The 72,089-nt window shown below is 44.7% G+C and overlaps 1 protein-coding gene across 1 annotated transcript; it reads right to left on the bottom strand.

The window, feature by feature from the left end:
* Nucleotides 1–13,238: 13,238 nt before the first annotated feature.
* On the bottom strand, nucleotides 13,239–70,994 carry NES (nestin). The gene is made up of 4 exons (XM_085639277.1): nucleotides 69,965–70,994; nucleotides 47,923–48,047; nucleotides 27,093–27,166; nucleotides 13,239–21,477 (listed from the first exon to the last, which is right to left on the bottom strand). Exons 1-4 carry the CDS (start codon nucleotides 70,766–70,768, stop codon nucleotides 15,113–15,115), a joined length of 7,368 nt encoding a protein of 2,455 aa, XP_085495403.1. The 5' UTR covers nucleotides 70,769–70,994; the 3' UTR covers nucleotides 13,239–15,112.
* Between the last annotated feature and the right edge of the window lie 1,095 nt (nucleotides 70,995–72,089).

Below are 72,089 nucleotides of genomic sequence, written 5' to 3'. Positions count from 1 at the left end.
GTGCTCTCCGTGCCACTGGAATCAAGCTATCCTGGCTGATGAGGACTGAAAGCCTGAAACCGGTCCTAGGATGCTTGTTTCCAGTCCAGGGAGGACCTGGCTTGGCAGTTAGGGCTGGACTGTTCCCAATGGGCGCAGGGTCAAGACTGATTTGCATATGGCTGGGTCCAAACAGGAATGTCATGGTGAGCAAAAAAACGATGGATTTAGGCCCAGATCTCTGTACTGGGGTGAATGTATGATATTGTTCTGCATTCTGTCCCTCAATTGTTCTTTTGCATTACTTACGAGTCATACATTGATACTTTCTTATGCCCTGACAACCGTATGACATAGTCCGTTTTGGCTGGAGAGCGAGCATTGGTTGGAAGTCTATAAAAGAAGACTGCTGACGTTTTATACTGACTCACTTTTGAACTGACCTCTACCTAGGAACTGTTGTGTAATTTAAGTTGGTTGTGCGGACATAGGTTTAAATATGGTTTTGGAGCTTGTATGTTCCAAACTCCAAGACCATTGTGGTGCAGCTCTCCCGCTATGCTTAGTACCCATCAATTATAAATACAGGTGTATAATTATAATGTTTATATTTTCTGTTTCAAACTGGTGTAAATGTGCACCAATTAAACTCACTGCCACTTAGCCTGGCAAAATTTAAATTACGCTAGCGTAATTCATGTAATTTACAGAAAGACACATTTCACGCTAAAATACGGCGCTGAATGACAGATTTATACTTCACGTAATTATGCATGATTTGACATAATTTTCACGAAATCTCATGTCAACATGAAAAAGCTAATTATGCAAATTTCGTACACCTACAATTGCTATCCATAATCTATTGAAGTTTACATTTTCTGTTATGGTGCTGTGTAGCCCCCTCAGGACAGTCCGAATCTAAATTGTAAGATATGTAGATTTGAAAAGATTCCCTCTATCATTCACAGACCAAGGCAACCAAAGACAGCCGAACAAATGTTCACAACCGATTTACGGGCAACTGAGAAAAAACACCGAAGCATACAAAAAGGGGACAATAACAGTCCCCTGAAATACTAATTGGCAAATTGCAAGTGGGTTCTAAGTGATTATCCTTGGGGATATAGGCTTTGGCACGGCGTCATATACATGTTCATTGAAAAAAATGCATTGGAAATTAGTAGCTTTAAGTTACAATAATAATTAAAACATGGACAGCAACAGATACCAAGGTAACAACTAATTCACATTGCAGGCATGTTCCAAGCTGCGAATGGAACTTTCTCCGTTACAATTTGTTACGTGTTCAATTATCATTGCTTCAGAATTTTGGCTCAATGAAACATTCTGTCACTGTCAGATGTCAGAAAAAGCTTTATTCGGTAAGATATTCACAAACCATAAAAGCATGTACATTTTATGTTGAACATTAATACTATACATTTCAATAGGTAAAAGACATCAATTTATACAATTTAAAAACTTTAAAAAAGAAGAAAAAAGAAAGTTTGTTTTAAATATCCAGTTTTGCCAGCAGTATACAGGTCTGTGCAAAATAACAGTCTTGAGTGCATGGATAATCAATTATTTATCGTTTTTCTCTTACGTGATTAAGTTTTGTGTAATTGGCGTCTCTATTATACGGAAAAGAAAAGCCCCCAACAGCAGGTTTAGGATGCCATAGGGGATATTCCCAGTTCATCGTAGGGTACGTTATTTTTAATGAGCTCCGCCTTAGAGTAGTTCTTTGTTGTACGTTAAATTGTTTGTTACTTTTATAAAAATGGTTAAAGTGCTTTCCATGAGACAATTTAAGATCTAAAGATTTGTTCTGTGTCGTACGCAAAATTTTAAAAACTTGGTCATGTTTATCACCAACAATTCTGTGTCTAACATTTGGAGAGCCAAAAGGGCAAGTCGACATTGTTTTAAACCCAGCAGTTTCAGCAGAGGGATCAGGTACAGCTTTCTTGGTTCAACATAAAATTTACAGAACATGATTACGTGCAAGGTGGACTGAGCTGAAGAATCGTCGCACGGACAGTGAGCCAGTTGTTTTGATCAATCAATTGTCATTGGAAAGGTGATTAGACGATGGAATATGTTAAATCTGAATCTTGTCAATAAAAATTTATCGTAGCTACTCAGGTTCAAGGTCAGGTATGGCTCAATCATGTCTGTTGTTTGAATTAAAAGAGAGTGCTGTACGGATGTTTTATTTACTTCTAGGGCCAGGCGTAAGTCAGCCAGATGGTTTAGGCAGTCGTCTCGTAATTTCTTTCTGGGGATCGAATTTAATTCCTGTGGGCTAGAGTAGAAGTGCTCGTATCCCAAATCGAGGAGAAAATGCTTTACATATAGTAGCCAGGTAATTTTGATCCCGTAGTCTAAGTTCATACAATCAGTAATAAGTGCCTGCGTAAATTTTAGTTCAGCTGTGGTCCAGATGCGATGCCATAAAAGAACTGGCTGCATCCGGATCACATGTGTAATATACGAAAGGCCCAATTCAGTGTGAATGGTATGTGTGGAAGTAGACGGCGGGACGGCCAATAGGAATTTCAGAAAATTATTCTCTGTTTTTTGGATCGAGTCCACTTGGGCGTTTCCCCAGATCCCTGCCCCATAAATAGCCGTACTGAGGCATCTTGAGTGGTAAATATCAAGCAGTTCTTTTGGTGATCTTTTTCCAAGCCTCCGTGCGAAAGCAACCAATGCCATAGTTGTTTTTTGGAATTGGAGCTTTCTCGTCTCTATAGCCCTTTTCCAGGTACCTTTATGATCTATTGTAACTCCCAGGTATGGATAGGTGGTTGTGTTTTCTATTCTTGTTTTGTTTAAGTAGATACCGTTTCCCTTACAGATTTTTTTCCCTGATGTCATGGTGAATGTCTTTTTTACGTTGATTTTTAGGTCCAGTTGTGTCATTAACTTTTTGTATCTGTCTAAGGAGCGTTGTAGTTCGAGAGGGGTACGAGCGATTATAACTGCATCGTCCGCATAAAGGAGAGCGGGGATCGGGCGTTTTTGAATTTGGGGAAGGTACTGGCATCCCTTCAGCATAGCTGCTTCTAGCCCACTGGTATATAGGGTAAAAAGGAAGGGGGCGAGGACGCATCCTTGCCTGACTCCCCGCTCTACCTTAAACGATGATGTTAACTGCCCCCCTGAACCGTATCTTACTTTTGCAGTTGCGTTAGAGTAAATTTCTCTAATGTAGTTGACCAGTTTAATATCTGCCCCCATATCAGTCAGTATACTCCACAGTTTGTGATGTGCCACGCAATCAAAGGCTGCGGAGAGGTCTACGTATGCCATGCAAAGTCTGCCACCCTTAGCTTGGACATACTTTCCTCTCAGTAATGTGAGGTTTAGGACCTGTTCAATGGTACCTTGTCCCTCCCTAAAACCATACTGGAGGTCGGATATTATGTTATTTGTTTCTGCCCAGCCTTGTAGGCGTTCCAGGAGAATTCTTCCTACTATTTTGCCTAGCAAATCCAGTAGGGATATCGGTCGATAACATGTTGGGCTGTTTCTATTGCCCTTTTTGAAAATTGGAACAAGAATAGAGTCTGACCAAGAGTCAGGTAGTCCCACCTTACCCATTGCTTCTAGAACGTTAAGTAGTAAGGGGGTCCAAAGGTCCGTATTTGATTTGTAGAGGTCCACAGGGACCCCATCAGGGCCCGGGGCCTTCCCATGTCTACTTGCGTTCAAGGCTAACTTGACCTCGGGGAGAGTGAGATCTAGTTCTAATGGACTAGTTGAATCGATTAAGTGGGTATGTTTCTGTCCACTCGTCCCTGCAGGAACAGAGAATATTTCTGAGAAGTGTATAATCCATTCTGATTCCGTAATGGTTGTTTCAATTAGGCCGCTATCTTTTGGGCCTGAAAGAAAAGAAGAATTAACAACCTCCCAGAAAGCCGCAGAATCCTTGTTTTTGCAGCTGTCATGTAGGGCGGCCCAGTGTACCTCTTAATCACCCTTATGCATCAAGCCAAAATCCAGTCGGTAAAATACCGATTCGGTAATAGCTCCCGGTATTGTGTTAAAAATACCCAATCCCAATGCATCAACCCAAAACCCGAGCAAATAACGAATCGCTAAATAAATAACCTCGAACATACCGAATCGCTAATACCCAAAATGCTAATTTACCGAATCGCTAAATACCGAATTCGCAATTACCGAAATCACTATTAGCTCCCGGAAATTGCCAATAGCAAATAACGAATCGCACCCCAATGCAAGAAAACTCGCTAATACCGAAAATCCCAAAAATCGCTATTTTGCCAGAGCTAAATAAGGGGAATCAAAACCTGGAGGTAAAGTCACAAAAAAAAAAAAAAAAAAAATTCCTACATGTGCAAATGATTGAGGCAATCACTAAACCCTTAAATTTGGCCCAGGAGACCCTGTTGGCTCCCCCAAAATGGCTGCCCTCTACGTGCTTGCAAGGAGGATGCGGATCAATGCAGCAGGACAGCGCAGGAGCAGGGTACAGGAGAGAGTGTTCAGACTGCGCATAACCCTGCTCGGCCAGAATGAGGGCGAGGTGTACCAGAAATATCGCCTCAATCGCGCTATGATCATGCGCCTGATTGCAGACCTGGAACCATTACTGCAGCACCAGACCCACCGGACAAATGCAATCCCTGCGCACGTTCAGGTACTATGCAGCCTGCACCTACTGGCCTCAGGGAGTTTCCAGGGGGTAATTGCGGTTGCCGGAGGTGTTTCGCAAAGCGCACTGTCACGCTTCTTCCAAAAATTCCTAGATGCCATGCTGACAATGCTCCACAGACACATCAGCTTCCCCACAACCCCACAGCAGTTGGACCGCACAAAACAGGCATTCTACCAGGTGGCACAATTTCCACATGTGATTGGATGCATCGACTGCACGCATATCCCCATATGCCCTCCGTCAGCAAATGAGTACCTTTTCAGGAACCGCAAGTCATACCACTCGATCAACGTGCAGGTTGTGTGCGATGCCAACAACATCATAACGGACCTAGTGGCACAATTCCCAGGGAGCACACACGACTCATACATCTTCCGCAACAGTGGAATGCACAGGCGACTACTCAATGGCGAATTTGGAGAGGGACTCCTGTTAGGTAAGTAGAACTACGCTTCCCCACACCAACACCACACATGTATGTACATCACCAATGCTAAGTCTATGCTTCTATCTTCTAGGTGACAGTGCTTACGCCCTGCGGGAATACATACTAACCCCATACCTAAATCCAGCAACCCCGCAGGAACATCGCTACAACGCTGCACACATCAGCACGAGGAATGTGATAGAGCGGACTTTTGGGATTCTCAAGAGCCGCTTCCGTATCCTCCACAAGACTGGCGGCGCAATGCTATACCAACCAGACACATGCTGTCGAATAATTGCTGTATGTGCAATGCTGCACAACATTGCCACCAGAAGGGGGATACCCATGGAGGTGGACAGGGATGACGACCCCCAGGCTGACCAACCACCCGCCCAACGACGACCGGCACACATCCCAAACACAGCAGAGGGCCATAGGAGGCGGACAGACATAACGCAAAATCATTTTTGACCCTGGGTAAAATGAGACATTACAAGTTGGTGTATGCACAGTAGCACTGAGGATTGTGCAACAGAACTAGCATTGTGAATCATGCTCCGATTGCATAAATGTAAATAAAAGGTTCCTTAAAGTCAGGCCTGTGCAAACAGGATAATTGGATGGCCATGGTTGCTCCACCATGGACCTGCAGCATGTCCAATTTTCTAGTGCCGCTTGCCACGTACACCAAGCCTCCGCTCAGGTGCATCCATACCCTCACCACGGCCTGTCCCCGTGGAGGCACGCGAACTTCGGCGCCTGGTGCTGGCCTCTGCCAGTGACACGCTGCTGACACTGGAGGCAGCCTCACTGGTGTCATCCCCTCCCAATGCTGCAGCACTGCATGTGCTGCTCTGAAGTTGTTCCACAGCAGTGGTGATGTGTCTCAGTGACTTGGCAACATCACCGCAGAAGTGCCCAAGGTCCACCTGCAGGGAGACTGTGCGGCGTGCCAACACAGCGGTGCAGTTGCTGTGCCGTTGTATGGCCTTGGTAGCGGCGGCAGAACGCAACATTAGCTGCCGGTTACTCCTCCTCTGGGACTCATGGCCCTCCCTGATGGCACGGGTGAGCTCACGTACCTCCTCCCTGAGCTGAGCATTGCCATCAGCAACCGCAGTGGTCTGGTCCCTGACCGCCGTGCCCATGTCCCTGACCGCGGAGCCCATGTCGGTGACTGCTGCAGTCATGGCGCGCATCTCCCTCGCTAGGCGCACGATGTTGCAGCTGATGCTAGCCACATGTCTTCCCTGCAGGTTCTGTGTGCGCAGCATCCTCTCCTCAATTGCAGAGGTTGTTGGGACATCCTGGTCAGCTGAGGAGACGGAACTGCGACGGGCCCTGTGACGCCGTGCGTGTCTTGAGCCTCCATGTGGTGCAGCAGGTGGTGTGGATGTGCGCTGCGTGGGTGCCAATTGAGGGGGGGGGGTTGCCATCTCCTGCAAGGGCGCAACTTGGTGCCTGTGCCTCTGCGGTATTGTGGCTGCACTGGCTGCAGGCTGGCTTGCTGGTGCCGTTGCTTGTGGCGCAGGTGGTGGTGCCTTGGCTTGTGGCGCAGGTGCCTTGGCTTGTGGCACTGGTGCTGGTGCCGATGATTGTGGCGCTGGTGGAGGTGGTGCTGGTGGGGTGGCAGGTGTTGGCGGTGCGTGCGCATCCTGCACAGTCTCCTGGTCTGACTCCACGGGTGTCTCAGAGATAATCAGCTGGTCGCTGTCGTCAGAGTCCCCAGGTGATGCATCTGTGTGTGAAACAGTGCATGATTAGTGGGATGATTACACCTACATAGTGTTGTACCCATCAATGTCCCTCTGTGGTCCAACAAATGAACAGTCTACAGCCATGTACAACATATGTGTTGTGTGAGGATTTACGCCTGTGCCTGCACTCTGGGCTGACTAGACTACAACTCCCAAGATGCAGTAGTGTCATGTGTGGAACTGTCTGTGCCAGAGCTGCAGACACAGTGAGATTGGGCTGGGGGCATGGGTATGGATTTACGCTATGCTGGGTGTGGCACAGGCATGCATCTTACCTTGGGCACTTGTGGCTGCGCCGGACGTGTCCATCTGGATCACCCCCACGACGGCTTCCCGCTCTATCGTCCCTTCCACAAGGTCCTCCAGGGCTGTGTTGGATGGTGCAGTGCTTGTTCCGCCTCCAGTCCTTCTTGCCTCCCGGAGCCTCTCAGCAATCCTCTCTTTTGCGCGCTTCCGGAGGTCATACCACCGTTTTTTGAGATCGTCGATGCTGCGGCTAGTGACGCCAACCGCATTGATCCTCTCACGGATGCGCTGCCAGATGCGCCGCTTCTCGGTCTCAGGCACCTTGAGGGACAGCTTGCCAAAGAGGCGGTCGTGTTTGCTGGACACTCCCTCGATGAGGTACTCCAGCTCCCTGTCTGAAAACTTCTTCTTGCGCTTGCGTGCAGATTCAGCGCTGGATGGCACTTCCTGCGACATGATGGATGTGTGCTGTGACTGGCAGAATCTGTGTGGCCTCACTCTGCACAGCCTGTCCTTCTTTCCAGCTCCTGTCTGCTCCTCTGTCGAGGCTATGTGGGTGGGGCAGCAGTATTTCCTGGTTGGTGATGTCATCAGCCTGTTCCCGGAGCGACGCGGCAATTTGCGTTTTCGCTATTACCGATTCGGTAATTGCTAATTCGGTATTACCGAACTCGCTATTAGCCAAATCGGTATTACCGAACTCGCTATTTGCTAGTGGGGCCGTTTGCGTGCCCCGCTATTAAGGAATCGGTAAATTTAGCGATTTTTAAGGAATCGCTAAATTTTACCGAATCTGTTGATGCATGCCAATTACCGATTCCTTAATGGCGATTCCTTATTTTTCGCTATTAAGGAATCGGTATTAGTTTGGTTGATGCATATGCCCCTTAGTTCTTTCTTTCGGGAACTTAAGGTGTTGTTACATAGTTTCCTTGCCTGCGAAACCTCTACTCGGTCTCTTGGGGATTTTTTTAGAGCTTTTTTAAGGGTTTTATGGGCTGCTGAACATGCTGAATTGAACCATCCGAACTTCGGTTTTCTCTTTGAGGTTTTCTCCCCTTTAAAATTCACTGTCAGAGCCTTCTTAACTTCAAGTATAATTTTGTTGTAATTTGCTACGATCTCATAGGGAGATGAGCTCTCTGTCAGACACACAGAGAAAGCTGGATTTGCTCCTCTAACTATGGTCTCTAAGATGGCGTTGGGGTCAATGTGGGACCACTTTAATGCGTAGCCATTCGGTCTGGTCATCAGTAGGTTGTCGTCATGGTATAAGGTTTGTGACCTTTTTCGTGGGGTTATGGTTCGAATTGTTATGGATATTGGAAAGTGATCGCTAAAAGCGCAATCGTGGGTTGTAAACATGGTGATCGCTTCTGTGGGACTATTTCCCACTAAAATGAAGTCGATACAAGATGACAGACCTCTGCCGTTAAACGTTGGAGAGAAGGCAGCAGCAGGCACAAGCAGTTCATTGGCGAAAACTAGTTGGAGAAGGGTCATAGTCTCGTTCATAAGGGACCCTTTTTGTGAGTGTGGGAAATGTGTGATGTTATTATTTTGATAGTCTACATAACCGCATTTGTTGTTATGACTGTTCTCACATAGTGTTAAATTAAAATCGCCTCCCCATACGATTATAGGCTCTTTCCCTGGGTTGGTATTGTTGTTGTCTAGTAGAAAAGGACGTATTTCTTTTAAAACTTCCATGAACTTGGTGTCTATAAGATTATTGTATATGTTGACTATCAGAATAGGTGGTGATTTTTTGATAGTTATTCTTAGTATCTGATATTGTGTCTCGTTTTTCAGGGTGTGGGCCTCTAAAGTTGGAATTAAGTTTGAGACATAGACCACTAGACCACCCTTTGCTCTGCCTGATGTTGAGGCCAATGCTAAGCAAAAGAATGTTTTAAAGCCGTTTAGGTGAATGGGGGAAATTGCCCATGTCTCCTGCAAACAAACTATATCGTTTCCTCTTATAAATGTCAGCCACCCTTCATTGTTGGCCTTTGTACGGAGGCCCGAGACGTTCCAGAAGACTATTTTTAAGTTTGAGCCAGTCAAGGAGTTACTTATTGTGCTATAGCAAGCGTTTTGAACAGTTGGTTTAGTGACGGAAAAATCCTTTGAGAGAGGGGTACTGCCGGATTTGTGTTGGCTGTCTGTAATGGGAAGTGTGGATTTGTGCATACCCTTGGGCTTCAAAGTTGGAATGTCGTGAGGTTGGACTGTGAGCAAGGTGTGATGGGGAATGGAATATACCATACTTTTTCCTCGACTGTGGTTTGAATCGGCCAGGTTTTCTACTACACTGTCTGTCCGAGTTGCGTTTTGGGGAGTGGTGTTATCTAACGATGTTGGTTGTCAATCCACCCCCTCTAATGTTGTCAGCTGTTCAAACCTGTTCTGTAGTAGGATACAGCCAAGATTAGGTTCTGTGTGGTAGAAAGAACCAAGCGGTACCAGATTAATTGCTGTTTTTAGATTTGTTTTTTCCTCTTTGGCCATAAGTAGGGATCGTACTAGTCTCGGTGATTTAAAATTCACAACTATACAGTCTCCTGTTATGTTTTTTTGGGAATGACCGATCCAGCCCACTCTCCTAACGATCAGAATTTGGTTGATATAATTTGGATGGAAATATTTATATTTAATGAGCCAGTCCGTGACCTTGTTTCTGAGTGTGGTCCATGTTTTTGTTGATCCTTTGTTTAAGGGTGGAACACCTGTTAGAACTAGGGCGTAGGGGCAAGCAGCAGGTGGCAGATTTAGGAGGTCTCGATTTGGTTGAGGAAAAGGGTTGGGTGGGGTCGTTTTTTCCTTTTGGTGTCCTTCTTGAGCTCTTATTGGTTGTTCCGCTGTTCTATTTGCTCTAGTGTCTCCTTTTGTTCCCTGTGTCTTATCTTGTGTTACTATAGCTAAAATGGTGTGAATATTTATTATTGAGTTATTGGGGGGTTCCTTAACAGATGGTAGAGGATTTGACTCTTGGGGGATAGGTTGGTTAATATCAGCTTGGGGTCTATGTAAATTTATTCGTGTTTTGTTATCAGTTATCAATTTTTCTAGTCGGACGAATTTATCTTCAAAGACTGAGGAGAGTATGGAAATCATTTCACCCATTTTTTCTTCCAATGCTCGGTTCACTAATGTTTGTAATGATTTTTCACAATTTTTGGAAATCATCTCTATTGTCGCAATGTGCGTTTCTAAGTGTGCGACGGAGTTAAGCTGGTTCTCCTCTGTCTGCGTTCCTGTGTTACATAGTGCTGGGCGAGGTGAGATCTTCCCCTCTTTTCTTTGAGGGCACCCTTTTGTAGTTGCGCCCCTCCCTCCGTTCGATTTTTGTTTGGTTTTCCCCCGGGTTAAGGGTCCTTTTGTTTGTAAGGGGGTAATATTTGGGTGTACTGCTATGATCTCAAGTGATTTTAGGGGGGAGGGGACCGGGGAATCAGGTGGAAAGATCAAATTAGGTGTTTTATTTAGTAGGGAGGAACTGATGGTATCAGAATCTCTATTTATTCTGCTAGATGGATCAGACGAGAGCCTTCTCTCGGTGGATTGTATTTCCTGGTCTATTATCGATTCGGCTCTCAGTAAATAGGCGTCTAAAGTGCCCACAGCACTGTTACTTTTTTCCATACTTAACAGTAAGGTTATGATTAAACACTTTATACAATGTCCCACTTTGTCCAGTACTCTTCTGTATGCCCTTTACAAAGGCGGGTATAGTTCAATCCGTATGTGTTGTTGTCTACACGCTCATAACGTTTTAGTGCATATCGTACGTCTCCTTACCAGGATCTTTTCTGGCAGAGCCACGGAGGGTGGCCCTTTGCCCGGGCTTAGCCCGGCACGACCCGTGCGCGGTCCCGCGACGCGGAGGCTGGGCTTCACTTAAATGCGCCTCCGGGCGCGGAAACAGCGTTGGCGGCTTTCCTGTCGCAAAGGAGCCTGGGATCAGTAGTCCCCACCTCCACTCCGCGGCCGTGGCGGCGGAAGGCGGGAACAGGCAAACCAACGAGCAGCAAAAGAGGAGATCGGTGTCTCCACAGCAGCGCGACCCCCCAGAGTGATCACCAGGCGCCCGCTCTGCCGAGGCTGGGCTTCACTTAAATGCGCCTCCGGGCGCGGAAACAGCGTTGGCGGCTTTCCTGCCGCAAAGGAGCCTGGGATTAGTAGTCCCCACCTCAACTCCGCGGCCGCGACGGCTGGAACCGCGGCGGCGGGAGGCGGGAACAGGCAAACCAACGAGCAGCAAAAGAGGAGGTCGGTTTCTCCACAGCAGCGCGACCCCCCAGAGTGATCACCAGGCGCCCGCTCTGCCGAGGCTGGGCTTCACTTAAATGCGCCTCCGGGCGCGGAAACAGCGTTGGCGGCTTTCCTGCCACAAAGGAGCCTGGGACCAGCAGTCCCCACCTCCACTCCGCGGCCGCTGGAACTGCGGCGGCGGGAGGCGGGAACAGGCAAACCAACGAGCAGCAAAAGAGGAGGTCGGTGTCTCCACAGCAGCGTGACCCCCCAGAGTGATCACCAGGCGCCCCTGTCACTGATCAAAGGGAGTTTCGAACTAGAAAAACTTGAAATCACATCTGGGCTCCTAGTTCAACTAAACATGTCCACACTTGGTGTACAGAAAATCGATATGGAGCTGGCTGGTTTTGCAGTATGGACATTTTAGCAGAATGGAAAATGATTAAAATTATCCCTGTGATCCGCTAAATTCAGGTCTTGCAATCCATTGTGGGTCCCAATACACCGTTGTCCATGTTTGCACCTACCTCTAGGACCAAACTGGAAACCCAAACCAGCCATGGCGAAAATGTTCAAACCAGACCCTCAATGCTGGAGTTGGTGCCTAGACTGGTACAAGTTGGCTTTCATCGGGTCATGTGAGTACATCCAGCTCTGAAAGCCCTAAATTTCAACCTACCAGGAAAATGCAAGTGTGGCAGAATGGCACATTCAACCCTGCAAACCCCCCTTCTATTGCTGGTCGTCACACAGCCATCTTTTTCCTCTTTCTGCCCATTGCTATCATGACCACCAATTTGCGCAATGATGGCATCCGCTTTAAAAAAAACCAACGTACTTTCTTTGCATTTTACCCGAAGCTGTGACTGGTCTCTTGTGTTTAATCGCTCTATAATCCATTGCTACTCATTTATTTTTATGTTGTTGCAGTTTAAAATAGCACAAACTCGACCTGAAGGTATCAGAGCGCTTTACATGAGCACCAGTTGCATTACAGACGGACACGTTCATTTTAGGCACAGGACATTACGTGATTTGCCCAGAATTACAAGATGTTTAGCCTCCCGCAAGACTTGAACCTGGTTCCCCAGCTTCAAAGTCAGCCGCTCCAGCCATTAAGCAACATCCTCATTCATGTTGGGTATATGATAACATTCATGTAAAATCTATTTAAGAACTTTAATGTTTCTTGGAAAATGTTGCAGCTGTCAGTAATGCAAAAAAATGCCCAATGCAGACCAAACACCCAAACTCACGCACTGTAAATCTGAAGGTTGGATGCAAAAAAGGGAAAGCATTGGCAGAAACAAGTATATATTAAGAATTAATACCTTTTTGAAAAAAGAAAGGTCTCCTATAAAGGGAACTTCACTGGATTATATTCAATTAAAGCTCTAGGTCACTGACTAACCTGGCTAGCAACTTTGGAAGGGTAGCTATCTGTGTTTGGTCACCTGCGTGATGGCAGAGCATACATGGCTCATTATGTGATACGTTGTGTAGAGGTATTTACCCGCACTCTATCAATTTAGAGTATCTCCTAAATTGATGAAGCACCCTCAAAGTTAGCATTTGTAGGTAAGTTATTATAAGTCATAGTAATGAGGCTAAAAAAGAAAAGGGAGAGGGAGCAAAATACGTCTGCCATCTGCTAGGAATGGACTGACTCACCAGAAATGATGAGCGGACCATCTATGGAAAAGCATTGCTTTAAATTTATCACCTCAATCAATGTTCATCCACATACATGTGTATTTAATTTCCAATTTTTTCATAGTCCCATTGTTCCCATCAAAGGTGTTACCTTAGTTTTTTAAGACGGATGTTGATCACTTTCAAGACAGAGGAGTAAAAAAGCAAAGAAATCTGAAGCACAAAATTTTGATTGATTTAATATTCTATAATCAAGGCACAGAATAAACAGATCAATGTATATGCTCTGACTAGTTCTTTGTCAGTCATAAGGCCAGGAGAATGTAGCATTCCACAATATAGTGAAGATGTGGCTGGAATCAAAGAAATGTTTCTGCAAAATGAGCATTGCACAAGTGAAGTTGTGTCCATAATTTGTCCACATAGGCGTGAGCCAACACGGATTTGCAGGATAACCACTGTCTATGCAGCCATTTACCATTTGGATGATTCACTACATGTAAATACAGCTGATGCTGATATCTTGAATATCTAACATTACTACGGGCCTTGTGGATAAAAACTGGATATCCTCATATAAACAGTAATCACCACAAAGGCGCATGAGTCCATTAGTCTTTGGAATAAGCATTGTATGTCATTCTGGCATACTTCCCGTTGCCACTATTACCAGTCCATGAACTAAAAATGACGAAACACATTTATACCATGATTTAAATGCAATAAATAAAATAAGCAGTTTCCAAATTTTGCAGCAAACCATTGGTTTCAACAAAGAAGTGTAGAATTGTTCTCATAGCATGAAACGCCCAGGCAGCTTTTAAATACTTCAGTGTTGATACATTAAACAGCGTATGGCAGAACGTTCACTCTATTCTGTGAAAGAAGGTTGGTGAAGCAAGGAAATCAGTGTGCAACATTATATCATAGCTTTCCTCAAACAGAATAATGAGCTACGAAAACTCCATCAAATATAATGTACAATTATGCTCAGATTTTGCATTTCTCGTACTGGAATAGAAAACAAAAATGCTTAAGTTATAAGAAAGACAAAAAACTCATGAAACTGAATATTATAATCAATTGTGAAAGAGTAAAAAAGATGTATCATTTTAAAAATGAAATCACATTTCCATAAAAAATAAATAAACATCAAATAAACATAAACCTACAATATCACCATGATCTTTCAATTAATCACAGGGATCTGAACTATTATTTTGAATTGATCTTTTAGTTTTGATCCAACAAAAGATGTTAGTCAAGACATTCAAATAAAAAAGAGTAACTGCAGTACCGTCAAAACGATGGATGTCTCTCTAGAAATGATAGTTTCTAGGTGAAAATAAGCGGCAAGCAAAAGAAATAAGATGGAGTTTGTTCCTTTGACGATAAAAAGATATCACATAATGACAAATGATGTATGGAGACCATTGATTGTTTAGGTCTCTGATTCGGAAGGTTTAATTTTGAGTGTATTAATCTGGAAAGGTTCAGACCCATCTTAAATGTCATTGAAATAATTAATCATATTTCAACAAATCTAGATTTGGATCTATTTTCATTTTAGGAATTATTTCTACAGGTGTCTATACCTATGTGTCTCATTTCACATCCCCTACTGTTTTCTTTCCTCCTCCATTATGAATCTTTCTTTCTTTCAGCGAAATCCTTTTCCAGAACCCAAAGTGGATCACCATTTCAATGGTGTTTTTCTTCTGGATCCTGTTTCTTTGTGATTGCTAGTGCAAATTTATTCTATGTCAAACAGGATAAGTGTGAATGCTTTTCATGAGCAAATACAGATTCCGAGTATCAGTTGTTTTATCAGTTTGCAAAATATCTCTCTTTCGCTCAACAAAAAATTGACTCAATTTTCACATCTGTATAAGTTGATGGAATGAGGTGCATATTTCTTGGTTAAAAATGAATGTTGAAAACTGATAAAAAAAGATAGTTTTCTCTAGTATATAAATATTTGGACTGTATTTCAGATTGTCATTACACTCAGTGAATGTTGGATTGATTATTCAAGGAATAATATTGTGTCCTTTGTCTTACCCACATATCAAAATGCAGTATGATTGGATGAACTTTTTAGTCGTCATCTGAAGACCATGCTTCAACATTATGTTTTAAACCTTTTACATCTGATATTTTTTCAAATGTGTCTTTTTGTTGCTGATCTGCTGCTATGTGAAGCTGGCCATCCTCAAAAGATAGCGTGTTGGAGATGGTTTGAAAAAAGTCATCCATGTCCTTCTCTTTAGCGGAATTGGCATTTCCATTTCGATCTTCTACAGATGTTGGCCCTTCTTCCGAGGACATCATGTGTTCCTCTTTCAGTCTTGCATTTTCCTTTTCATTTGATGGTCCAAGTAGTTGCTGAAAAAGACTCTGGCTCATAGCTGACTTGGAAAAGGAAATCTCCTTTTCATCGGATTCTTGTATTAACTTGTTCTGCTCTAATGAGTCACTGTCAGGTTGAATTTCTATGCCACTTTCAATGTTTTCTTTGCTTTCTTGATTAATGAAGTCTACATCTTGAGATTCATCTATGCTCGAGTGGCCATTTAGCATTTCTCTCTTAATCTCTGGCAGGCCATTTATGTCAGTCACACTGAATAATCCATTAGGATCATCACTGCTTTCTTCTAAGAAGGGAGATTTTTCTGTGAAACGTAAAGGGTTCAACAAGAAATTTTCAGGATTTATGGGAAACAACTCTTTAATTTGATCGCTCATGGGTTCATCACTTAAAACATCTCCTGAGCCAATGCTCTGCTCACTTGTTTCTGTGTGTGTCTCAGAAGACCAGTCTTCAGCTTGTGATGGATGTTCAACATTTTTAGGGAGGTCTGCAATGTCAGCAACATATTGTATTTCTTCTTGGGTGGATATCACTTGTTCTGACTCCTTCATTGGCACAGAGTCTTCCCCGAATCCATATTCTAGTGAGTCTCTCAAGGCATGCACTGCAAGGCTCTCATTAGTTTCACATGCAACTCTTTCTATTTCTGAGCCACAGCTACTAAGGACTTCCTCTTCAGAACCGTATGCTGCTTTTGTCACATTTGGGGATTCTTCGTCAGAGGAAACGGAGTCGTCACTCTCTATACTTCTAATTTCTGGATTTTGGCTGAAACCGAGTGGTTGGTCAGCTTCTGAACTTCTGATATCCTCAGTGAAACACATAGAAACGTCCTTGGAATCTACAGTTGCAACACTTCTAGCACTGCTAAGTCCATGCTCACTCCCAGTCACACCTTCTAAGACATATAAAGAATCTGAGGAGAGGATGGTATTTTCTTCAGACTTTGGGATAAATTCTGCATCCTCATAATCAAACCTTTGTTTGTGTATGTCTCTCATTTCACTTGCTTCAATTACCTGTTCAATACGTTCATGTGATTCAGATTCACTTCCTTCAATAACTTGCTTGCCATCTTCCTGTGATACATCCTCACTCTCGCTAGTTATTTGTTGGGTGTGTTCAAGTGATCCCTGTTCACTTTTTTCAATTACTTCGTGGACATGTTCTTGTAGTTCATCTTCACTTCCTTCAATAACTTGCTGGTCATTTTTATGTGACTCATCCTCACTTTTGTTAGTTACTTGTTGGACATGTTCAAGTGATTCAAGTTCATTTCCTTCAATCAACTGTTCAACATGCTTATGTGATTCAAATTCTCTTCCTTCATTAAATTGCTGATCATGTTCACCTGATTCTTCCTTGCTCTCTTTAGTTATTTGTTGAATGGCGTCATTAAATACCTGTTCACTTCCTTCAGTTACTTCTTGGACATGTCCTTGTGATTCAGTTTCACTTCTTTCAATTACTTGCTCGATGTATTCATGTGATTCTTCCTCACTGTCTTTCAATCCTTGATTGATATGTTCACGTGGTCCATCTTCACTTTCTTTAACTCCATGCTCGACATGGTCATGGGATTCAACTTTACTTTCTTCAATTACTTGTTTAACATGTTCATGTGGTTCAAATTCATTTTCATTAATTGCTTGGTTCACATCTTCTTCTAATTGAGCTTGAGACACCTCTTTAATTACCTGTTCAACATGTTCATGTGATTCCAAATCTACATTCTCAAGGTGATGCCCATCCTGCTCTGATGGTGTGAATTCATGTATTGCTGTTTGAGTTAAAGGTTCTGGATCCTCGCGGTCATCACTTTCAAACTTTTCTTGGTAGTTTCTTGGTTCCACACTTTCTACAATGACGATTTCAGATGCTACAGCGCTTTCACCAAGACTTTCTTCTTCTTGATTTGACATTGCAACTGTACTTGTTATCATTTCTGATCCAAACTCTTCAGTTTCTGTTTCATTACTTTGAAACGTTTCCTGGTCTGTAGCTTCCATCTCATTTGCTATAACAGCATAACATCCTTCATTGACCTCTTTGGCATTCTCAAGTGATTCAGTAACTACACCTTCAGCATTCCCTTTAGATGACTCCAATAATGTGTCTGCATTTGAAGATATTTCCGATGTAAGTTTTTCAGCCTCTGTTTCTTCAGAGTAAAGCCTGTCTTGTACCTCTGTAAGATCAACTTCGTTAAGAGATTCATTTTCTTCACTTATGTCTTCATCTTCCTCATTTGATTCAATAGCTTCATTCTCAAAGTGTTTAACATCCTGGTTTGATATTGTACCTGTATGTGATGGTGAGTCTCGTTCCATTTGTTCCTCGCATTCAAATGCTTGCTGATTCACTTTGTTCATATCTTGTGTTGTGAGGGTTTCACTTTTATCATATTCTTCAACTAAATGCTCAGGTAATTCATCAGCTAGGTCCTCAAAGTACTCCTCACTCTGCTTTGATGCAGTGACGGCAAGTCCTGATTCAAGGGCTTTTGTCTTTGCTTCACCATATTCAAACTTTTCTTGATGCAGCTCTTCCATCTCGCTTACTAGGATAGCTTCACTTTCTTCTATTGCCTCTTTAGCATTAGTCAGTGATTCTTCAGCTACTTCTTCAAAGTGCTCCTCAACTTCCTTTAACACTGTGTCTGCTTTTTTTGGGGTTTCGGTTTCATAAGTAGTTATTTCTGTAGGCTCACATTCATCCAATATTTCTTGGTCATTTTGAACTTGTGATGAGAGAACACTTTCCTGAAAATCATCTATCAACCCTTTGTCTTCTGAATCAATAGCTTGTTGGTTGGAAAAAGTCAACATATTTGCTTCTAAACTTTCTAAACTTTTCTCAAAAAGAAGGTCCACCTTCTGTGTGTCATTTTCTGTTTCTGTGGTTGTTTGGTTTAAGATGGCATCTTCTGGCTGTGGTGTGCCTGTCAAGGAAAATGAAAGCTCGTTTTCAGATGGAACACATTTGATGCTAGTTTCTTCATCATGGAAAGCATCTCCTTCTTTCAGGATCCTCGTCTCATCAACTTGATGGGGAACTGGTGTAGTATCTGGTAACGGTTCCTCCAACCCATATAATTCGTCATTTTCTATTTTGCTTGTGTCTACGTTGCATGTTTCACTTTGGGACAAATCCTGTAAAAACACATTCTGTGAGTCAACTGAATTTTCTGAATATTGAGTTTGCATGTGATAAGCTTCTGGTTCACTGTTAAACCTTTCCAACATTTCCTGTTCTTCATCAGACTCCTGCTGTTCAACACCATGGCCTCCAACCTCATGAGGATCAGGGTAGACTCTTGTCTCATCCTCGAAGAAATTGTGATTTGAGATTTCTTCAGATTCAGTGGCAAATATATTTGCTTTTTCATTCTGCTCTTCACCTGCACCCGAAGATTGATCTGGTACAACCTTTTGAACAAGGTCCTTGTTAAAGTCAGTATCTTGCCCACTCAAATCCATTGCCTGATCCACATTCAATAATTCAGTATCCTTTTCAACTTGAGTCAATGTTTCTAAAGATTCTTGTGTCTCCAAATCTAGCACTTCTGTATCTTCATCGTAGGTAGGCAGCGGTGTAGTGTCTTCTACGGTATCCTCCAACAGACATTCTTTGTTCTCCGCACCTAATTTGATTATATCACTTGTTTCACTATCGAATATGTTCTGTGATATCTCAGGTTCTGTGTCAATATAATCTCCAGAAGATGTATATTCACTTTGTGTTTGATATACCCCAGGTGACTTCTCCCAGCTTTCTAACCGTACTTGTTCTTCTGCTGTCTCCAGGACTTCACTACCTGAGGGAAGTTCAGCGATCTGCTCATCGAAAGGTTCAGCAATTGCTCCATAGTCATCCTCTCCGGTTTCGCTGTATGATGTTTCTTTACATAGTAGGTTTCTGTCTTCCAGTTGTAATTCATTTGCATCCAATAATCCATCTGATGCATCTTTTTGAACAAGGGCGTTTTCGAATTCCATATCTTGGCCGAGTGGGCTCTGCTCATTTGGATTTTGAATCTTTAAGTCTGCTTCATCGTTTGTGGTAAGGTCAGACAGATCTGATTCTAATTTGCTTTCCAAGTCAGCACTACTTTCTTTCTTTTCAGTACTTGCAATAATGTCATCGCTCCATGTTGGTCCTTCAGATATATCCTCATTAAGAGTTTCTGTCTTGATATGTTCTGGTTCACTCTCAATCTTGCTGGTGAAGTCACTTTCATCTGGGTAGGGCCCTCGTTGACTCATAACGTTGTCTTCTTGTTCCACCCCGATGGCTGGCAGGAAAGAGACACTTTCCTTGACTTCCAGATCCTCAAGACTGATATTATCCTGCTCAAAAGTACTTTTGGTCACAAGTTCAGTTTCTTTTTCTAAATCACTCACTCTTTCATTTAGGTTATCTTCTTTCATAGTATTTTCATTTACTGTAAGGGGTTTGTGCTTCCACATATCATGTTCATTTTCACTGTTCACCTCCTCTTCAGTTCCACATTCACCCATGTCTGTGTTTTCAATTTGGGCAACATTTTCTTTCAAACCTAAATTCTCATTAACTCTCACACTAAGAATCTCATACTCTGTTACCATATCCATCCCTTCATCATGTTCTTGGTCTTCAGTCAGGTCTTCTGTATCTGTTAACAAGTCTTCCTCTCTTTCTCCTTGCTCAAGCATTAGCTGTTCTGCCATTTGCCCCTGAGTGTCACTAGGTATGATTTCTGTAAGTTCTGCATCTTCAGTAGATATTGATTCAGTCTTAAAAAACATACTCTCCTGAACATCAGACACAACGTCGTAATCTTCGGTGTCCTCTGCAGCACTGGCAAGGTCTCGCAGGTTCTCCTCTTCAGTCATTTGTAAAATTCTAGTCTCTGTAGCCATGTTATCTTGTCCTAGACTATCAAATTCTTCAGTTTTATGTGTTGGCTCATCAAGAAGGTTTTGGTGAATAGTCACGTTAACATCCTCACTATTTTCGTGGGTCAGTGATTGCAATAGTGCCTCCTCGCGCGTTTCTTCTTCCGCACAAGGGATTTCCTCAGGTACACTGATTTTGACTGTACTTGGAATGTCGGAGGCCTGGATCGCTCCCCCTATTCTCAGTTCATCTAGGTCATCCTCTGTACCTATCAAAAGAGTACTTGTGACATCATTCTGCTTCACACTGTCTTTTCTGTCAGTTGTTTCTACTAGATAGAGTGCTTGCTCAGAGGAAAGATAATTCAGGTCTTTGTTCTCTACCTCTTCACAAGGTTCAGATTTCTCATCCTCTTTTTCTTCTTTCTTTATTCGGGTATCCATGTGGGGTGGCCCATGACTATCAGATTCCAATGGATGAGAGTCACTAGAAGGTATGTCGAAAGTGGCACCCATGGCTTTGAAAAGACTGGGTTCTGTTGTATTCACGTGTATTTTACCTGCATCAATAGCTGTAACTTCAATTTTTTCTTCTGTCTCTTCTAATGTTTCTGTAAGTAACTCATGTGTAAAGTCTAGTTCTCGGATTGTAGGTTCTTCATTTCTGTGATGTTCCTCAGCAATGAAATCATTATCTGTTTGTTTCTTATGTAGTTCCTCTCTGACTATCTCCTCTGATTCTTTCATATCATTTCTTTTCTCATTGTCCTGTTCCTTTCTCTTGATGTGGGAATCAGAAACTACATTGGTGTGTACGGTGATGTCAGACTTCAGTTCTTCAGAAGGACGGTCAATGGATTTCGATAAACCAGATGATATTGATTTTGACAAAGCTTCCACTTTGATCTCTTCAGAAGGTTTAATGTTTCTCAGTTTGGACTCTGTTGTGAGCTTTGCAGGACCAGCAGCATTGGTATATGAGAGGTTTTGAGTCTGGACAATGTTGCGTCTTGGAACCGCAACACTGATCGGATGTGGGCTTTTTGATGGTGTGGTCTTTTTCACATTTAATGAACTGGACATATTCTTCGGCAGGAATGCTTTATTTTCACTGTGTAGCACTGGCGTGCTGTACCGTGAATCCCTGGAGGCATATTTCCGGACATCAGGAGTCATTTCAAGGAATGGACTGCTACTATAATCCGACTTGGAATCTAAAAAACAAAATGTATAATGAAACGGTGTTTGTACTGAAATTCTAAATCACATTTCATTGTCACATGCTTCCCACTGTACTGACAATCACAAAACAAACAACTGGAGACACTACAACAGTATCAGCTTGTCAACTTTTGCCAAATTCAGAGCACTGTGAGGCAATGGCAAGTGTGGCCTAGATTGTTGAAGCGAATATTGAGGAAACAGAAAAGCAGAGAGGAAGTTATGAAAGTAAATATGAAGACAGATGGGACAGGGCAAAAGTGGAAATATGAAGAAAGAGAAACAGTGTGTGATAAAGAAGCACAAGGGGTAAATGGAAATTGAGGTTATGAGACTGGTTGGAGAAGATCACAGAAAGCTGAGGCATGCAAGGAAATGGGGAAGTTTGGGTAGCCGGAGAATGTAAGTAAGGAAGAAGTATAACATATGAGGCGGCATGTAGGGAAAGAGATGGAAATGTGGGGAAAGAGAAGGAAATGTGGGGAAAGAGAAGGAAATATGGGGAAAGTAGAATAACTATTTATATGTAAAGAAATATGAGGGAGCGTCCTCAGGTGGAAGATTCAAACTTATTTTAATGTCAAGAAAAGCAGAAAAAATAGGAAATAAATGGGAAATGCAAGTACAATTTGGGAGAAGCATTTAAGGGAATACACAGAATTTATGCTAATATTGTAGTGAGTGGGTGGAATGGATTTGGTGCAGGGATGGGAGTATACATTAGAACAACAGTTTTACGTCAGAATATCTTAAACAGGAGTAGTAGGTACACAAGGCGAAAGGGAAGCACAAATTGGGAAAGGAAACTAAGGGACTATACAAATGTTATGCTAACAAAATAGGGAGAGTGAGTGGAGAACATACAGTTAGGAATGGAAGTACAAATTAGAGAACAGTTCAACGTTGGAATATCTTCATCAATTTTGTTGACAGAAATATCACTAAATTTACTGTAAATTTTCTCTAATTTGCTACAATAGGGTGATATTTTTGGAAATGATTCTTAGGCCATCATATTTCTGTTAGATTATGTTTTAGTTATGATATTATGTATGGCCCCATACCTAGGAGTGTAATATGAAAGTAAATTGGGGCAAAAGGTATTAGACTAGGAGAGCAGGACATGGCATAGTGAGAATATAAATGAAGAAGGCAAGTGAAACATAAATTAGAATACACAGAATATGCAGAAAAGTTTACGGATAACAGAATCTTTCCTTGCAGCTCATATACTTTGCTGATGATAGTCTGCTATATAAATGAATATGAGGAAAAATAAAAATAAATTTCGAGGAAGCATAACTTCCAAAGGGGTTTGCAGCCTTTTCATAAACTACTAGTGTAAGCTACTGACCTCCTTGAATGCACCACAACTTAATAAGGAAGAGCAAAAGGGGGGATCTTGAACCTCCCTTAAGTGAATATAAAATATTGTTTCACCAAGAAACAAGATTAAGTATGTTACTAGCCCTCAATGAATTATCTGTCTTTACAAGGTTGACAACATCAGGGGTGGACCTTCACCCATCAGCAGGAGTCTGTACTCCTAGTTCCAGAATTAAAACACGTCTTCATTGAGTAGGAGGACCCATATACTGTGACAGTATTGACTGAGAAGGCAGAAAAGGGAGCACAAAGGTATGGCGCCTTCTTGATGGGTCTGCGTCACAGAGAATAAGGGCCATCTTTGGTGTGTCATTAGCTTTCCTGAAGGACACTTGATAAATTTAAGACAAATTTCCAGAAACATTCCTGTTCCTGAGAAAGTTTCAATGTCAGGATCCTCTACTCATTCAAGAATCAGGAATCATTAGCATGTGGTTTTCTCTATGGAGCCAAAGGAGGTGAAGACATTGAGCGCTATTAATATGATCCAATACCGTTACAAGGCTCGGTTAAGCAATCTGAATAAATATTTTCCAAAAGATAGACTTGCATGGTGTACTTTTATACGCTGCAAAATCAATTTCCTGATCAATCACATTTGAACATTCGTGAAAGATGTCCAAAGATGGGAGGATTTTTGAAGGCATTCCAATAGACGAAAGTGTTCACCTCCTCGTAATGAGTGGAATTCATGCGGGTCTATAGGACAAGTGAATTGAAGACAAAAATAAGATTGAATAGGATGAAGAAACTGCTGGAGGTGCAGCAGTCTCTAGAAGAATAAGGGCAGTTAAGTAGAGTATTTTTAAAGCCTGGACTTTTTCTCAAGAGGAAGTCAGAGCACAAACCCTGTTGTCGATTCCACCTGTGGAGATAGGGCAACTTAAGAACGCCCTCATTGATGTGAATTGCAGTGTCAGCAAATGAGCAGGAACTCGTTGCATATTGAGGAACAAAGGACCCTAATGCCCTTTTTACTACAAAAATCCAAATAAAAAAATAAAAAAGTTTAATGAGGAAAAAAGGTTGGCAAAACGTGGGGCGTGGAAGGTGATGGACTAGGCACATAGGTAAGGAGATACCATGACATTTTGCCCTAGTCTCAGGTGGTACCTAGTCTTTATTCAACATGTATCCGATATAGGAGGACTGGTCCCAGTTTCACATGCTCTTTACGTGGTGCCCCCTATAGATGAATTAAAAAAGACTTGTACCCACTAGATTTAGATTTTCTTCAGCTAATGGCTATTGTATAAGAGCATGAAACATGATTAATAGGAAAGTTATATTTGCCAAGGTTACTGCATCTGCACCATGGAAGGTTCAGAGTCAGTGGAGGCAGAAGGGCCTTATTGTAGGACAGATGGATGAATGATTAATAGAATTATGGCTTTTATATAGATATGAATTCAGGGGAGGCCATTCAGCCCACCCAGTGACATGAGTGGGAACAGATTTGGCTGAGACAGCTCAAAGTCCAGTCACTGTATGGAGTGTGTGCTTGTGTGCTAATCTATTGTAAATACTCCATTGACCAATTTCTGACTATGCCATTTTTTGATTAAAAATGTTGGCCAGACTCTGTGGTCACTTAGGTGTTAGAAACAGCTAGGAATTCCATCTGCCTAGTGACTTCCAAAGATGTTCAAATTTTGGGCCTGACTGAAGACATGGCTCCTTATAGAAAGAGCTTCCGAAGAATCCCCTTTTATGTAAGGGACATCCATAAGGCAGACATGAATCAGTTCAGAGGTAGTGATAGCCAACTTTTTTGATTTAGTTATGTTTTCCTATGTTGATTTCTTCTACTGAAGAACTTTCCCCATGATTTCATTTAGTACTTCGGAATGGTCTGTTTTTTGTGCAGCTGGCAGTCGCAGTGGTAGACGGGTGTGTAAGGTTCACATTCCAAAATGACCCGGACATGCATGCATGTCAAGGTGTGCCTTTACAGGGAGAGAGTTTAGAGAGCATGAGAAATACTTTGACCCTGGAAAGCCACTGGGGCAAGATTTTTTCTTCATCTTTCCCTGTTTCCTATATTTGCATACATAGGTGGGATCATAAATTTTGGGATTCATGGTGTTGGTGTGTGTCGCAGTTTGTTTATCCTAGACCGAAATGCCCTCCTCATTTTCCCATGCAATAGTTCTCACAGGGAGCAACAGACTTTGTTGAAGCATTTGGAACAAAAACATTTTAATAATTCTCAATCTACCTAAGCCGGGTTTTCATAATTTTATTTTGTATATTATATAAGTGTCCCTGATGCTTACTGGTTAATGCACTGGCAGCTCAATCTTGAGGCCTATGTTTCATTCTACTTTCCACAATTGACCAAAAATATGGACTCTTGGAGAAATCCCTTCCCTTTCTTGTGCCTCAGTGTCCTTGACTTGTAAAACTGAGCGTGCTATCAATGCACTTAACACTGGGATAAAACTCTACACAAAAAATATTTTCTAGGTAATGTTCAGGCAGCAGTACTAAAATGGTAAAGACCTTATACACCTAGAATATGTGACATAAACCTCTTGCAAATTATTGGGGTGACTAGAAGTGGTCCACAGAGGCAGAACACCGCCCACAATCAAACTTCCCCACTGCCCTGTAGTAATCTTTAAGCTTTCACAGCAACCGTCCATATGCATCAGAATTCTCCATCTAAAATAACCTTTTGTGAGGGGTTTCCCAAACAAATCTTCTTTTAAAAATATGTGTACTCGCACTATTTCTATTTTTTCAGTTGCAAACTTGGAAAGAATTTGAAAATTACTACTAGTCATACTTATTGAACAGTTAATAAAAACCTTTAACAAAAAGCAGGTGTTTAAAATATTAAGTACTGTTAAAAAAGCCTTTTCAAGTGCAAGCGGTAATAAAGTGCTAAAAGCTGCTAAATATGTTTGCACTTAGTCCATGGTGAGGTTTGTTACAGCCGGCCTCTTTGCAACAGTTGGTGTCCTCAAGTATTGCAGCCTTGTAAAAAGATTGCACAATTCAGTCCCACATCTGGTTGGTAGGTTCAGGCAGTCCATGTCCAGAAAACGAGTTTGGAAGCTGGGTGCCTGCTGCTGTTGCCGGCCTTCCCCTGGGCATTCAGTTTGAAACATTGTGAGATTGCGAATCTGAAATGCTTCAATGTGTGAAGTGCAGGCGGTGCTTAGAGTCTAAGGGGTGCAGGTCATAAATAGCTTTGCTCCTCCTCAGCCTGAGTATTCCAATCGCTTTCGATCCAAGTAGATGTTTCACGTACTACTTGTTGTACCTGCAGCACCTAGTTTGGTACTAACCATTTTAAGATATTTATAGGCACATGCATCAAAAGAAAAACCGGTCGCAAACGGACAGATTCTCAGAACCTGCCCCTTTGCGACCGGTATTTTTGCATTTGGGATGCATCATACCAAATGCAAAAATCGCAATTTAAGTAATCGCAAAATTGCGATTACTTAAATTGAGATTGCATTTAAGGAATCGCAAATTGAGATTCCTTAAATGCAATGCATTAAAGTAATAAAATTAGCGATTTTGCTAATAGGGGGCATAAATTACCATGAAGTTGAACTTCATGGTAATTTGCAAGACCTTTGAAAAAATGCACTTTTGTGCATTTTTCAAAGTTTCATGTTGCGCGCACACATGCCTAATAGGGGGCATAAATTACCATGAAGTTGAACTTCATGGTAATTTGCAAGACCTTTGAAAAAATGCACTTTTGTGCATTTTTCAAAGTTTCATGTTGCGCGCACACATGCCCTTAGGGCATGTGTGTGCGCATAATGTGCACAGGTGAATTTCAGGGGTGCAACAGGGCATCCATTTGACACCCTTGCACCCTGAAATTGCATGCGCAATTTGCGACTACCTATTGGTACTCGCAAATTGCGCTTGCAATTTCCCATTCATTCCTATGGGCCTGTAGGCCCATAGAAATGAATGGGAAGCTATTCCTTATTTGCGTGTCGCAAATAAGGAATGTGTAGGAAATGTGCCAGCTAAAGGTTTTGCTGTTGAGTTGACAATTCTGCGGATTCAGGCTGGCGATGACTGCCTGCCGGCACGTGCGTACGCCTAGGCTGATAAAATCGGCACGAAGTGGCAATTTCCTTTGCGGTAAGAGCTGAGGCTGAAAATGACTACATTGACAACCAAATTCATGAACCAGAGACAGGAATTGATCAGATGCAGCATCTTCATGAAGCCCAGTGGACCCTCTTACCTCTGAAGGGAGAGGCCTGTGGGCTGTCGGTGAAGGGCATTAGCAGCCGGGTGCTCTCAGCTTCCAGAAGAGTCCTGTGAGACAGAAACAGAGGACGGATTAGGAAAGACAGAGGAGAAAGGGCACCTTCCGTCATTGGTCATGCCTGTTCCCAAATCTCAGCAAGTCAATCAAACTCTACAGTTGTAAACAAATGTCCACTTTGTTGTCAGATCAGTGCATTTGGTGAAACATTTTTTTGTAGGACAAGAGACCTCTTTGGCACTTAATTCACTGCTTAAATTCAGCTGTAAAGCAATTGAATGGGGAATTTCTCAGTGATGCTTTTTCAGCAGAAAGACACGATTAGCGGAAGTGACAACCGTCAGATTCTTTGACTAACTGATGGCATCAGGGACAACCAGGGCCGGATTGGCCATAGCAGGCACCGGGCAATCCCCCAGTGGGCCACATGGGTGAGGGCTGGTTTTGGACCCCTGGGGGCCGTTTTTGTAACAGGGCCGTTTTTGCAGCATAGCTGCAAAATCGGACCTGTAACAAAATCGGCCGAAAACCGGCCCTGGCAAAGAGCTCGGCGGCACCCCCAACCCCCCCCCCACCCCCCCCCGGGGGGCCGGCCGAGCACTTTGCCAGGGCCGATTTTGGTTCCCAGTCTGGGCCTGGGGACAACTCCTTGCATGACGTTTGACATGGAGGACCACATGTGACATCCAGGAGCCATGAAGGGAAACAATCATTACAATGCAGTCATTACAACGCACTACCTTTACAACGCGGGTGTTACAGCACGACTGCATTTACATTGCATGCCATTACAATGCAGGCATTACAACGCATGTCACTACAATGCATACCATTACAATGCATACCATTACAACGCATGCTATTACAACGCATTATAAGGTAAGTAATGGAGGTTTTTTTAGTTGTAGGGTGGGTATGGGTTTGGGGGTACATGGGAATAGTAATTGTTACCCCTACACTGTCCAACACTTACCCCACTGTTACCCTAAAAGTATTATGCATTGTAATGGTATGCGTTGTAATGGTATGCGTTGTAATGGAATGCGTTGTAAAGGTAGTTTCTAAAAATGCATTGTAATGGCATGTGTTGTAAAATCATGCGTTGTAAAGATAGCTGCGATGTAAAACCCACGTTGTAAAGGAATGCGTTGTAATTGTGTGCGTTGTAACATCATATATTCGCCATGAACCGGATGACATCACAACAAATGAGAAAACTGAAGTCCATTGAAAGTCCTACACTGAGGAAAACATTGACATGATAACAAGAAAGCTTCATGTTAGCTAAGGTTTTTTTTTCGATGATATTGCCATTATATCATGGATCTGCTTTCACATGTCAGGAGCTTTGCCATTACACAACAGGACTACAGCCATCTTATACCCAGATAATGCCTGCATACGCGTGGGCGCGTTTATTTTGCAAGTGTAGGTCAGTGGTCGTCCCCTCCCACCCTAGATCTATTGACATATTATACAAGGATTAAGATCACTTTAAGGCATGAGTGCTACAATTATTTGCCAAGGTGTCATGTCTCATCAGTGCACATTCTTCATGGGATAAGCATGTTGGAATGTTGGTCTGATGGTCTCCACCATCTACACCAAGGTGCAGAAATGAAGTGGTACGTGGGTTAGCGCCCGCATCTGGCTACGCCTGACCCACTCGTGTTCTTAGGGTTCCAGTTTGGTGGTAAGAAAGACTAGGGCCCGACGAGATAGAGAGAGAGCAAGATGTCTCGTCTCTCCTCCCTTCTACTCGGTGAGGGAGTGGTCAGGGAGGATGGGCAGAGGAATAGCTTTTATTCCTTGTCTCCCAGGAGAACAGGGGGCTATGAGTGGGAGGAACATGACATAAATATTTCTATCCTACATCCCCCAACATTCATGCAGCCGGGGTCCGTGCAGGTAACAGCGGTGGGGCGGTGGGGCCGTTTAAGGGGGGATTTCGAGGGACGATGCAGAGGGAAAATTAATTATTTATTTAATTTTCCCTCTGCGTTGTGCCTCGAAATCCCCCCTTACACGCCACACCGCCCCACCGCTGTTACCTGCACGGACCGCGGCTGCATTCGTGGCTGTGGATTGGCTGCAGATGCATCTCAGCAGCAAACCACTGAAGGTTGTGTGATTACGAAAAAGGAATAAACAATGGAAGACAGCAGTTGGTTATTGAAGAGCCCCCATCTACCCTCTCCAGCATTGCCTCCCCTTTAACAGCAGCCCTATGGGTAGCCACAAAGATAGCAAAAGCAGACCTAAAGATTGTTATTGACACCTCAAGGAACCTCCACTTGATGTTTCTTTATCTTGCAGCTCTTAAGTGGCTCATGTGAACATTAGCTCCACAAAATTAATTTTTTACTGAGTGCAATCTTGCAATAATATGGATTATTGCATTTTGTATATTTCACATAATTTAGTTTTTGTATGATTTTAAAAGTACTTTTTGCATGTGGAAGACTGGTTTGAATAGCAAATGTCACACAAACATCTGCTAAATACATTGAGAGTCTATCTCTTGTGACATGTGTACATAAGGGCATACCGCAAGTACAATTCCCATCCAGTTACCCTGCATTAAGTAGCTTTCTCAAGTTGTATACACGAGTTTATTCAATTTCGCCTACCATAGAATGTCGATAGTTGACCAGATTACCAATATGCATATATAGACCTTTTAGAACATGTAGTCAATTTTGTGAAGAGATTGTCTATGTGACACACAATCAATTGATCAGTGAACCATCCCCAGCGCCTCCAATCTACTTGCTTGAGTTCTGTGTGAAAACCCACCTCTTTAAAAATATTTGGTTTTAAGAAAAGTCTTACTTCCTGCTGCTAACTGCCTTTTGCTATTAATGAAAAACACTACAAGGTAGGTGCTTTTCTTAATTAAAAAAAAATCATATTGCACAATTATCAAATGCAGGTCAAATGATCACCACAATCTGCACGATCTTTAGTGTGCAGCTGAAAAAAATTAATAATGCATATACTGAAAATGTAATATTAAACATAACATATAACAAATTTCAATGGTGTTTCTAGTTTTCGATATGTAGCACATAGACATGTATAAAGCAAGTCCTGTGTTTCTAAAAGCAAGTTAAGCCAATGATGACTTAACATCTCCTGTATTCTGCGACTTGCTTATCTTATTTTCCTATGTAGCGGTGCCAGAAATGTTACATCAGATATCAAGAATCTTGAATCAATTAGAAAAATTAAAAACACACTTTAGCAGCATGTTGTAATACTTAATCAATATCATTAACTCCAAATGATCCCTGGTTTAAACTAACAAAAGTCCTGAGTTTTGTAGACGATGAGGGTAATATTGAACAAGAGTTCATAAGATTTTTTACTTTATTTAGAGATTTCTAGTAAGAGGGCATTCAGCTTAAATTACTGAATGCCACATATGTCAAATTCATAGGATTCCACTATTTATATGTGGATCTACTGCTGAGTTTCTGACATCAGAGCCTTTACTGGGTCCACTATCCGAAACATCATGCTAGGTGGTCGGCCACCTCCTGTCCACAATCTCTAACGGGTTTGTAAGATCCCTCCTTGTTGATGCAGGACTCCCAAAGCTGTTAAGAACATTACAAAAATTAAAATGTCCCAGGCGTATTCGAAAAACCTGTTAGTACATCAGTGACATTCCTTTTTGGTTTTTCAGAAAAAAACACAAAATTCAGGCTCTAATTATGAAAAATTGTGGATGGGCAGAAATGTGACATTGCTTTTGACTCAAAGTCCTCTCAACAAATTTGTTTAGAGCTCTTTCAATAAAAACGACCCACTCCTGCAATGGGGTATTCTTAAAAGGGTTGCCCGCTGAGCTCTAAAGGAGTTCCATAATTCATTAGATGTGGAAATTGGTTATTGAGAAGACAAAGCCAAAACAGATGTTGAGGATACTCCTATCAATTTAAATGACATTACAGAACTCAAGAAACCTAAACAAGTGGCAAACATAATAGAAATTGAGTTAGATAGCTACAAAGCAAAACTGGTCGAATGTATAAAATGAATGGCCCATACCACTGAAGCTTATCATAAAGACATTACACTCTGCCTTAAATCAACGAATTAATCAATCGCAGGATTAGCAATATTGGAGTTAGGAGTATCCTGTCCCAAACTTCTATCTGTATCCTTCTTTAAATGCTTCACAGATTCATTGGTTAGTTGCAGGCCGTGTACTTAATTTGTCCTGTGTTTGCAGGTACTGAACATCCCCGCACATTTTTTGGAAACCAGGGCTTATTATTTTTAAGCAGACTTTAATCCAAAGCAAGATAGAAAGGAACAAAATGGACAAAGAAGGTGACAAAGGGAGATAGCAAAACAGCGAAAAGGGAGAAAGAGGAGGTGGAAATTGATGTGCGAGAGTAGGATAACAGGGGTGATGGAAATAAGAGGAAAGAGATAGGATCCAGATGAGGGAACCTTTATATTTAACAAGTACAACATTTGACCATGCTAGTGGTGGGTCCTAATATAAACTTCTTTAAGATCATACCTTCCCAAATTCCTTAACATCCTGAGGTGTTTATCCTAGTAGAATATACAGTTTGCAAGCCATCATTTTCACACCAATTATGACACATGAAAACTAATTATGGGCGATCGATTGTCAGTCCTATCATTGCTGTGCATAGCAGTACTGCTAATAATATTAATAATGCACTGGCAAGAATCTGATTGGATATGAGTTGAGCTGACTCTATTTAAATAATTGGCATGTGTAGGCTCCCAAAATTAACTCATGTGGACATTTTTTGTCTTCCAACTAGGACAGTTGATCAAACTTTGTGATATTGGAGATATGGAACTCGCTAAATTGAAAAGTGTGTTTCATCAAGATCAAACTTACGGCACTAATACCACAATCGAGATTAATTCCTCTACTATAGGTTTCTGACCTGCAACTTTATCTATTTGGTAGATCATGTCACGGGCTGAGTGCAGACAAGTTTTGCTAAATTTGTATTTATTAGCCTCTATAACTCTTATTTCTTTCTTCTTTCTTGTTAGAGACTTCCATTTTCCTTGTCTCATTTTGAACTAATCACATTTCTGGCTTTTACTATTATAATATTATTTTTCTTAATAATGTTAACAGAAGCATTGCTATTGTTATTAGCGATAACATTATTATCAGTAATAGTATTAAATCAGTTGTCATGTGAGAGCTGTGGTGTGAAAGAATGGTATCCTTTTTACTCTCGTGACTAAATATATCTATAAAGTTGTTCATGCAGCTAATTATTGATAGATGCTTCTTGAATTACTATTGACATATTAAAGAAGGGATGTGACCAAACGGTCAGAGTGGTCAACCTCGGAGCTGGGGAACCGGGTTCAAGTCTCGGCAGGGATGCTCAACATCCTGTGATCCTGGGCAAATCACTTAATCTCCCCGTGCCTAACAAAAACGACTGTGCCCATCTGTCACGCAATTGTTGCTCATGTAAAGCGCTTTGATACTTTTGGGTCTAGTTGGCGCAATTTAAAACTCGGAGAAAAAAAACATGTCTGCAAAGAAAATGGAATAACTGCAAGCCAAGCACTGAAAGGAAAGTAGGGTTCAGTTGGCCTAATCCCAGGTAGTGACTATTTACCAGCAAAGATCATGAAAACATTGTTGCAATGTGGGTTTCCGGAAGGGATCATGAGCTATCTCAAACCGAAACTTATATTTCAAAGAAAACGCTGCAGTGCCCACACCCAACACTAGGTGGCAGGAGTGTGCAAAAGCATATCATGTACAGCTGCACATGCTACAAACACATCTGTACTTGAAGAACAGCCTTTGCTCAGGTCACGACAGCAAAGGGCCTGTTTGCAGAGAAGTAGTCACCAAGAAGGTTCTACACCAAGCAATGTGATCACTGCACACTACAACCGGAGCAGCATCGAGAGCCGCTGCATCGGGCAAGGCAATGCGGCATCACAACCACCTCAGTGGCAGATGGAGTACCGTATAAAAAAAGGTTTTGAGAAGGACCATTCACACTTATCTATTAACTATCACACCAGGACTGGTGTGTCAACAATGTTGGCTTGTGGATCCCTTTGCTCTTGGTGGTCTGTTTTTTTTCTGCTACAACGGAATGTTTCGGCTTTAAGCTTTCCTGTTTTAGAACTTCATCTTTTTAATGCTCTATCTTTGCATGAATAAATCAGGGCTCGTGTAGAATTGGTGACAGGCCATCAAACAACCATTATGGTGGAGGGAGCACCTTCCTCTTGCCAGCACCACCTCCATGTCACGGCTACCAAATTTAAACTTGGAAACCATGCAGGCATACATCCCGTCCCTGCCCCACACTGCTCCCAAACACTTTGCCAGGGCTCTCTATAGGGTGTGTGGGTGAACCCTGACCATTGACTATGACCTCTGCATGGTGGACATTGAATTTCAGTGTCAGCGGACAGTATCTCAATGCCCAGGTATCAAACCTCAGTGTCAGAGCCCAAAACCTCACTAAATGGATACAGACTTTCAACACTAAGAGACTGATCGATGGCCGTGACAGACTAAGACTTTAGGTATGAGTGCCAAGGTCAAAGACAAGAATAACCAGATAAACCACGAGATAGCTATCCAGAAAAAAAAATCCCATCATGGACAGAAAGGAGGTTACCGACTACTGGAATGGACTTGGTACCCAACACAAAATGGCTGCCTGAATACCGTAAAAGAGGATCAATGCCTACCAGAAACTGAATGTGCTTCCTGCTAACTCACCAACCAAAAAAATGTGGTTGCCAAAATGTGTGGGCTGCCTGCCATCACGGGCAGGCTGTCCATTGAAAGGATTTGGCTGTGTATCAATAAAAGCCAGCTGGCCATAGAAGTTCTCGGCTCATCAAAATGGGCTCGGGGCTCACCGGAAGGGGGTTTTCTGCCTTCTAACAGGGCTCGATGGTCACTAAAAAGTAGGTTTTGTGTCCCATGAGAGACAAGATAACGTAGAGGAGGTGGTTGCAGACTCAAGTGTGGCTTATTGCTCACCAAAAGGAATTTTTCTTGTTTTTTTCTTCTTTTTTTTACCAAAGAGATCTTGTTGGTCACCAAAACAGTATCTAATGCGCACCAAATGGAACTTGCAGCCAATGGTTCGGAGTTCCCTGCTCAGCTGCGAATAATGCAAGTTTTCTTCATGGAGATCAGCGAGTAAAGGTAATGTGGAGAGCAAACAAATCCTTAGGTCAAGGAAAACAGAAAAACTAGCAGACCACCACTGCCACCCTTAAAGCACCACCTACTCTAAGGCCAAAACCTTTTGAGCGGGAGTCAAGATGCCCACCTGACCATAATCAGGACCACTGGAATTATGTGGCAGGATGGATGGTAAAATAAGCAGCCATGTCCACTTGGCCATAATCAGGACCACTGGAATTACGTGGCAGGATGGATGGTAAAATAAGCAGCCATGTCCACTTGGCCATAATCAGGACCACTGAAATTATGTGGCAGGATGGATGGTAAAATAAGCAGCCATGTCCACTTGGCCATAATCAGGACCACTTGAATTATGTGGCAGGATGGATGGTAAAATAAGCCGCCATGTCCACGTGGCCATAATCAGGACCACTGGAATTATGTGGCAGGATGGATGGTAAAATAAGCAGCCATGTCCAATTGACCATAATCAGGACCACTGGAATTATGTGGCAGGATGGATGGTAAAATAAGCAGCCAGGAAGAATACTTTGACATTGCCCTTGCTGCACAAAGTTTTTTTCCCAGTGGTTCTGATCATATTGCAGAAATGAAGTGTTCTTAGCCAGAACGTCATCTTTGTAGTGTGAAGCTTCAATAAAAGGCCTGAGGAGCAAACTGTCTCCTCTTGATGACATTGCAAGCACAGCAGGGGAGTAGATCTCATAAGCGCAGCTCGGGGTGGCCGGCTAAACCCCAACTGAGGCTTTCTTTTAGTCTCCAACCAATGGGACAGCAGCAGTCCATTTACCGCGCCTGCATTAGGGCCAAGGCACCCTTGGCGTCCAGAGCCTTCAAGGCTTCCTCACATACACTGCCGGCCTTGGGGCGGTGCGAGCGGTGCCACGGCACTGGGCGTCAAGCTATGGGGGCTCCATATGCTCTGTTACCAGAATGAGTGACTTTCACAACGTCATTCGGCATAGAAATAAATGACGGACAACAGCACTTACACTGCTATGAACCAGCTTCAAAGAGATGCCCGCAAACACATTTGGAGCTTGGGTTGAGATCTCACTCATAACAGGCTAAGGGCCAGATGTACGACCAGCAATTTTGCGACTCGCAAATTGCATCGCAATTGCAACTCAAAACTGGATGTACAACAGTGTGTTTAACACTGTTTGCGATTCCCAATGGGGTCGCAAATTGCGAGGCTCATGAATATTAATGAGCCTCTCGCAATTTGCCAGCCCATTGGGAATGGCTGGCCCTCCCAGCGTGCTGGGCTCAGCAGACCTCCATGTCTGGGACTGCTTTTAAATAAAGCAGCTTTTTTTTAATGCATCCCGTTTTCCTTAAAGGAAAACGGGATGCATTTAAAAAAAAAAAAATGTTGTTTCATTTTTTAAGTGCAGGCAGTGGTCCCTGGGACACTGCCTGCCCTTAAAAAATATTTTCAGAGCCTGTCACAAAGGGGAAAGGGTCCCTTGGACCCCTTCCCATTTGCGACTTCAGAGGGTGGTAATTTGCGAGTGTTTTGCGACCGCAATTGCGGTCGCAAAACATTCGTACATCGGTTAGAGAGTCGCTATTTGGAAGGACACGCCCCTTCCAAATAGCGAGTCTCTAAACACTTTTCTGCGAGTTGCAATTCATGCACCATGCAAAATTGTGTTAGTACATGGACATTCCAATTTTAGCATGCGCAAAAGGGTCGCTAACCCGTTTGCGCATGCTAAAATTGGTCATACATCTGGCCCTAAATGTCTCACATGGGGCTAAGGGCTGGAACTCAAACACTTTAAATGTGAATCCAGTCAGAGCAGTTCCAGGGATTTCTAGAGTGTTCTGGGAGCAATCCCACCAAGAGAGAGCCCCTCACTTGCAGAGTTATGGTTAACAGCGCGGTCTTTCCAAGCGCTTGCACCTAGCCAATTTGCAAGGTTTCAAGTTATCGTCTTCAAAAGAATGAAAGGCTGAGTTGACCTGGCCACAATTCAAACCGGAGACCTAAAGGTCAAAGTGCAGATGGGAGTAGGGGCCGGTGCTTAACTCAACAAGCCACGGGGCTCGAAAAATGAGGGGACACGTTCTCCCTATTTTTATAGTTGCCATATGTTGATATTTATGGTACAGGACAGGATGACATTTCTGCACTAGGGAACAGCTGTGAACGGATTCCGATAGGCTCTCTACAGAAGTCGAAAAGGCTATTTGGAACGTCCCAAGCACTTTTAGCTTTTTCCCCAATCCCACACGCCTATCCTTTTCATTTTTTTTTTTCCCCAGACAATCACCTCCCTGGCCCACCTCCCCCGCATGACTCATTCACACACCGCCGCTGTATGTGCTCCCAGGCCCTTGGGATGTGTCACTCTCCCCCATAATGGGATTAATGCCCGGTGACACCAAAGGCCGGCTGACATAATGACCGGTCCTGGCTCGGGCCTTTCCCAAAACCCTTCCTCAAACCCGGCGCCTTTCTCATGCAAATCAGCCAACGTCCGGCCTTTGTGCGGCGCCATCTGGAGGGCCGCGGCGCGGCGGAACGTGTGTGTTTTAATAAAAAAAGGGGCGGGGGGAGGCAAAGGTTTAAGAAAGTTCCCATGGAGAGGAAGGAATGAAGGATGAAGAAAGGGGTGGGGGGACAAGCGCGACGTGGGGGGACACACAAGGTATGGGGCTGTGCCGCCTGCAGAAAGGGTTCAGACTTTTTTTTTTTTTAGATCCCTTTAAATCGTTTCTCTTTTTTTCTCTCCCCCACACGGAGAAAACTTTTTAAACTGATTTGTTTCGTGGGCTGATCCTGTACCCAGGGCAGCTTCCGTCGCCTTTGATGCTTTGGTTTCACTAATCATATTTAAACACAAGCATTAATCACCTACATCCCAAAAAGATCAATTCAATCAGTTTTCTCCCATGTAACCAAGAGAATATGCCAGTTAGATAGCTCAGTCTGTTAGCGTGCCTGCTTCAGAGGTCTGAGGATTGTACCCTGGTCGTTCTCACGAAAGAAAGAATATTCCATAATGCCCCGGTTACTGACCGGTAATCTTCATTACTTCGAGTATTGACTTCCTCGCCACATGAGTGACGAAGTGAGCTTTAACTCACTTCGTAACTCTGGTGGCGAGGAAGACTTACGAGGAGGTAATGCCCTGGTTACTTACCGGTAATCTTCATTACTTCGAGTATTGACTTCCTCGCCACATGAGTGACGAAGTGAGCTTTAACTCACTTCGTAACTCTGGTGGCGAGGAAGACTTACGAGGAGGTAATACCCTGGTTACTTACCGGTAATCTTCATTACTTCGAGTATTGACTTCCTCGCCACATGAGTTACGAAGTGTGCTTTAACTCACTTCGTAACTCTGGTGGCGAGGAAGACTTACGAGGAGGTAATGCCCTGGTTACTTACCGGTAATCTTCATTACTTCGAGTATTGACTTCCTCGCCACATGAGTTACGAAGTGTGCTTTAACTCACTTCGTAACTCTGGTGGCGAGGAAGACTTACGAGGAGGTAATGCCCTGGTTACTTACCGGTAATCTTCATTACTTCGAGTATTGACTTCCTCGCCACATGAGTGACGAAGTGAGCTTTAACTCACTTCGTAACTCTGGTGGCGAGGAAGACTTACGAGGAGTTAATGCCCTGGTTACTTACCGGTAATCTTCATTTCTCCGAGAATTGTCTTCCTACCCACATGAGTTCCCATACCTCCCTCCCTGTTTGTCCATCGGCTTCATATGGTTCTTGGGCTTGGTAGTTCTACAGGAAGTGGGGTGGGTCGACCCTCTCCTTATACTGGGTCAAGGGCGACGGTGGTCGGCCATGTTGGGGAGGGATGGGAGGCATGGTATGCTAATTTGCTTTGGAGGGTTCTGGTGTGGAGCTAAAGCTCACTTCGTAACTCTGGTGGTGAGGAAGACTGACGAGGAGGTAATGACGCCCATCATAAAAGCTCGCGATAATAAAACATCAACATTGAAGAGCCAGCCTGGATAAAGCGCTTCCTCTGGAAGTCATCGTTTAATATAAAGAAGCCTGCATAATCCTTAAAACCAGGTACCATGGCCTCCCTTCTTAATCATAGCATAAATTGCACACTTTTGGAAGCTACAGTCAACAAGGAGTAAGAATTATACTAAATACTGGAGATACCCCAGCTAGGATGGATGTACGGATGGATATATTGTGTCAAACACACCTATGTTTGGTGCCCAGACATAGGAATAAGATCAGAGCAGGTTGAACCCAAGCCTTCTGGCATTCAGAAGGTACATAAACACCCCCCCCCCTTTTCAGGCTGTAACCCTTAGAGCAACTATTCAATAAACCCTTTCCTTGTATATCCCACGATATCTTGTTTATTGTTCCTCAGACGATACGCTCTGTAATTATACCCTCTGTTAATTATACATAGTGTTAGCGTAGTTATTGTATATAGCCCAGTGCTGCCACTGTGATTTTCTCTGTGCTACATAAGTTCTACACCTGAATAAAATTTAAAAAAATATTACAGAGAAGGCAATTCGGTTTAATTTCCAAGCAGTGCACTACGATAACATATTTCTTCTCCAGTTTTTCACACTTACCATTATTATGCAAAGCTGGCCCAAATAAGTGTGACGTCTAGCCTAGAGATATTTTAAGATGCATGGGCAGCCTTAAGTTTTCCAAAAGATTTATGATAAAATATGGAGAGGTTACATACATAAGGGAGCTTTCTGTCACCTTTTTCATCCATTGGTCTGTTCAGGTGTCAGTCACTTGCTTCCATCCGCCTCAGCATGCATCATACAGGCCAGTTCATTCACTGGCCCTTTTCACTGTTTATCACGTTACAGGTGCACTGCCGCCTGAAGAGGAGTGGACTTCATTACCAGGGCCAGTTTGCTGGGACACGCATTCTTTAATTTGTGTTTGTGTGTGTATATATATATATATATATATATATATATATTTTCACTGAAAAAAAACATATGGTTCAGGGACGTTATAGTTAGCTGGACATTTCCATAGAAATTCCACTGTTATAGTTAGTTCAGCTAACTATAACTCACGCCCCCGCAATGCACTGCTGATGATGTCACACATTACATCATTCATGACATGGTCAGGGACATCACTGATGACATCTCAAATGACATCACTGATGACATCACTGATGACATTATCCAGTGACTGTGTGTTTCTGTAAAGTTTAAATATGTAAAGTTTAAAATATGTTTTATATTTATATATCTGCCAAGGTGTATTGAAGAATGAGAATGAGTGGGTGTATAAGTGTTTGAATGGATGATTTAGTAAGTGCATGACTGTCTGTATAAGTGAGTAATTAAATGTGTCTTAGTGAATGAATGAGTTAGTCACTAAACTATGTCAATGTCTGTATCAGTCTGTCAGTTGGTGTGTAAGCAGTTGCATGGGTTGGTGAGTAGCTAAATGAGTGTTCATATGGGTTATTATATTGGTTGTCTGAGTATCTGTATGGGTGCCAGAGTGTCTATGTGGGTGGGTGGGGGGTGGGTGACTCCATGCATGTATATATAAGTGGGTGATTCAGTGGGTGCATGGGTTGAAGAGTACATCTGTGAAGAGTGGTATGGATGGGTGAGTGTGTGTATGGTTGTGTTTGAGAGTGAATGGATGACTCAGTGGAACATGTGTGAGTAACTACATATCTGAAAAGCAGTATAAGTGAGTGACGGAGTATATAAATGAACTATATGTGAGTGATTGTGAGAGTGGCTGTATGGATGAGTGTGTGGTTGTATCAGTGATTGTATAAGAGAGTAAGTATGTGTTTGTGTCTGTATGAATAAGTGAGGTTGTTTTTGAATAACTGTATAGGTGTGTGAATGGAAGTGTGATTGATCTTTTGCATGACTGACTAGGTGTGTGAGTAACGCCATGGATGAGTGGCAGTGTGTGAGTGTCTATATAGGTGTATGAGTACATGTGATAAAGCTGTATTAATGAGTGACTGCTCATATGTGTGACTGTATGGGTGAATTAGGGGATGTGTGTGAAGACCTAGGAATCAGCGAGTGGGTAGTAAATGGTATTAGTGTGTTTATGGTTTCAAAAATGATAGTCTGTATTGTAGAGTAGGTGTATTAGGGTGTGAGGAGGTGCTTCAAATTATCAAATGGATGATGTCATGAGTGATGTCATTTGAGATGTCATTAGTGATGTCATCATTGATGTCACTGACCATGTCATGAATGATGTAATATGTGACGTCATCAGCAGTGCATTACGGGGGCGCGAGTTATAGTTAGCTGAACTAACTATAACAGTGGAATTTCTATGGTTTTGTAAGAGTGAAATGTCCAGCTAACTATAACGTCTCTGAAACCTATGTTTTCTTCAGTGAATTTCTAAGGTTTTTTTAAATGCTGATTTCTAACTATAACGTACCTGAAACCTATGGTTTTTTCAGTGAATTTCAATGGGTTTTTAAATGATAATTTCTAACTATGACATCCCTATTAAGTCCCCTTGAATCCTGAAGGTCCCTGGTGGCCAAGTAGCCCACCAGGTACATTCAGTAAGCGCCACAGACCTGCGTTTCAGAGAGGTGTTCTGAGGCCACGCCCCTTTTTACACCACGCTGCAAACGCGGTTTCTGGCACACTACTGCTCAGAGGATGAAGTCCGCTTGTGTCTTGAGTGCTCAGGACACAAAAGGACCTCATTGCCCCACCAGCAGTGCAACAGAAGCCGCGTTTGCAGAGTGGTGTAAAAAGGGGCGTGGACTCGGAGCACCTCTCTGCAACGCACCGCTGTGGCATTTACAAGAGGTACCTGGTCGACTAGTTGGCCCCCATTAACCCTCAGGATTGAAGGGGAATTAATCCCCCAACTTAAAATGCGCCACAGGGTGCGTTTGCACTGTGGTGCATGGGGGGATGCGGGGCCTGATGTGACAAGTGTGCAAACGCGCCCTGTGGCGCGTTTTAAGTTGGGTGATTAGGCCTCCATGAATCCTGCGCCACAGAGCTGCGTTGCAGAGTGGTGTAAAAAGGGAGCGTGGCTTTGGACCACCACTCTGCAACGCAGCTTCCTGGCACTCACTGGAGGTACCTGGTGGGCTAGTTGGCCCCCAAGGACCCTTAGGATTGAAGGGGACTTAATCCTCCAACTTAAAACGTGTTTGCACATGTGTCAAATCAGGCCACGCCCCCTCCCAGCACCACTGTGCAAACCCGCCCCCTGGTGCGTTGTAAATTGGGGGATTAAATCCCCTTGAGTCCTGAGGGTCCCTGGGGTCCAACTAGCCCACCTGGTACCTCCAGTAAGTGCCACAGAGCTGTGTTGCAGAGAGGTGTAAAAAGGGGCGTGGCCTCGGACCACCTCTCTGCAAGGCAGCCCTGCGGCGCATACTGGAGGTACCTGGTGGGCTAGTTGGCCCCCAGGGACCCCCAGTATTGAAGGGGAATTAATTCCTCAACTTAAAATGCGCCACAGGGTGCGTTTGCAGAGTGTTGCTGGGAGGGAGCGGGGCCTCCGGTACGATGCGGGTCTTTTTTTTTATTTCTTTTTTTTAGAAGGGGGGCTGTGTGGCCCCCCTTCTTTTTGCTTTTTTGGGCCCTGGGGGCCTGAACCGGAAGGGGGCCGCATGGGCATGGACACATTTATTTATTTTTTATGGAGGTGAGCTGCGTGGCCCTCCTCCTGAGGCCTCTGTTGGCCCCGGGGACCCCATCCCCCGGGGAGCGTCCTTTATTATTTTTTTTTTTTTTGGGAGGGGGGTCGCGTGGCCCCCCTCCCGGGCCAATTATGGCCCCGGGGACCCAATACCCTGGGGGCTCCATGACCCGGGCCGGCCTGCCTTTCTTTTTTTTTTTTAGGAGAGGGGGCCGCATGGCCCCCCTCCCGGGCAACTTCTGGCCCCGGGGACCCCATCCCCCGGGGCTGGCCCTATCTGTTGGGGACCCCAATTCTCCCACGATCCCGTCGGCTCCCCGCCTCCTGCAGGAGCCGGCATTGCTTTTCCACATGGGGAGCTGCTGACATGCAGCTCCCCATGTGGAAAAGCAATCTGCTTTGGAGTTTGGAAGAGAGAGCAGGTTTCCCTGCTCTCGCTTCCAAAATCCAAAGCAGTGTTTGCTATGGCAGGGCGGGAGCCGATGAAAAAAGTGAAAAAAGAGGACCTCCATCACCATGGAACCCACAAGTGGGGGTGGACAAAGGGAGTGCTGCCTGCGTGATTGATGGGAACTTTAATGAACAGAGGCCTACTGGCACTTGTGGGTCCCAGAACTCATTAACTCTGAGAAGGGCCTGAACCTAGACTAGTCTGACTCCCACATTTGCAGTGTTTCATCCCTGCTTGGTGCCTTTGTTACTCTTCTCCTATTTTTCACTTCCTACTCCTTTCTTTCTTTGCTTCAATTCGCTCTCTTGCTCTGGATCAAAGTCTGATGGTAAAAATCTGCTTCCCAAAATTCAATGACCACCTGCAGTCACCACTGTCACAAATTAAGCACACACAAAAGTCTAACGTGATAGCAAATCTTCTGGCCCCACATCCAACAACCACTCACCCCAAAAGACTGCGAATAACGCTGCATCAGGGCAGGATGATAGCTACCAGGCAACGGTACAACCAGGTCTTGATATACTGAGACATTAGGTAAAAATCCACTCTGAACAAAGGGCAAGCAAAACCTTCCTTTCACCACTCTGATATCCACCGTCTAAAACACAAACAACTCACTCTCTGAACCCACTCTCCGGCGTGCCCAAAATGTGGTACCTTGATGTTTCTTTAGATCAACTTCTCCTTTTATTTAATTTCATGTAGTCACCCTTAATGTTTTGATCAACCAAAAAGATGGTCATGCCAAAGAGGATTTGCATTTGACTGACTGAAAAACTGGACCTAGATACCAATAGCAAAAAGAATATACCCTGTGTTAAAAACAAGCACTGGCAAAGCCTATAGGCCAATGGCTGGCAGCCTTCTGGCATTTACTCGGCCAGAAATCGGTCCCAGGATGCTTGTTTCCAGTCCAGGGAAGACATGGCTTGGCAGTTCGGGCTGGACTGTTCCCATGAGGCACAGGGTCAGACTGATTTGCATATGGCCATGTCTGAACTGGGGTGGCGGAGTGAGCTAAAGAATGATGATAGATTAAACCCAGTTCAGTTAACTGGGGGTGAGTGCTTGCAATGTTCAACACTCCGTCCATCATCCCCTTTGGTTTTGCTTTGTTCGCCCTAAGATAGCAGGGTATGCCCAGACGTGGGTCACTTGCTCACTTTGCCACTGGATTCAAGCAAGCCCGGCTGAAGACGGCTGATTAGCCAGAAACCGGTCCCAGGATGCTTGTTTCCGTGTCCAGGGAAGACATGGCTTGACAGTTCGGGCTGGACTATTCCCATGAGGCACAGGGTCAGACTGATTTGCATATGGCCATGTCTGAACTGGGGTCGCGGAGTGAGCTAAAGAATGATGATGGATTAAACCCAGATCAGTTGACTGGGGGTGAGTGCTTGCAATGTTCAACACACGTCCATCATCCCCTTTGGTTTTGCTTTGTTAGCCTTCTGGCATTGGCAAAGCTTGTTTTTTTCTATAGTTTTTACAAAACTCTGTTGTTGGGGACTCTGTTAGGCTCTCATCAATCTAAAAAAAAAATATTGGCTAAAACCATCAAATTGTTTTTTTAGTCTCAAAAAGCACACGTTGTCATAGTAGTCCTTGGCAGTGAATAGGCGTACTTTGTGAGTGGATGCGCTCCTTTTAAAAAGGCAGGATTCCGTCCCTCACAGTGGGTGGGCTGACCCATTACCTCATTTGGTATGCTGCAGTGGGCGGAAGAATAATGTGACCAATGGATGAATAGGTTAGGGTGAAAGGGTATTTTAAAGCCGCAGCGCGTACAGGTAAGAGCGGTGGGACCGGGTGGGGGGGGATGGGGGGAGGATTTTGACAGATGACGAGCAAAAATTAAATAAATAATTAATTTTCTTTCGTCGTCGTCTGTCGATATACCCCCCCAACCCGGCCCCACTGCCCCATCACACTGCATGAGCCGCGGCTAGTATTTAGACACAATATCGCAAACACTAATATCGACGGACAAAATATTATGTCAAAAATCTTGAGGACAAAAATATTGGGAAGGTAAGTTCTATACGTTAGTAAAGTTTTACTATATATAACTCCACATATGTGTACCTATCATCAAGGTACATAGATGCGGAGCTAAGAATAGTAAATCTATACCTACCTATTAACACTTACCACTCGATACTTTGCTACTCAATGTTTTTGACTCAATATTCTGTCCACACTATTTTTGTGTTTTCGATATTCTGTCAGTGACCTGGCTGAAAGCCCCTATACATAAGTATGTCATACATATAATATTAGTAAAATCAAAAACTCTAAGCGAGTGTCAGACTTAATCTATGTCATAGCTGGTTCATTTATCTTTTGATGGTGTCCTTTTTTGAAGAACTTTCACCCTGACACTCACAATTACTGATGGGGAGATAGGTATAGCCACAAGATTGGAGTTCACATTTTCTTGGCTGATTGTGTGATGAAATATAAGGAAGCACTTCTTTTAAAACGAAATCTAAGGAAGTGGACTTTGGGCACCTGAAGAAGGTTTAGCGAAAATCTCCTATTTGCTTTTATTGAAGTTGGCTAGGAAGGTTGTAGAATTACACTCTTGACTTTTCTTCACACTCACCTATAAGTAATATTCCCTCCTAAGTCAGCCACCATGACTACCATTGGCCCAGAGCAAGAACCATTGAACCCTTAATTATGGTGCTCGTGCGACTTCAATTTTGTGTCAGAACTCTTTAAGAGAGTGGTGTGTTCTTGGCTAGCTTCATCCATGCACGGTTTTCAGGATATGAGATAAAACTCCATACAATTAATTTTAATGGCTATCACACACATAGTCAGCGGCTACTCTGAAAATTTGGTACGGACTCAGGCTCCAGGAGCAAAGTCTGACACCCTGACCAGCAACTTCAGAGCAGTGGATTCTTCTCAGCACTACTTTCCATGGTTCAACCTCCGATCAGACCTGTAACCCTCCTTCACTAAAGGTAAATCCTAAAAATTCAGAAACCTCTGCCTTCCAGCATCCTTGTGTTATTTTCTCTCCCCCGATTAACAGCTAGTTGGTAAAACAAGTCCAAGTAACCCCAGTGGTGGCTCCTCCGCTATGGCGGAGGAGCATCGCCACACTGCTTTTAAGCAGTGCGAAGAAGAAACATAAAATGATAACTTTGAGTTACTATCATTTTATGCTTCGTGCTGCTTCGCGGGAAGGTGGGCGGGGCTGCTCTGCTCTCGGAGCAGGGGAGGAGTGGGTTGCCCACTCCTAAGTGCGCAATGACTGTTTGGTCGGTCCTCTCGGGCCACCCAAAAATGTCATGCACACTTTCCCTGTTCTCCATGCAATCTGCATTACAACCTGAGTGGGGAACATGCCCAGGCCCCCATTCCCTGGCTAAGCATCCAACCAGGATGCTCAAACCAATCACAATGCTGCGCTGCAGCATTGTGATTGGTCAGAGGAGCCTGGATGCTTACCAATCGCAACGCTGCATTGCAGCGTTGTGATTGGTCAGTTGGGCCTGCTTCCTGTTCCTCGAGTTGCACGAGGCAAGCAGGAGCAGAGACGTGGGACCCGGCGGCAAGGTACATTTATTTTTAATGTTTTTTTTATGTGCGCGACAACCCCCCACGCAACCCGCTAGCCATGCTGGCCACCACTGAGTAACCAGCATCATCCACATGGGACACGCTTGATCTGTCATCATGGAGAAGAGCAATGAGCTTTCCTCCTTCAAACATTACAATGAGGATTTCATAAAAACATCCAGAAAATGGACATGTAAAAGTTTGCATGAAGTATTTTTTAGAAAGATAGATAGATAGATAGATAGATAGATAGATAGATAGATAGATAGATAGATAGATAGATAGATAGATAGATAGATAGATAGATAGATAGATAGATAGATAGATAGATAGATAGATAGATAGATAGATAGATAGATAGATAGATAGATAGATAGATAGATAGATAGATAGATAGATAGATAGATAGATAGATGTTGTGTAATACAATTTGACGCCATTTTGAAATAGTGCATTATTACAAGACAGATGTGAATTAGTTTTCATTTAAGCTGTTTAAATGATTATTAAAATAGAAATTTCATTAGGTTACAGTGGGCACAAAAAACTGAAAATGTAAATGATTTTAAAAGATTTTCTCCAAACTAGAAGTACTGTTTGTTAGATGGAATTACACTGCATATCCAATTCCCATTGGCTCGAATATGTATTGAACCCTTTTCTGTGCATTTCTGAAATCTTCCCCCTAGTCATTCTATTGTGAACTCTCTTCTCCTTCGTCTGCAGGTGAGGGACCAGACTCAGGTGGTGAAGTGTGTTGGTAGGTGGTGAGATCCCCATTTTCAGAGTTTCGTGGCAATAGACGGCAATGGGGACGTAGTGACGGAATGCGTGAGTTTGCATAGCGTAAATTAGGGGATCTTGCGGTAAAACTTGAGGGATCCAGGGCAGCAGCCAAGCAGAGGAATTGACTGGAGGTGTCATCTGGTTGCATCAGGTACAATATTGTTTCATGGGGGTGATCAAATGACATGAGATGTGGTGTGGCGACTAGACTTGTGGTCTGCTCCGATATTGCCACTTAGAGTGTCGTACGACTGGACTGATGGCTGTGGTTGGAGACTGGTAGGTGGGGTTCTGGTACAACCAAATGGCTCAGAGTGCAATATAATGGATAGTGCTGTAATGTGACAGCAGGGCACATTGCCTGATGTTTTGAAAGAAGAGTTAAAGGCAAGACCAATAAATAAAAGACACTAAAGGGGCCTGGATTGTAGAGGTGCTGTGTGTTGATGCGTGGCTGGTGGTGAAATCTGGTGGAATAAAACACCAGCAGGTATAGGGCCCTGATCACTTAAGATATGTTTCTGGTGTGTGTAGGTTCATGAGGCTGAAGGAGAGCTCAGGTGGATGGAGATGTGTTTTGATGGCTGGAGGCCTAGTCTGGTAGCTGGGGGGACCTGGTAGATGGGGGGATCAGGTACCTGGGAGGACAGTCTATTGAAAGTATGAACGGCTAAGAGACCTGAGGTCTGGTTTTGTCGCAGGAGTTGAGATCCACTGGTTGTTGAATAGATTGTGTTGTCTGGTGGCTAGAAGTGGGGTTTGGTACCAGAATCCAAGGATGGGAGATTGCCTGGGCTCGCTGGTGGCTGAAATGGCGATTTGGTGGCTTGGAAGCGCAACCTGAAGCTTTCATTGAAGTCTAGAGATTGAAAGCATGACTGGGTGGCTTAAGTGTTGGGAAGAGATAGCACAGGATTCCTGTCGGTAGCACTAAGGCTCGCATTCTGAGGTAATTGATGATACGACGCAGTGTTCTTGTATTCTGAATTAACAATTCGACAAGGGTCAGTAATTCCAAGACGCAGAATATTTCAGCATCCCAAGGTTCTATGCAATGGAGAATTGCCATGTGAAATCAGTGTTTATGAACCTGATATTTGCAATTATTCCTACAAATGGGAAGACAAAGGCATGGCTCAAAGGACTCTTACCTGTAAGTGGCCACCTCCAGGCTGAGGGACATTTTCAAGTGCATGAGCTGCTGTCGGTCTTCGAGGACGTGTGCGATCTGAACCCTCAAGCCCTGCTTCTCCTTCTCCAAGGATTCAATGTCCAACTAAGAATGAATGACACAAGACGAAAAGAAGCGACTGCGTGAGACTTCTGGATATAAAACATATGTCTAGTTTGATTTCGATGTACCCGGAGTACACAGATGTAAGCATGGCAAGATGAAGCATTTGAGGAGAGAGTGAATATACATGAAAGATTATCCCAAATAGACAACAGAATCAACATGATTTTAATCAGATTTAACAACAAATTCTGAGGAGACATTTAAAGTGTAACCAGATTTGGCCAATGGTCAATTACAGGGAAACCTCCAGTAAACATAAACTTCCATCACCCTTTCCAGAGTACCCAGGATTTGGTTTCCATCTTCTAAAGCACAAAAGAAGAGAGAACTGACATTTAATGATCATGCGAACCATGGCTGCAACCATCTGAGCAAACCACCATTTTTACTGTATACATCTTTCCTGTTGGTGGCTAGAGCTCACCCGAAGCCACTGGGCCCGGGGATTGAAGAGTCTAATGGGTTTATGTTTGGCGTGGAGATAGCCCCACAAAAACTGGTGGTGATCCCAACCCTCCACATCTGCCTTTTCGCTGCCTCATTTAAATCAGGGGAACATCCGGGTTTCTTATGAAGGAATCTTAGTTGGCTCAGCATATGAAACCCTTGAGCCGACAGCCCTTCCTTTACAGAACCAGTGATTCATTGAGGCCTTGCCCTGCACTGTATGGCGAACAAAGCAATACCAAAGGGGATGATGGACGGAGCGTTTGAGCAAATCAAACACTCACCCCCAGTCAACTGATCTGGGTTTAATCCATCATCATTCTTTAGCTCACTCCACCACCCTAGTTCAGACATGGCTATATGCAAATCAGTCAGACCCTGTGCCTCATGGGAACAGTCCTGCCCGAACTGCCAAGCCATGTCTTCCCTGGACTGGAAACAAGCATCCTGGGGCCTGTTTCGGGTTCATAACCCTCCTCAGCCAGGCTATCTTGAATCCAGTGGCAAAGTGAGCAAGGGACCCACGTCTGGGCATACCCTGCCAACTTAGGGCGAACAAAGCGATACCAAAGGGGATGATGGGCGGAGCGTTTGAGCAAATCAAACACTCACCCACAGTCAACTGATCTGGGTTTAATCCATCATCATTCTTTAGCTCACTCCACCAACCCAGTTCAGACATGGCCATATGCAAATCAGTTTGACCCTGTGCCTCATGGGAACAGTCCTGCCCGAACTGCCAAGCCATGTATGACATTGTTCTGAATTCTGTCCATCAACTGTTGTTTTTACATTTGTCACCCCGAGTGGGAAGGGTATGCCCAGACGTGGGTCCTGTGCTCTCCATGTCACTGGAATCAAGTTATCCTGGCTGAAGAGGGGTGAAACCCCGAAACCGGTCCTAGGATGCTTGTTTCCAGTCCAGCGAGGACCTGGCTTGGCAGTTCGGGCTGGACTGTTCCCATGAGGCACAGGGTCAAGACTGATTTGCATATGGCTGGGTTCAAACTGGAACGGCATGGTGAGCAAAAAAACGATGGATTTAGGACCAGATCTCTGCACTGGGGTGAATGTATGACATTGTTCTGCATTCTGTCCATCTACTGTTGTTTTTGCATTTGTCACCCCGAGTGGGAAGGGTATGCCCAGACGTGGGTCCCGTGCTCTCCATGAGACTAGAATCAAGCTATCCTGGCTGAAGAGGGGTGAAACCCCGAAACCGGTCCTAGGATGCTTGTTTCCAGTCCAGCGAGGACCTGGCTTGGCAGTTCGGGCTGGATTGTTCCCATGAGGCACAGGGTCAAGACTGATTTGCATATGACTGGGTTCAAACTGGAATGGCATGGTGAGCAAAAAAACGATGGGTTTAGGCCCAGATCTCTGTACTGGGGTCAATGTATGACATTGTCCTGCATTCTGTCCATCAACTGTTGTTTTTGCATCTGCACTTTATGGGACATAGATACTGCCACCGGGAACTAAACCATAGGGAAAACAAATATTGCCCCTGACCCGCAGAGAGACAACTTCCTGAGTATCATGCCACTGTTGTTTTTCTCTTAAACATTTTCCAACTTGGAGAGTTTGTTTGAGAAAACCATAAAACACTCAGAGGAGGTCAACAATGTGCTGTCCAGTAAGCATTCAGCATTCAACTACAAATCTTATAGCCATAGAGAAAAGAAGTTAGTCCAATCAGTGTCTAGCTAGTATATATCATCACTTGTTTCCCGGGTGTAAACTCCAATGCCTAACTTAATCTGATGTTAGTTAAACAGGGATAAAGGGAATAAGGGAATGGATAAGAATAATAAAGGAATAAAGGTGAAATATAGAAAGAAGAAATGTCTACAATAGTGGAGCCTCTTTTAAAGTGATGTCATTGAATCTATTGACCACACTTTGTAGGACAGTTCGAACATGTTTCAACGTTTGCGTTTCTTTTTCTGGCCTTAAGCAAAAACATATTTGGGAAATATCCTCTAAAAGCCACGAATGGTGAGATCGATTAAATTTGTGTTTAAAAAAAAGTTTCCCATGGAACATTATTGAGAATATAAAAAATAATTACAAAAACACAAAATGAAAATATTGTTAATATCCTTTAAAGTTTCCAGAACATATCCGTAAGAGAGTCACCAATCCCTGCAGATTGTAAATTCCGAATCAAGCTGACGATGCTACATCAAGAAGGAATTTTCCAGGTTTTTGGAAATTTCAGGACGCTGAATATATCAATACCCAAAATGTCTAGTTTTTTAAATCACAGAGAGTGCAGAAATCATTTTAAATTAGTTTACTTAATCCTTATACAGTTATGGTCCATTTTATTATTTTCAAATCCGCCTAGGTTATTTATTATCAATAGGGCCTTTAGGAAAACTAGAATTATGCTCTTTAGGTCACACATTTGAAGTCTCCTGAAAAGAGTTATCCTTTAGTGTTAGCTTTTCATAGGAATTATGGACAAACAGAAAATTTACTCTCATTAGCCTGATGCAAAACTATAAAATGGTCAAGTGCCAGAAATGGAGTTTGTGGTCAGATTGGCCCAAGGGTCTTCACGGTGCCCTCTCCCAGTTCTTTGAGAAAGAATGGGCTGTATTGAGAACGGCCTTTGTAGTCGAGGCCGATACAGTCTTGAATGCCGCTCTTAGTGACGTCGACGCAGTGCCTATTTCTGGCCCATGATGCCTTTAGAGTGCCGGAGGCCAACAGATTAGGCCAAGACTGATGACAAGCCGAGGATGTGTTACTAGCCAAGCGCCTAGGTCATAACTGCTTGGAGTGGCTCCTATCCAAGGCATCAGTGTTGTCTCAGATACACAATGGGGCTCTGAGCCTCCAGGCGCCAGCCCGATAAAGACTGAGAAAGTGATCTCAAAATAACTACAATCAAGAGTGAGTTAGGATCTGCCACACTGAGTAACTTGTCAGAAATAAGAGTCAGTTAGGCAACTAAATGTAAGACATATCTAAGAGATTATTTTAATTCATTTGTAAAACCTAACAAGTTCATAGCTTGTTAAAAAACAAAATGAGAAGAAAAATCTACATTAATGTGAAGTGGAAAAGTCTAGTCTATTTGGGTCCAAGATAGGTCCAGGTGGGCTAGAATCCTAGCAGACACTCAGAATATTCATGTAGTTTAAGTTACTTACAATTACTTTAAATGAAACTCACAAACATTGTTAGCGGTGACCCTGAAAAGCTGGTCCGGCTCTGACACTCTTAGATCTGTGTGGATGCCTTCTTTCGAGTTTCCTGGCTCAGAAAGCAGAACAACTACTTAACGCTGACATGCCCTAAACCGGTCAAAACAAGTCTGTGATGGTTCAATAACTCTGAGGGATGATGTCTGTCTATGACTCACAAAGTCAAATGTGGAGCGACACTACCTTTAGATTGTAAATGTTATTATGAGCTTTAATTTGGAAAAGGTTGAATGCAAATTGTGGACAATTTGCAATTTTGTGTTTGTATTTTAATGGATTTGTGAAGCACTTTTGACAAAGTTAAATACCTAAGTTACATAAATGCGGCAATTAATTACAGATGAAATGACTGAGAGGTGGGTAGCACGCTTCAACGTGTAGGGTCACAGTGGAGTGAGAAGAGCTATACAAATACATTATAAAACAATATTGTATAATGGAGTTAATGCAGAGCATCAGAGTGAAGAAGCAAGAAAGTGTTAATTGAAAAGGCTGTGTGAAGGGAAAAGAGACAGAGAGGACTGACTGGTCAGAGAAGGAGCGAGTGGCGAAATGGGAAAAAATGTGAAAACGACTGTGCGTCGGAAAAGCAAGGACCAGCACTTTAATTTAGAAGCAGATGGCGAGTAAAGGAAGACGCATGCATTTTAAGAAGTGAGGATGGATGTGTGATTAGATAATAGTCACACTTACACAAAGGGGACCTTAAGAGAAGGGGGACACCAGAGAGATGCTCTTTAATGCGATTGGTGTAGGGAAGTCTGAAAAGAGCTCAGTAAAAGACAGACAAGAGGAGGTGAAGATTATCTTATTAAGGAAAACCAATAAATAGGGAGAAAATGCAACCAACGTGAGACAAATTAGGAATAAGAATGTCGGTGCTTTGAAAAATAATTATGATGCATTTTTTCCAAATGTTGAATAATTTATATTTACAAGCCTTTTCTGGCGCATTGTTTGGTTGAATGTTTTTGGTATTAAATGGAATTCCTCTTTTCCACTGAATTATATTTAAAAAAAATATTATTATCAGCTCACTATGACTATTTGTTCATCTATTCCACTGCCGTGTGCAGGACAAAGGGTTTCTGTCGTGTAACTGCCCTAAGAGGCCCTCTGATTAATTTTACAATGTGGCCTGCAGAACTCTGACCTTTCAGAGCCTTATAAGCCCTCTAGGCCCTATGAAACAGGCGCCATTAGCTAATGCATTTGCTAATTTACTCCCACGAGCTCCCCTTACAACAGTGAGCCAGTAAATGGCATGTACAAAAATTGAGAAAAACGTAAGTACTGTTTTTTGCTGACCTGCTGTGTTTCAGACCCTACAATCAGTTCTCACGAGCGCCTAATTGCAATTAAGCAGGTAACGTATATTGGTCTCAGGTGCTCAACGGTCAGCATGCCTGGCTTGCAGACATTTAGCACGTGAAGGGTTAAGCGTGTGCCTCGTTATCCCCGTGGAGGCGATCGACCCGCTGTAAGACTATCTCGGTGGTACCCATCTGCAGCATCATTGATGGGCGGAGAACAGATGCGCCCGGAGAATTGAATTAGAAGCCATAACCGAATTAGCCTTTTAGCCATGGAAGGAAGTAACAGGCTGTGATGCATTGCACTGTCTGTGGTCGCTGAAGGGAGCGGCCTAGAGTTTATTTATTTACTTCCCTCTTGCCTAGCGCCAAGCATATCTGCTGGAAGTCACTTCTGGGAGCTAGCTTTTAAGTGAGTGGAGATTTGCCCTAAAAGTTAAAGAGATCACATAGTGAGAAAAGGAGTCTCTTCATACCACTGTTGGACTCATGAATATTAATTTACAAAAGGAAGCCGGATGCACCCTTTGACCCGTGATGTCATCGCAGGATCGACCTCTTGTCTGATCCTATATCCATCAGCAGCCGATTCTCATCTAAGGGGTTTGGAAACGAACAAGGAGCGGTCACCACAGACCATGAATATTGGTTTTAAACCAATGCCGCTGATGCCTCAAGACCCCTGAGACCAGTGGCAGCCAGGCCCGTGCCAGGGTACTCTAGGGCACGCATCGCATACCCGTCGTTGATGTTCTTGATTGGTCTTTCCTAGAGGTATGACGCCTCCCCTCAGGAGGCTGTTAAAGGAAAGGTTGTCGGGTTGGACTAAGGGCACTCGAGAGCGGTGGTCGTGGTCCTTGAACTCCAAAGGCAGCTGCTCCATCTTGAAACCAAAGATTACATGCACGTGGACCAGTGCTTAATTTGAGCCGGTGGTTTCCGGTGCTCGGCACCAGCACTTAATTGCCAACACCAGGACTTATGACAGTCTGCCGCATGGTGGCGCTGTACAGTTAATTTAGGGATGAGTACGACAGTTATTTATTCATTCAATTTTCAGCAAACACAACTCATAGCTGCAGCCCAAGCCATTCTTATAGGATTCGGGGCATGGAATAGTCTGAATTGTCACACTCTTAGGAGTGTGATGGTTAGTACTTGTGTTGGGACTGTCACCGTCAGTGCTAGTAGGGGCAATAGGTGTTCCAAGCTGCAGTTGCCTCCTGACGAGGGTCCGGGCACTTGTGTTTTTTACAAATTAAGCACTGATGTGGGCCAACTTGAAGGTCCCTGGTGGTGCATAATTGGGAGCCGAGTTAGTGTATACCACCGGCATCTCGATAACTAAAATATCAATCTACGCAAATACTTGACCTAAATATCGGACACCAAAATATCATGAAGGTCAATACATATAGGTGAGTATAGGTTTACTGTTCTCAACTCCACATCAATGCACAATGACAATCTTCTAAGCACACAGACGTGGAGGTGTGGAAAAATCAATATTGTTGTCGTCGATATTCTTACAACCCAGACTTGGCAGGTATCCAACACACATTGCTCATACTGGGAGGGATTGTGAAACTTGATACGATCTCCACGGGTTTTAATGATGTAGGTGACCTTAATGTGGCGTCTTGTGTTCTGTTTGTCCATCAACTCTCAAGGTGAGGAAAGTGGATATTCAATGTCTGATCCCGATCTTTTTCAATGACGAAGATTGATTTTGGAGTTGATATTGATCGTTGACCCTCGCCTCAGGTTTTCAATGTAAACTGATAACAATAACAAGGTATACCTATATGGAGTAGATATAGTTAAATGGGAGAGCTACGGTACATGATGGCAGAGAGAAAGCTTAGATTCTCTCTGGCTCCACGGTCACAACTACATGTTGTCGACCTGGTCGAACCCCATCATCTTTTTGTGTTTTAATGCCATAATCTGTGAAAATTCGTTTCAGCATTATTAAGTTGTAAATAAAAAGTAAGCATTTACATTAATGTATATCCTTATGAGTCACTGTCAAGGGCATTCCTCTCTAGAGAAAGTTGGATATGTGTGTCCCTTTCATGAAAAAAATTCTTAGATAAAAGTCATGGTGGACATTATGGGGAAGGAGGAGAGATCAGCAAAGGGCCGACTGGTTCCATCTGATGTTGGCTATTTTAAGAGCCCAACTTATGCTATAATGTATTACTTTAAGCTACAATCGCTGAACGATGAGGAGGAGAGGCAGTCAAGTGTCAGGGTGTCCAATGTGGAACAAGGAGATCCCAATTCTACTTCAGATATCTCAACTATAGTAAATTGTTTGCGTCCAGGTGAATCATTCAGCGGGAGAATGCTTCAGTTGCGTACTTTCAGTCGCAAACAGTATTACCGGACATTGCATTGTTTCTTACTCGTTATCCGGGGGTGTCCCATCACGTTCCATCAGTTTAGACATCCACTCAGGTTCAGTACTGATGAGTACTCAATTGTTCTTAACTGGTTCATGAAACTAAAATGTGTTTAGCTGGTTCCACAAAGTCTGCTTGAAAGCCAGAAACACAGTTCTGTGGCGTTCTGGGTGTTGGCTCCTATTTGTGAATTTTCACTAGTTCCACATTGGTTGAACTAATTGTGTAGGTTCCACATGTAGGAACCATCTCTCAGATCCACCTTAATTTTCTTGCAAACCGTCTCTTCACATTTAGTGTTCTTAATGTGAACCGTCAAAGCACTGCTTCTGTAGATACCCTGTTAAATTGCGGTGATAGTGATCCAAAATTGGCTTAAGGGAGAAACTGTCATGTGGCCAAAGACGGGCTTGGAAGCCTTGGTAAACAACTTGGTATGACCAACCTATCTCATAGGTTCATCAGGCAATCTGGCGTTCATCCTGGACTCAACGCTCTCTATGACCCAGCAAGTCAACGCCTCTCCTCCTCCTGCTTCAACAACCCTCCGAATGCTCCACAAAGTCTACAGATGGATCCCCACCGTAACCAGGAGAACAGTCACCCAATCACTCGTCAGCAGCAGGCTGGACTACGGCAACTCCCTCTACGCAGGAACCACGACCACACTCCAGAAAAGACTCCACCGCATACAGAACGCCTCCGCACGCCTCATCCTCGGACTCCCCCGCCACAGCCACATCACCACCCACCTAAGAGATCTGCATTGGCTCCCGATCAACAAGAGGATAACCTTCAAACTCCTCACATACGCTCACAAAGCACTCCACAACGCCGGACCAGCATACCTCAACAAACGACTGTCCTTCTACACCCCTCGTCACCAGCTCCGCTCCGCCGACCTCGCCCTCGCCACCATCCCACGCATTCGCAGATCGACCACCGGCGGCAGATCGTTCTCCCACCTCGCCGCAAAGACATGGAACACCCTCCCCGCCCATCTGCGGCAGACCCAGGACCTGCTGACCTTCAGGAGATGTCTTAAGACCTGGCTGTTCGACCTATAGCTGCCCCCGCCCCTTAGCGCCTTGAGACCCTCACGGGTGAGTAGTGCGCTCTACAAATGCCTTGATTGATTGATTGATCTCATCAAAACATCTGCTATGCCATGTGCATCAAAAGGTGTGCAGACCTCTTGCATTGACAGATAGCTGGGGCGAGAGAGGCAGAAAGTCTGGAGACCTGAGTACAAGTGGCTCATTACATTTCAGAATGGGTGGTAATTCCTGTCACAGTGGGCAATAGTAATGTTTTATCAACAGTGCTTAGGAACAGCAGAAGTATTTAGCACATGCAAGCAAAAGGGCGTATTCGATCTGACTGTATCGAGAGGGGACTTCATTAAATGCCTGGTGGGCAGCGGTAATATTGTCGCCAATCACCTGATGAAGTCTCTTTTAGCCTGGCAGCCCAGGTGAAGACTGATTGGAAGATGCCCCGAGAAGGGCTTAGCAACTGTGTAGGAGCAACCATCTTCTTATGAATGCCGGGAAACTTAACTAGGGTCTAAGCAGCAGAAAAACCTTTTCTAATGAGAGATGAAGTGCTAATGTCGCGAAGGAGACTCATCCAGCTGTCCGTTCAGCCGAAACACAAATAGTGTTGGACGGCTTCGCTTGATGGGTTCTTGAAATCATTCAAATACTCTTTTTTATCTCTAGCTTCTGATATTACTTTTTCAGCAGATCAGCATCTTCACTCCTCAAGGTTTCTACCTCATACAAAACAAACTACAACCTGATTCCATTCTCCGAATGCCAAGTCCATGTCATTTTGACAAAGAGTAAGTTCTGAGCTCTCAGGTTTTCCAGGTTCAACGATGAGTTCCTCATACAATCCATGTTCCTTGATGTGCATGTCAGTACTGGTAGTCCTGTATTGAGAATAGAAACAACCGCACTCCCATACCAAAATGCAAAGAGAAAATTCCACGCTGGATGTGGACATATCGAACTTGAGGGCTTGGTAAAGTACTCATGCACTGATCCCCACATATGGGTTTAAGTCATAGGGGCTTCATGCAAGCATGCAAACTATGGGGGGAGATGTCCACAGTTTGACACACAGAGTGACCTGACTGAAGGGTCCAAGATGGCGGAGTGCATGACATCATGGCGCTGCCAATGTCCAGGCTTGACCTCCATGGAACCTCCCATTTCGGATGCTGTACGTGCTTTGACTGAGCTCACAGAACCAAAACAAAGAGGATCAGGGAACAGGAGAATACTAGAAGACAGACCAGAAGCAAAGGTTGGATTGCAATTGAGATGTTTCAGGACTGTAGTAGGGGAAAAGGAGAGCCCGGATTGGATCGCACGCCTCACAATTTTTCATGGTTGGGAATTTTTGAGCCTCGCTTGGGGGTCTCAGGTGTGTTTTTATTCTCGGATGGTTTCCTGGATCTGGAGCACCAGTTTAGATACTTTCATTTTTTTGTTCTGAGATATATCATGTTTTTTTTTCCATAGTTGTGTGCCACATCGGGTTATCTTGGGCAAAAAAATGTTTTGCCTTGTTCACGACCCAAGGCTCTCTTGAGTCGGCCAAAGTGACACGCGCACCTTGCAGCTCTCCACTCAGCTGTCTTAGACAGTTGGGTGGAGACAAAACACAGGCCTAGAGGGCCTGAAGGAGCGTCCAGGCGAGACGCTCATTCTGGCGCTGCTCTCATGCTGGTGAGAGTGGCACCAGGATTGGTTAGTGGAACTTCCTTTAGTCGAGCCCATAGGAAAGACGGAGGAGGGGCCTGTAGAGGACGTCGGACATGCAGCAGGCATGGTAAGTGACTTTAGATTGTACTATTTGCCATTCGCCCTGCCTGCATGCACGCACACACCCACCCACCACTGCGTTTCCCGCCCGCCCCACCGGTGCACATACATGCCAGCTGCCTGCATAAGTGTGCTAGCGGTCTGACAGACAGGAACTGTGGAAGATATGATGCATTTCTGCTCTCTCCCTTTGACGCAATGCAGCACTGCAACGTCCCTTGCTGCGCTGCATTGCATTCAAATTTAGTCAATCTGCCCCCACGTTTGCCGCCTGATGAGCAATTGCGCCACACAGGAAGAGCGTATTAAAATTGTTTACAAAGTTATTCTAGGACAGAGAATCACCCCATAAAATGGGGCTCTTTTTGGTTCTGGCTTCCATCAGCTTTAGCTGTCTGTTGCATTTTGCGGATGATTAAACTGTGCTGCTGACTTGAGGTGATATTTTGGTGATGTGGTTAAATAGTTCCTTACTGCATACGTGACGAGCACACATTTGTCAGCAGCAGAAGCAACTTTTGAGTCCTGGCAGGAGCATCACATCAGAGGCTTGTAGTTGCCAAGCGCTATTCCTGTGACGGCAGCTCTCCCCAGGTGACACTCCTCACAGCTGCAAGGAAAACATGTTGGCGTTGCCAACACTGTTACCTGATGTGATTGGTGGACATGGGTACGTGCTGGTCTTCACTGAAATTAATATTGCCTCTATGGCTAGTGCACGCTAATCAATGGAATATCCGGCCCCATTGCTGCCTCAGTGGAGGTTTGAACTGCTATAACTATCCTCTCGTGAATGTTTTTGTGACGGTTCCGTTTTCCCTTCAAGACGAGCAGCGACCGCTGCACAATGCGAGGTCAGGCCGCAGCCTTGCTACACCACCACTAGGCGGCACCAAATACAAAGGAAACCCCCTAAAAAATGCTCTTTTATCAGTAGATTGGGAGCGCTCCATCGGACAAATGTTATTTTATCTGGAATACCGAGCAGTATAAGTTACAATACGTTTTGTTATCCTGTTTTTTTTCATCAAGTATGGGGCAGAGACGACATGCCCTCTAATACTCCTCTTACTTCTATTTGATTTTACCATCATATTATTTTTAGGTCTCGCCTAGCGTTGCAGCGTGCATGCGCTGCTCACTCTGCAAGACATATTGTGAGGGAGATTTCAGAAGGGGGTTGAAGCCCCACCTCTCATTTTCATTGGATCGCGTCATCATTTATGGTAAACGGTGGCCTCTGATTGAAAATTAGGCTTCTTTGTTACTGCCCTTTCTCCTTTTGGGACGGCCCATCCGGACTGGATCATTTGCTTCAAGGCTGTCGTTAAGCAATTTCTTATCTAAAGGAGGCGTGTTATATGAACAAGCCGTGAAGCAAAGGATCCAGTCCGGATGGGCCGTCCCAAAAGGAGACAGGGTGGTAACAAAGAAGCACTGATTGGAGAGCTTGTTTTATTAGTGTTCCCTTAGCGCCGCGAGACACCGTGAGAAGCGAGGACAGAAAAAGTACAGCGAGGTATCTCTCTTGGTGCTAAACACTTCATGCCTATTGCCTGCATCGCTGTCGGTGCCATGGGGTAGGTTTCTGTACCCGGGGCTCTGATGCAGGGTAACCTGACCCCCCCCCCCGTAGTGTGGTAAAGTTGTGTCACGCCCCCCCTAGTGTGGTAAAGTTGTGGCCTCTCCGGTGAGAGTAAATGAACATTACATCTGCAGCCTCGGAGGCAGGTCCCTCTACCCGTGCCCTGTTTCCACATTCCTCGGGTTGGAATCCCTCCCTCTGAAGTTGTCATCGTCATTATCCCCCTTCCCCCGGCCCCCACCTCTTCCTTCTGCCTCTCACTCCTCCCCCTGCTCGGGTAGGAACTTGTTATCAATGCTGACTCCAGGCTCCTGCGGGATGTGGTGGGGGTTAATGGCAGGGTGTGTGTGGGGGGGAGGGGGGCACAGACCAGGGCAGAGCTCACTTTACTGCAAGGCAGGGGTTGCCGAAGTGATCCCTCGAGCTGCTGCAGCGGACACGATCAGTCTCTGGGGTGGGGCACCTCGATGACTCACTGTGTGATCCTGTGGCCTGCGGAGACCTGTGCAGCGTCAGTCACTCACAGTCCAGTCCAGGGCCTGGGCTGGGGGGAGGCCCCACTAGACAGACTTCAGCCCTGTGTACCGAGGTTAATATATGACCCAGAACCAGCCAATCTCTAGGCATCGATAATGAAATGGTCAGTTTTGCCCCCAGATGCCCCCAGGGAGGTGGATGTGCTGGGGTGAAGGTTCAAGCCTGTTCCTGAAGGCCTGCGGTACCTGCCTCCTGGTTACACAGCCTCTTCCTTGCAGGCTCCCACAGCAGAGCTATCCCTCGGGTTACACAGCCTCTTCCTCTAGTCTTGCAGTCTCACACAGCAGATCTATCCCTCATGTTACTGATCCTCATTTCATCCAGTGGCGCAGGCTCCTACAGCAGAGCTATCCCTCAGGTTACACAGCCTCTTCCTCCAGTCTTGCAGGCTCCCACAGCAGAGCTATCCCTCGGGTTACACAGCCTCTTCCTCCAGTCTTGCAGGCTCCCACAGCAGAGCTATCCCTCGGGTTACACAGCCTCTTCCTCCAGTCTTGCAGGCTCCCACAGCAGAGCTATCCCTCGGGTTACACAGCCTCTTCCTCTAGTCTTGCAGGCTCCCACAGCAGAGCTATCCCTCGGGTTACACAGCCTCTTCCTCTAGTCTTGCAGTCTCACACAGCAGAGCTATCCCTCGGGTTACACAGCCTCTTCCTCCAGTGGGACAGGCTCCCACGTCATGGCACCACAGTTTTCCTGCAGGACTACTACAAGAGAGCTTCCTTAGAAGAACCGGTGGAACTTGAGCAGCGATGGAAATTCATGTAGAATGTCTGCATCCTGCAGTCTGGCCCGACCATTCTAGTGACGGGGACATTGATAGCCTTGCTGTTGCGCCCCCTAGAGGACCATTTGAAAAGGGCTGGCATGCGCGGCCGGAGGTTCTAGCCATATGGTAAGAAAATCTTCTGCTTCAACTATAATGAGGTTAACTGCCTTCTAATTGTAAAAACAAGCATTGGCACAACCACTTGATCCGGCTTTACTGTGGTGAACACGGTGCATGTAAACACAGTGATGTTCAATCTGCACTGCTTATGTCTTGTGTCTGTGCAGTCTCCCTGTTTTGCTGGCTGCTATGTCTGTGCCAGTTTGTAATTCCCCCAAGCTTGCCGTGCTGCACAGTACCAGTTCTGTAGGGTCAACTCTTAAACAAAGATGGAGCCTCAGGGCATGACCATGTGTGCTCCCAGGAAGTGCCCCTTTCCCAATGTTTCCTCTTGCCAGCCTTAGGGGGCATTATGGGATGCTAGACATCACTGTGGGATCTGAGAATCTGGTAATATCCTAGGATGCCAGTCATTGCACTTGATTGTGCATGAAGAAAAATGCACTTGAGTTTGCCGGGGTTCCTCCAAATGCTTTTAGTGCTGCACAATACAAGTGACTGGTTTGGGTGGTCTCTAGCTAACCACAGTCACATCCGATGTAAGCTGGCCGTTTAAACTACATCGGCTCAGATTTTTGCGAGTACGCAACAAATGACTTGATCAGGGACGGGATTTTGTTTCTGCCCTCCTTAAGTACTCAAGATTGACTTTAGAACTGAGGAAGAACCCCCAACTGCTGCCTAGATGTCAAGACAGAGAGTTGGATGGCCTAACTTGCTGAGAACCTTCTGTTGGGGCAGGTCCCCAACTCTCCGAAGGGAAAGATGTTTAACCCTTGAGGACCTCTGAGGGGGCGGGAGCTTCGAAAGAAAGTAGTCCGGCCAACTGGGCTTTATTCAGAGAGTGTCACTGCCATGGGAGTGGATATTATAGTGTAGTGAAAAGGTGAATACATTAACTCCGCCCCCCTGTTTCAACTTTTGAAAAATGTAAGTATACTACCAAAAATGATGAAGTGACTCTTTCTTGCCAGGGCCCTCTTACTTCATGAGTTACCTGCCCCATTGAAAGAACGAGCTCTGTGGGATCACCGCGGTTCCTGAGCAATTAACCAGATATTTACGCTGATGAAACCTTAATTGTCCCAGTAAAATGAGAAATAGCTCGTGGAATTAGGTACAGGATTACTGATTCCACCAGTAATTCCTAGTTTTTTAAGGCTACACCTAATAAGACATGACAATTCTGCCTCCAGGTGTGACTGACACCCCAGCTATAGATATATTGGTATATTTGCTGATGTGTTGTAGGAGAATATGGAGTTTCGAGAGAGAAGGTGCTATAGTACAAATGCAATGCAATAGATTTCGTAGTTTCAACAAAGTGAACTATTGCCACTTTCAATTACTCCATTTGATTAATTCTTCACGAAGGGGAAAAAACAATAACATTTTCAATGCCAATAGCTCAAAACAATGTCACAGCGAGACCTATTGCATTGTAAATGCTTGCATTTTTTTTTGCAATTTTATATAGTGTGAACTCGACCCGAAGGTATTGGAGCGCTTTACACCAGCACCAGTTACGTTACACAAGGACACGTTCATTTTTGTTAGGCACGGGGAGATTAGGTGATTTGCACAGAATCACGGGATGTTGAGCCAACACCAGACTCGAACCTAGTACCCCTGCTACAGAGTTCGCTGCTCTAGCCCTTACGCCATATCCAGACTGCGGGGACGAAGGGAGGAAGCAGAGGTGGAAAAGAACCTGCAGAACTGAGGCAGAGACAGGAAGTGGAGGGAGGTGGAAGACAGAGGCGTCAGGTGGATGCTAAACCAAGCACGCGTTTGGCATCATTCGCTTGCTGAATACTGACAATGGGTGGTCTCGATTCCACCGCATCCTGGCTTCCTTTCTCTTTAACGACTCCACAAACTGGCATCGGAGCATGGACCCCAAACTTACCCTACTACGCATCTCTTCAAGTGCAGGTGCTAGTATTTACAAATTATCCTCGATCAATATAGGACTGGCAGCTGGTATTAGGCGACAGGGGTCCGCCAGTGGCGGCTCGCCAAGGGAGTGCTACAAGGCGGTGGGCGGGGCGGGGGAGGGGCAGGATGGGAGGGTAGTGGAGTCCGCCATACGATGGAGAGACGTAAAGTAAGTAATTAAATAAATAAAACAATTTACCTTGCGCGCGATGCATTGCCAACTCAGCGATGCAGCGCGCGCATGGTAAATTGTTGTATTTATTTAATTACTAACCTTCAGGGCCGGACTGGCCGCAGCGGGCACCGGGCAATCCCCCGGAGCGCCGCTAGGGTGGGGGCCGGTTTTGGGCCCATGGGGGCCGTTTTTGTTACAGGGCCGTTTTTGCAGCACAGCAAAGAGCTCGGCGCCCCCCCCCCCGCGAGTGGGGGGGCCGGCCTACGAGCACTTTGCCAGGGCCGGTTTTGCTTCCCAGTCCGGCCCTGCTTACCTTACTTCTGTCTGTCGTATGTCGGACTGCCCTGCCCCTCCCCCGCCCCACCCCATAGCACTCCCTCGGTGAGCCGCCACTGCTAAATTATGCAGCCAGGGGAAAAAATATGCGGCATAAAGCAGCACAGTTTGTGATACTATTGCTTCAGCCAGCGTGCTGCTGTGTTCCTTAATCGTTGTAAGTGCTTAAAGCCAATTGGCTGTGGCAATTGAAGATGCTATGAAACGTTTTAATTAAATGTAGTTCATTGTAAGAGCAGCTAATGTGCACCAGACGGGTGGCTAGACAGGGAGCGTAACTAATAGGCCATGTGTGGAAAATACACACAAAAAATCCATGCAAAGCTATTTCTTCCTCCTTTGATGCAAATGACACGTGTGCCTGTATAGTGCCAAAGCCACCTGGGCATCTAAGCACTGTGATAACATCTGTATGCCCAATGGCACTTAAAGGGCCAGCATCCAAAGGAATAAAGTGACATTCTACACCGCTAGGACAAGTCAGTGTCCACATCAAGTTAAATGTCAAAAGAGCTGTACATCATACATAGTAGGCGTTGGGTTAGCCCTGTTTATCTATTGGTCTGTTAAACTGTCATTCACATTTTGCTACTGCCCACCCCAGCGTTCAGTTTAACTATGTCATGAGGATAGAGTATTTAAAAGCCAATAGTACCTTTTCTTTGTGGCAGCAGTGTTTAATTTGAGCCGGGGGTCTCCGGTTCTGGGCACCAGCACTTATTTGTCAACACTGGCACTTGTGACAGTCTGCCACATGGTGGCGCTGTCTAATTTAGAGAGCACACCAACAGTTAATTATTAAATCACAATACATTAAAAATTACAATAACTTGCTGCCCAAGCCATTCTTATAGCTGTGGGGGCCTGGCATAGTTGGTTAGTCGTTGTATTTTTACTATCATTGGCAGCGCTGGCAGAAGCAATGGGTGTTGCAAGCTGCAGTGGGCTCTTAATGAGAGCCCTGGCACTTTTACAAATTAACACTGAGTGGCAATAAGGATCCTATTTTTCTGTGATGAGCATTCACACTAAAAAGGATTTTAGTGCTTGTTAAAATTACACCCACTTTCCAGGACTCACTGGCACTATTCTATTATCATGATGTGGAAGTTTTTTTCACATTTTATTGCAAGCATCGGCTACCACACTTATGCAGCTGCAGGTTTTCTTTTTTCAGTTATTTGTGTGGCATATGAACCATCACACCAACATGCCAGGCCAGACATAAGTGCTTCTTCTGCAGCTGTTTCGAGGTCCATATTTGGAAAGCACTGCCAAGCATCTGGCATCAAGGACGTCCTTCCACACCCTCCACTCACTGGGCACCGCACCCACTCCTGGCTGGGGCAGGCAGAGTGCTGCCTATGCATCATTGTAAATCTATAGGCACTGCATAGGGACAGAGAAACACAGTCACTCTACAACCGTCGAGTTACATGGAATTCCAATTGCATCGAACTCAATGGAAAGGCGGAAATCCAAAGAGGGGGCTCGTGTGGGGGCAGAGGGCGGGGCGCAGGCATGACCGAATCTAAAGGGAAGCCAACATCTACTCTGGAAAATTGCACAAAGGCTGGGTCATCATTGCTCTCGCCTAGAGGTCTAGTGAAAGAGACGTGGGTCATGGTGTACGAAGGAAATGAGGCTTCCTGACTCCGATGGGGTAGGGAAAGACATCCACAGTCAGGGAGAGGTGGGTTCTCCAACTGCTGGGACCTGGTGCCACTGCACCCGCTGCACTTTTGATAGCACAGCCCAGGCACTCTGCATTTGGTGCTTTAGTGCAAGAAGGAAATGGGCCCTTCTAGCCCCAATGAGGTAGGATGCGACAGCCATGATGAGGGCGCAGCGGGCCCTCACACTGCTAGGACCAGGTGCCACTGCACCTGCTGCACTCTTGATAGCCCTTCCCATGCACTCTTCTTTTGGTGCTTCAGTACAAGAAGGAAATGGGCCCTCCTAGATCCAATGAAGTAGGATGCGACAGCCATGACGAGGGCGCAGCGGGCCCTCACACTGCTAGGACCAGGTGCCACTGCACCTGCTGCACTGTTGATAGTACAGCCCAGGCACTCTTCTTTTGGTGCTTCAGTACAAGAAGGAAATGGGCCCTCCTAGCCCCAATGAGGTAGGACGTGACAGCCATGACGAGGGCGCAGAAGTCCCTCTCACTGCTAGGACCAGGTGCCACTGCACCTGCTGCACTGTTGATAGCCCTTCCCATGCACTTCACTTTCAGTGCCTCTGCCAAGGAACGGGACAGGCACAGAGGACCTTTATGATGTTGAGTAGCGCTGGAGGAGGCCATATTCCAGGAGGCGCTTCTCAAAGTTGCGGTGTCCGAATACAAATCAAGGACCCTCCCTGCAAACTCTGGGGAGGACCTCACACTTCCCGAGGCTGAATCCGCTCAGATACGTATTGACCTTGGGACCAAGGGGTTTGGTTGAGAGGTCAGGGACCCTCCTGTACCACACGAGAACTTAGAGCCGGATTTAGATCTTGGCGGACGGGTTACTCCGTCACAACGGTAACGGATATCCCGTCCGCCAAAATATAATCCAATTATATCCTATGGGATTTATATTTCATCAGACAGGGTATCTGTCTCCGTTGTGACAGTAACTGTTCCGCCAAGATCTGAATCAGGCCCTTGATCTGGTGAAGATCAAAAGGCAAAAAAACTAAATGTTGGACGGGCTTTCTGATTACTGTGAGTGGGGGTCAGCGCTGTATTGTAATTCCATTTGCATAGCGCTACATGGCCTGGATAAGCCGCTGACGCTTGTTAGCAGCGCGCTTCACACTGGGGAGTGCCTGCTTGGAAGGGTGTGGTCCTAGCAGCGTAGTCTACGTGGGTAGTGCGGGTGTCTCCAGAGTGGTGGTCTTGCGTTTTTTGGGGGAGCGACGCTTAATTTTATTTATTTATTTGTTCATTTATTTGAAAAGTTTTATAAAGCGCGAACATGACCCAAAATTTATATTGTGTTAACCTGTGACTGCTGTGGGCCAGAAGGGTGACCTTGCAATTCAGTGCATCTGCCCTTCGCCAGGCATTCGAGCTATGGATTTGTGACTCGACAAAATGTGTGAGCTGAGGCAGGCTGGGCACTATGGAAAATACACAGTTGGGTCAAGTGTTCTTCTTCAAGAAATAGAGGAGGTTCCTCCTCCGCGCTCTCATCGCTTCAAGGCACTTCAAATAGCTCCCACTGGGTGTATGATGCAAATCCTGCTTTGCTGTGAAACTGCTGTTTGTATAGCGCCCACCACTAAGTGAACTGCCACTAGTGGGAGCTTTACAGCGTGACTTGGTTACATATCATAGATGCTTTGATGTCCTCAAAAGCAGTGTCAACTTCTGAATTTCACGGAGATGACTCCTTGCGACTTATTTACAAACCCCTTGTGCCGCCGGTGCATCAGTTTTAATCAGTGCTTAATTTGAGCTGGTGGTTTCCAGTGCTCAGCACTGGCATTGTCAACACCTGGGCTTGTACTAGTCTGCCAGATGGTGGCGCTGCTAAAAATAACTCCTGACTGCCGCCCAAGCCATTTTTATAGCTTTGGAGGCCTAGAGTACACTGAATTGTATCAGGTGTAGGAGCGTGATGGTTAGTAGTTGCGTTGGTACTGCCATTGGCAGCGCTGGCAGGGCAATGGGTGGTGAAAGCTGCAGTGGCCTCCTGAAGAGGGCCCTGGCACTTATGTTTTTTTTTTTTTTTTACAAATTAAGCACTGCTTTTAATATGGGAAAAGTGGCATACCGGCAGCGAAAGGGACTTGTGAATATGCCCCAAAGTGCCTCGGGCAGGCGCAGCAAGCATCTGGGTTCCGGTTCTGCTTTCAAAGCTGCTGTAAGTGGGGAGTTTAAGAGCTCCTAAAAGTTTATCAGGCTACCATTATAGCTGGCATGTGTCTGACTTTGACCCAGCCCTACCAACAGTTTAAAGACACCAGACAGAAAGAAAATCAGCCATTTTACAAATAATTAAGTGGCACTCTCTGGCCTCCACTTTTATGTCAACCACCTCTAAACTGTGTAGGCCTAGAAGAAGGATGCCCAGCGCATGCCCTGTCTGCCACCCTGGATAGGGCCGGATTTGGCACAGATGTCCTTACCCAGTGCATGCATCATTTGTCATGGAGGACATGAGGTAAGGTGGTTAAAGTTACATAATGTGAACCGACTAGAAAACCGGAGTTCTAAACTTGCTGCCCAACGGCAACACAGCTGTGTGATCCTGGGCGCATCCTTCTATTGCCCCAACCCCTCGTGTGCCATAATCTGAAGCTCATAAACGCAGGCTAAGTGGGATCTACAGAAAAAGGCACATTTCCGCTGAACGAAGCAGCTGTGGCCAATATTCATTTCTGACGTGGCTTTTTGGGTCCTGTGAGACTGGGGCTTGCTTACATTAAGTCCCTCCTCCCATGCATTTTCACAGCCAGCACGAATTTCGGAAACATGCCTCCTCAGAGAGCAGGCATGAATTCATTAGAGAAACAGAGGCAGGAAGTGCACTGGCAGAGGAGCCAGATGGGCGCTAAGCTCCATCAGGGCATGTCAGAGGTCAAGGAAGCTTTCTCAGGGGGTCATGCCCATTAGGGAAACTAAATATTTTAATATTTAACTGAGCATGGGAAGCAAGCATCGACTCGTGAGCCGGAAGGCATGTTTCTTCCTGCGGGACAATAACATATGTTTTTGTGTGGCCAGATAACTCCAAGCCACTGTAGCCCCATGTTCCTAGTACTAGACGTTCACTGAACAATCTAATGCATTCTGGGAGTTGTAGTCTTTTATCACTGCTTCTGTTCTAGTGGACTAAACTACCCGTGGGATAATTTGAAGTCGCATGATATAAATATTGGACTTACCTCTAGCTATGTTTAAGACTATTTAGTCTTACACTACAAACAGACCAATCTCTTGTGTAGGCCAACTCCTATGTCAGGAAATCACAGCGTGGCGTATGGGGCATGGAAGTAGAGGCAGCTTACCATGAGTTATTTGACAGCAGCGCTGGGACACCCCGTGGAAGCAGCCATGCGCTTTATAAATTGTTTATTTATAAATTATGTATTCTTAATGCATTATTCTTTTGTTAAAATTGTAGGTAGTCGACTTGTTTAGAAAATGTAAACACTAATTTAATTTATTGTCATGTGGTGCGTTTGATGACCTTTGAGGATAATGTTTTAAGATGAAAATTGTTATCATTTTTTTTACATTGCTTTAGAATTTGTAAAAATATTTGCTATTGAATAGAATTGTTCGTGGCTTTTTAAAAAAAAAAAATTAACGCATATAATCGACCGTGTGTATATATAACTTTTAAAAAACAATAATTTGTGAAGAGCGAGTTCGGTTTCTGAAAACATGGAGTTATGTGTCGAATTATGCCCTTTAAACGTGGACACGCTGCAACAGCTGTGCGATGCTTTCTAACGCAGTGCTCTCAGCTAGAGACGCCACACCCTGAATCTGCCGGCAGCCAGCCTTTATCTCAAGGGCGATGCACGCGGCGGGTACCGCTGTCCGAGGAACACCCTCACAAAGAGGCGACGCTGGGATCCATCTCACACCCGGAGCCTTGATCCTCGCGGAGGAGTGAGATGGATGGGCGAGAAGAGGGGAGCATGAAGCAAAAACAACGCTATGAAAGAGATCAGACATTCAAGACGAGGGGATTTGAAATGGGCGGGGTCACTATGCGACTAAGGAGGAGAGATGCCACTGAACGAGAACTGACAGATCTAAGTTCTAACTTCCACCAGACCCAAATGTGTGATCTTGCGCTAATCACAGAGGTTCCTGCCACTCGGCTCCCTGCCGGATGACAACTGTAGCGCTTCGCTAGACTCTAGGTCCAAAGCACGTTATGAAAGCGCTTTATTCGAACGGGGTATTTACACGAGGAGTATGATTTCACCAGGGTTCATTACTCAGATTATCATCCCGAAGGCAACCAGCAAACCAAAGCGTTGATGCAAAAATATATACTCTCTCTCTCTTTTTTTCTCTCTCTCTCCTGTCCCTAACATTGGGCGTTAGCCGGTTTCGAACCGCTCATAATAATACAGGGATGTAATAATTCGCCCAGGATCACACATTGTGACTAAGCGGTGCATGCAGGATTAGAGCCCAGTTCTGTACCTTTGACCGCCAGTAGCGTACCCCTCCACCCACACCAGTGAAGAGCGGAAAGTGCCTGCACCCACCTGGCACTGCTCGAGGCCCCCCTGCTGGTCCTGCCACTCCTTGGCGAGGCGCTGCTCCAGCAGTTCCTTGCGCATCTTCAGGCCGGCCAGCTCCTTCTCCAGGCCCTGCAGCTGCGCCTGGTTCTGGCGGTTCTCCTCGGTCGCCTTCCAGAGCTTGTCCTTGGACTCGGCCAGGGTGGTCTCCAGGGAGGAGACCTCGCTCTTGTAGGTCTCCACGGCCCCCCTCCATACCTCGGACAGGCGCTTGGTGTAGTCCTCCAGCTCCAGGGGCGCCAGGGCCACTGGGGCCACCCGGAAGCTGTCCATGCTCTGGGACATGCTGGCCATCTCCTGCTCGAGTTCCGCCCTGTCCGCCTCGTGGGCTTCGACTAGCGCCTCGAGTTCGCTCTCCAGCTGGGCGGCTTTCTCCTTCAGCCAAATCTGGGCCCTGCGTTCCTCCTCCAGCGCCTTCTTGTTCTCGGCTAGCTCCTTCTTGGCATCCTCTTGAGCCTCCCTCTCCCTCTGGCATCTCCTATTCACCAGCTCCATCTCGTCGGCTAGACTGTCCAGCTCCAGCTCCACCTCATACTTATCTCGGAAGCTAGCGTCCAACTCGTCCCTCAAGGCGCTAACCTCGTCCTCAAATTGGCTCCTCCACGACCTCTCGGCCCGCGACCCCTTCAGGCTCTCGATCTCGCCTCTGAGGAGCTCGTTCTCCTCCTCCAGCGCCTTGACGCGGGATAGGTAGGCTTCCAGGCGCTTGTTGAGGCTCCACATCTGCTGGGACTCCTGGCCCGCGGCCGGGCTGCGCATGTAGCTCGCCATCCTCTGGGTAGCAGTTGCGGGTTAGGTCCTTATAGACACTCAGCGAGAGCCCCTGAGGCGGAGGAGGGGTGGACAGGGATGTCCGAGTGTGAGAGAGCAGAGCTGAGAGAGGCCGGGAGACGGCAGGGCAGAGCTATTCATACCCGGCGGCTCAGCTGCGAGGGGCAGGCTCTCCCAGACAAGGGAAAGTGTTAACCCTTTGCGGCGTGCGTCATGAGAGTTCTGTGACAGGACTGGCCGGTCACCCTTAGGAGGGGCTGCCGAAGAGTGCCTGTGAGGGATTAGAAAGTACGAGAGAAACCACAAGCTGAGTCATTATACATTGTATTTATGTAGCGCTCACAACTCCTGACGAGTCATTAAAGCGCTTTCCGCTGTTTCACTAACTGAAGCAAAATAGCGGGTCCCGACTCTGTTGGCTGTTTAAAGGTTAATACCACTGGAAAGTTTTAAGACATAGATAAAGTGCACAACTGCCCATGGGCTCTACCTCACAAGCCCTCCCCCCCCCCTCCAAAGTTACCTTTCTGTCTCCTTATCGCATCTCTGTCTATTGCTTTACCTCAACCACTCTCCTGTTTAGGTCGGAAGACTCAGACATCGCAGCTGTCTGGTTTCCAAAGACATCTTGGGGACATTCAGAAAGCTTCCATGCCCATTACTTACCATTTTGGTTTTGTGGTTTATACCTCACGTCTCCTTCCGTTTTATGTGCTGGCTTTATTTGTTTTAGGCTGTCCAGCATGGGTTTGTCCATTCCATTGCCCAAACCTTATTAACTGTAGCCTTCCAAGATCTCAATTAAACAGGCCTTTAAATCATGTTCTTATCTTGTCACATTTGTTGTGCATTTAAACAGAAATATCAGGCTCCATGTTCCAAGGAAGCTTGGTGTTTACTTTTCTCTCTGTGACTTCAAAGTGAGAGCATTTAAAGGAAAGCAAGTGGAATTCCAGGCAGATTACGCTCCCCATGGAGCATGCTCTTTCTGTGCTCCAGGTTACAAAGCCGCAACACATAACCCTTAAAACAGGATGTTTACACACTTCAGTGACAACACATTTTACAGTCAGCGAGTCCGCGTACCAAACCCTTTTAATAATAACAGACATTGGCAAGCAGAAAGGTGTAGCCGATACCACTACACTTAATGAGCAACAGCCTCAGTATGTGCAACACGTGCAAAAAATAAAACTAGACAACATAGATTACTGTTTCCCAGAAAACAACAAACAGGAGCCCGGAACCCAACTTCATTATTTACACTACAGCCTTAAGCATTCCACCTGTGACAAAATATAGTTTTATACTATTTGGTGGA

This window comes from Triturus cristatus, chromosome 12 (assembly GCF_964204655.1).
Source record: "Triturus cristatus chromosome 12, aTriCri1.1, whole genome shotgun sequence".
NCBI lineage: Eukaryota > Metazoa > Chordata > Amphibia > Caudata > Salamandridae > Triturus > Triturus cristatus.
Note: the sequence above shows the minus strand (reverse complement) of the source record. Positions and strands in the feature narration are given on the sequence as shown.

Bases quoted from the DNA above. Each gene is read 5' to 3' on its own strand.
- NES (XM_085639277.1), bottom strand. From the start codon at position 70,768: ATGGCGAGCTACATGCGCAGCCCGGCCGCGGGCCAGGAGTCCCAGCAG. The intron at 48,048-69,964 runs GTGGGTGCAGGC...ATTCATTCTTAG, and splicing joins GGGGCCTCGAGCAGTGCCAG to TTGGACATTGAATCCTTGGA. The intron at 27,167-47,922 runs GTAAGAGTCCTT...TCTGTCTCACAG, and splicing joins CTGGAGGTGGCCACTTACAG to GACTCTTCTGGAAGCTGAGA.